At 40.2% G+C, this 72,089-nt stretch overlaps 2 protein-coding genes across 2 annotated transcripts; one reads left to right on the top strand and one right to left on the bottom strand.

Moving 5' to 3' along the window:
* Positions 1-25,526: 25,526 nt before the first annotated feature.
* LOC103551842 (uncharacterized) lies at positions 25,527-30,856 on the bottom strand. The gene is made up of 5 exons (XM_070586365.1): positions 30,843-30,856; positions 30,652-30,768; positions 30,193-30,578; positions 26,794-26,887; positions 25,527-26,200 (listed from the first exon to the last, which is right to left on the bottom strand). Exons 1-5 carry the CDS (start codon positions 30,854-30,856, stop codon positions 26,128-26,130), a joined length of 684 nt encoding a protein of 227 aa, XP_070442466.1. The 3' UTR covers positions 25,527-26,127.
* On the top strand, positions 30,073-41,279 carry ISL1 (ISL LIM homeobox 1). Its single transcript, XM_008521495.2, has 6 exons — positions 30,073-30,915; positions 31,738-31,927; positions 34,639-34,898; positions 36,732-37,018; positions 38,276-38,443; positions 40,490-41,279. Exons 1-6 carry the CDS (start codon positions 30,888-30,890, stop codon positions 40,604-40,606), a joined length of 1,050 nt encoding a protein of 349 aa, XP_008519717.1. The 5' UTR covers positions 30,073-30,887; the 3' UTR covers positions 40,607-41,279.
* The last annotated feature ends 30,810 nt before the right edge of the window (positions 41,280-72,089 follow it).

Raw genomic sequence — 72,089 nt, 5'->3', positions numbered from 1 at the left:
ATAGTATTTTGCATATTACCATGTGGACATAGTTTTAAATATGAATTTTTACATGTAACTGAAAACTATATTCAAATTAAACATTTGTTAAGAATAGCAAAACATATTTTGTTTTTAAATTTTTTGTTATCATTCCCCATCCTTATTCTGCTTCCCATAACAGCCATTCTAAAATGTTTGATGCTAAAGCTTTTGTTTGTATGCATTCTTAGAAGATGCATATTGTGTTCATGTTTTCTAAATTTAGAAAAATATTTTGCTTTAGAGTTCCTCCTGCTACTTACTTCGTTTTCATTTAAAGCAACATTTTAAAGATCTATAAATTTTTTTACCTTTAGACTTAGGTACCAGCTCCCAAGATGATCCCCAATAATTCACATTTCTTGGTAATTACGTCCATATGTGATTGCATCTCATGTTGAATCAAAGCTGTATGTGACCAATAGGATACAGTAGATATGATGCTGTGTGACTTCTGAGGCTAGGTCTTAAAAGGCAATATGGCTTCTGCCTGACTGCTTCTCTCTTGGACCTCAGAGCCCAGGAATCATCTTGGGAGGAAACCCAGGTCACAGGGAAAGGAGACATGTAGACATTCCAGTGAACAGCCCCAACCAAGGTCTTAGCCAAGAGGCAACTTCAAATGTCAAAAATGTGAGTCAGTCTTCAGATAATTCCAATGCCTAGTCATTGAGTAGACCCACCTGAGACCAAGTGGAATGAGATGTGCTACCTCACTAAATTTCAGATCTATAAGTGTGTCAGTTTGGGAGCTCTGAGAGGTAAGTGCTAAGGAGAGATCAAATATACAAGAGATTTGGCATGAAAATTGCCTGTGAAAGACAAATGGGGAGGGAGCAGAAGGAGAAGGAAGTAGCCTTCTGATTGTGATGCAAGTATGCCATTTTTCAAAAGAGAGAAGGAAGAACGGAGATTTGGGTAAAAAGAGCCTCAGATAACACTGCATTTCTGAAAAATCTTGGCTAGGCTCATGGGGACCCCCTAAACAAAGGTTGCCCATAGAGGAGTCCCACATTAGGCAAAAATGGCCTGGCTCTAGTTCCCTTGCCCTGCTCAGTCACTGACAGCGAGAAACCCTGGGACTGGATGGCCTTGGCCGTGAACACCACATGTAGATTCAATGGTCTGGCAACTGAAGGTTGTCAGTTAGCTATGTTCCACACTGAAGGTTCTCTTTCTGGCTGCAACAGGCTACTCCTTTCAATGCGCAGATCCACTTCTCCATGCATCTTTGGGAAGCAGTTCCCTCCTACTCCCCATGGACTTCATCTCTTGAGAGGTACTTCCTTACTAAAACATTCTCTTTTATTGGCTCTGATGGTCCTACACACGATTGATTTTCTCTTGTCATCCTTCAGTCTCCTTGGCTGATTTATCTTTCTCTGCATAACCTTTTAAATAAGGGGTCTCCTCAGAAATTGGCCATAAGTCCTCTTCTTAGAAGATGGAGATCAGTGGGACAAACTACAGCCCCTATGAATGCAGTTGTACTCAGGATCACAACCAGTGTTCATTATGTCCCTCCTCCACTATCCATTCTATCTATTCTTCTCTCACCCCTGCAGGTTTTGATGACTCTGTGTGTGTGTGTGTGTGTGTGTGTGTGTGTGTGTGTATGGAGGGGGGTTATAAGGAATTTGCTCATGTGATTATGGAGGCTGAGACGTCCCAAGATCTATAGCCAGCACCCTGGAGACTGAGAGGCAGTGCGAAATTCTAGTCTGAGTCCAAACATCTGAGGACCAGTGGAGCTTGGGGGTCTAAGTTCCAGTCTGAAAGCCAGCAGGCTCAAGACCCAAGAAGAGCCAATCTTTCAGTCTGAGTCCAGAGGCCAGAAAAGACCAGTGGCCCAGTTCAAGCAGTCTGGGAGGAAAAGTCCCCTCCTACACGAGGCAGGATCAGCCTTTTTGTTATATCCAGACCTTTCACTGTTTGGATGGGGCCCACCAACATCAGGGAGGGCAATCTGCTTTATTCAGTCTACTGATTCAAATGTTATTCTTATCCAGAAACACCCTCACAGACACACCCAGAATAGCGTTTGACTAAATATCTGGGTCCCCTGTGGCCCAGTCAAGTTGACACATAGAATTAACCACCACAGTGACTAATGTGGTGGTGCAACACAAGTCTTCTTTCCTGAGGGGACTGATTGCTTGGTAATCATATCCTTCTCAGGCCAAGGTTGCTGTACATGTCCATCCACAGTTAAAACCAGAAAAGATAGCACCTCAAAGTACAAAGGGGTTGACCTGGGTTCCACACGTATTCCTCCATGTCAGGGTCACCTGCAACGGTTATTATTTTGTCCACAAGATATTATTTTAAAAATCTGGTGCTGAGTATGTGTGGGTCTTCTTCTTAATCTAACATTGAGCATAGTTAAATGAATTCCTTGGTGATAAGTTCTTTGCTATTTAAGCTAAAAGTTCTTCAGTATTTTCATTATTTACTTCAATAAATCTAATCTCCTTTGCAAGCTCTAAGATTTTTTGCATTGCATCAATCATTTTCTTAAACTTTGAGAAAGAGCAACAAATTGCGAGACAAGTGTCTTCCATACTTTGCTCTTTATATGTTGTGATACATTTTGTCAAAGCCTGATTGATAAGTTTTAAGGACTTCTTTATGGTAAAACTATTTCATAAATGTTTTAGTGGAGTAATGTCACACCAGATACTACACATACTATTTGAGAGGCAAAAAGACCAGTTAAGATCTTTCTAATCAATAACACTACAAGCAAAAAAAAAAAAAAAAGAAAACAACAGGCTACTTTAGAACAGAAAGAATGTCTGGGAACATTATCTGTTATCAAAAGAGGCTTGTTGGCAAGATTTTCTTTCTTCATGTATTCCATTATGAATAATCATGAAGATAAGTTTTCCTATAATCATTAAACACTTGCTTCTCGAAGCAGTCTTCAATGGACCCTTAAGGGTTATGTTGTTTGAGGAGTGATAAGCCAACACATTTTTAGCTTAACAGTACCTCATAATTTCCACGTAAAAGCAATGTTAGCCTATCTTAGGATGCTTCAGGGGTGTGGCACTGTTTTCTCCTAGTTATCTGAAATAAATCTACATGATGACATTCATCTCCAAAGATATCTAGTTTCATCGATATTGAAAATGTGTTTTGCAGAATAATCATCACATTTATCACATTCATCAATAGTTTTCTGCAATTTATTGGGGAGGATCAACACAGTCTCAGTATCAACAGCAGCTGCTTCACCTATGACCTTCAGATTATGTGGTCATGTATAGTTTTTAAAGCTTCTGGAGCATCCTGGATCTATTCAGACTAAGGTCTTTCGGTGAATATCTCTCTTCTCCATCTCCTTTTTCTTCGGATTTTTGAAGATGTTCAATGCTTTCTGCTGTATCGACATGGTTCTTGATAGCATTCCACAATGACAGGCTATCAATACACAGCACATGGTTATTTTTCTTGTTTTTTAGTACCAAAAACACTTTTCATAATGGTTTTTTTTTTTTTTTACTTCTCACATGTAGAAAATCATTGTATGTCTGGCAAATGAAGATAAATGCATTGCCAGGCTTACATCTTTTATGAGTTCTCCTCTCTCAATTCAACTTATTACTTACAATTTTTCCTCCAATGGATGGATTTTTCTGGACTTTAGGCTCACCTAATTTCTTAAAAGACATTTTCACTTAATATTGTAAAGAAGACAATAGGTAATGCACAGTACTTTTAGACAAACATCCTTTTAGGAGAAGAGCGAAGATATGACTAAAACACAATCTACATCCTCTCATTTAAACTCTTAAAGCAATTTAGATGTTTCTATTGGTACATTAAACTATATTTTCAATAATGAATGTGGGGGAAATTTTGTAAGTATTTATAGTGAATCTGGCTAAGAGTTCAGATTACTAAAGATACATGTATATTTTAAATATTATTTGACTCATTGATGACTCACTCACATAAGAGAACATATTTTTATTTGGACCTATCAGCAAGTAGAATATGGCTGTAAAGAGGATTTGAATTTCTTAAGGGTGTGAGCAGAACAATGCTTTTAAACACAGGAAGAAAATGCTATTTACCTTTAAAAATGAGACCAGTGGGAAAAAGAAAGATTGATCTGAAAAATAAGAAGACTAAATGAGTATTTTGTCATAAAATCAAACAGAAGAGAGATTATACAATGAATTACGCCAAGAATTTGAGAAAATATCAAGTTTTATTTTCACATGAAAAGTTGGGACAGCCCTAACTAGATTTTTATGATGGGTTTAATTTTTACTCCAAGTAACCCTTACACTTTTGATATATCATAGAAAATAATAAAATAAATTATATAGTTATATTTTGTCAGCAAAAAGTATTTCCATATAACACATCAAATAGTAGCCTCAGAAGAATGCCAGAGAGGGGACAAAAAGTAGTTGTCTTTGGATTCCTCTTAAAACTTATTTTGAAGTCTCAAGTCTATGCTGCCTAATAAGAATTCATCACCACCTTGTGGAAATTCCTTTACACTACAGACACATCATCCCAAGATCCAGACGGATTCAAAGAACAGACTAGCATATCAATCTACTGCACTTTCATTTAGTTTACTTTGACGATTATTTCTTTCTAGCTCACAACCAAATTTTAGTCTCTCAATCCAGCCTCTCCCTTCAACTCTAGTCCTTTCTTTCCAACTGCTTGGTTCACTTTCCCACCCGATGCTTTGCGGCCACTTAAAATACCATAACTTCCAAACCAAAATATTCTGTTTAAATTAATGGACATTCATGGAGTGTTCAGTCCCCCAGGCTAAAAACTTTGGCCTTCTTTCACTTACTCACCCACAAAAATCTGCTCCATCTTAAAATTAGTCACCAAGTTCTGTTAGGTCTAATTCCTAAATAACCGTTCCCACATATCCTCTTGTTTTTATCTCTACTGACCAAATCCTAGATTATCCCTTCAAACTGCATACCTAGGCCATTATGACAGTCTTATAATAAGTATCTATGCTTGTAGTATCTTCTCATCCCCCACTGCCGCTGCTAATGATGCATATCTCCTCTGCGTTAGTCAGTTTACTTGACTTACAATTATCTTAGTTGTTATGACCTCCATTACTCTTATCAGTGTCTATATGCTCCTCACTTTCTTTCCCACCAGTGTGCTGAATGTCTGATGCTCCAACCCTAGTCTCTACTCACTATGTCTCAAATATGCTCTAAAGCTTTCCTATCTCCACTCCTAAGCTTTACTCCGTCTCTCTGGCACGCCCTTTCACCATACCTGGATGTCAAAATCCTTGTGAATGTTTAAACATTCTCACAGTGAAGTATAGGGAACTTGAAGATCTTTGACAGAAAACTGGTTCTCCCCAATCTGAAAGGATATTCCAATCCATATGTTAAAGGGATATACATGAAGTAAAGGATATTCACTTGACAAGCTACATAGCTAAATCCATAGGGGTAATGATGTAGCATATTAAAAAAGTTGACATATGAAGAAAGAGAGCGTCTCCTAACATACCTTAATTTTTATTCATTTGATGTGCTATATGGCTTTTGACCCTTCTGTGTGAAATCCTGAGCAATTATTTAGCTTAGAGTTTAGCAGGCCTTTTGACCTTCTAGTTTTATTTGATTGCCCAAATCTCCTTATTGACTAACGTTGCATTTTAATCAAATGAATTTTATTATTTTCAAAAGAATAACGCATATAACTTTAGTTTTCAATGGACGATTTCTTTGTGCTGAGCAATATAGCATAGGGTGAGTTAATGATAGAGGAACTGACCATAGGATGGTAGGCCTGGGTGATGACTCTAGCTGGGCTTATGTTTTGAATCAGATCCAGTAACAATTGCAACAGGGGTTTTTCAAGATATTTGGTGGGATTGGGAGGAAGCAAGATAAATCACCTTTTAAGCAAAATATACTAGAGACAGATCAGAAGAGCAGTATTCAAAGAGGATTAAACATAGGAGGCAGTCTTTGGTCAAGTTTTTAAGCAGCACCAGGGAGAGCTCCCTACATATATTAGTCTCCACTTGCAGGAAACCAATGCTCTGTTATTTTACTGCTGGCAGTCAGGAACTTTTCAAATGGACCCGATTGCCAAAGGTTGTCTATTTGACAGCATACGTCTCAGTCCTGCTAAGTCAGATCCCAGTCCTCAGTGGAGGAGGTCCCATTCTCATATACCTAAAAATTATTGGGATACATAATCCAGATTGATTTGGGACTTGTGTTAAAAGATTGACTTTGGTGGAAAGAGATTCTCCTAAAGTCTCAAGTTCTCCTTAGTCAAAGTTTTCTTTCTCCATCATATAGTTACCCTGGAGAAAGGGACTGAAGGGTCACTTTGTCCAAGATCATGCGTCACTTCCTAGGGCAGCCCACAGCCGATGACTGGTTGAGACAGTGTTACAAAAGCCAAGCTCTCTTTTCCCAACTCTGAGCAACTCTGAAGGGCCACTAAAGCTTCAAATCTCTCATAGGCTCAGCTGAGGCCTTGTTGGGACTGTACAACAGCCCAGCTTCTTATTTGGCCCAACGCTGCTTCATTTCCTTCTGCCTCAAGTGTTGATCCTGAGAACATCCACCATGGAAAAGACACTAAACAACCAGATAAATTGGACAATTCAGCCAGTTGACATCAATCTAAATCCATCATTAACCACCACAGTGCTGATACAATGGACACATAAATGGAGTAGCTGTAGTGGCAGGGATGGTGACTAAGCATGGGTTAAACAACATGGGTTCTCACTCATCAAGGCTGATACAGCTACTGCTGCAGCAGATTCCAACCTGCTGGCAACAGAGACCACTGCACAGCACCTAATATGGCATTGTCGGTTGAGGAAACTTGTTAGGTATTTGGTGGCAAGTCTATTACATCTGATCTCTTCTACTATGGGAGGGGGCAGTGATAGATTGTGTTTGTAACTGACACATAGTCCAAACGTGAGTGTAACTTTATTGTCCACAGAGTCTCAACTAGCACCACCATTCAACGATTTACACAATGTTTGGTACAATGACACGTCATTCCCTACAACTTTGCATCAGACCTATGGGCCCACTTACAGCAAAGGCAGTACGAGAGTGAACACATTATCATGAAGCCCACTGGTCCTGTCACATATCATATACACAGTAGCTGATGTGAGCATGTAATAACCTATTAAAAGGACTTCATAGTGCATGTGATGACCTATTAAAAGGACAGCTAATGTGCCAGCTTGGAGATGTTACTCTGCAAGAATGATGGGAGTTATCCTCCAGGACACAGTACACCCACTAAATCAATGACTATTGTAGAGTGCAACAACCCCAATAGATAGACTATATGTCTCTGGGAACCAAATGATAGAAAAGTGGCTCTGCTTATCAGCATTCTCAGTGACCCACCTGGAGAATTTTTGCTTCCCATCTCTGCAACTCTGTCACCAGGAAACACAGAAGAGTCTCATTGAACTTTAAGCTAAAGCTGTTGCCTAGGCACTCTAGACTCCTCATGCCAGGGTACCAGTAGGCAAGAAGAGAATTTGCCATCCTGGCAGGAGTAATCAACCTAGATCATCAAGAGGAGGTAGTACTGCTATTATACAATGGAGACAGGAAGAAATATGTTTGGCATCCAGGTGTCAACTGGGACATCCAAGGATATGTGCAGCAGCCTCAAGAGAGCATAGTAAACGGGAGCTTGGACCCCTCTGGGATGAGGGTCTTGGTCACTCTACCTTAAAAACCATCTAGACCCAGCAGAGTTGCTAATCCAGGATGAGGCAAATCTAGAATTTAGAGGAGGGAGATGCTGAGTATCAGTTGCAGCCTTGAGATGAGCTGCTATGGCGGAGGCTTTAGATCAAACACTGAACTTTCTCTTATCTGTTTTCCTGAGGAAAAGAGGACCACCAGAGGCCTGAATGAGTTGCTCTCAACTTTCCATAAATCAAGTGGAGCCAAGTAGCTCAAGGGTTGGACTGTCAGGTATGCTGTGTTATCTGACCCAAACTCTCACTTCAGAACTGAAGAAAGGACTCTTCAGCTAGTAGGAAATTTGTTGAAGGCTTTCATATCTGTTCTCCCTCACAGAATCACCACCAGCTTAAGTGAGCAAGACAGCTGTCTTCCTCTCAGAGCAGCACATCCAATGACTAGTAAATATAAGGTTATAAAGGCTAGCACCCCTCACCTTAACTGAAGACAACCATAAAGACCCATGCCAGCCTTAGAGCTACCCATGAGGTTGGCTGAGGCCTTTGTTGCATTTGCATCACAGCCTCAATTATCCCTCTACCCAACCCTGTTTCCTTCCTTTTCCAAAAAACATCCTAATAAACGTCCTGCATGCTAATCTTCCCTTTCAAAGTCTGCTCCCCAAGGCACTCAGTGTGTCATATCTACAGTAGTAAGTGAGTTCGATATTTTTGTGTGTGATACAAGCTTTTGTTAATGACTAAAACAGGCATAACCTTCAAGGTCTGTGAAAGAAATTCCCATTATATTGTGTGTACTTAGTAATATCATTATTGTGTTCAATTGGTGGAAAAGTATAAGTTCTCTGGACTGATTCTCATTTTTTACCCAATATGAATGTAGATATATACATTTCAAAACATCCTTAAATACCAGGGAAACATCTTAACACTAAAGAGAACTAAGTTATAAACCTTAATGTGCATATCCCAGAATCATAGCCAAAGATTACATCACATATATAGATTAATTTTTAACCAAAAAATCCCAGGTTTTAGTTTCAGGAAGATCATTACTCAAGCAGAGTAAACTCTGTTATCTGTCATGATCAGGAAAAAAACATGTTGATTAATCATCTTATCCTTAATAGAGATTCCATATGTACTATGTTTTAATTACTGATTTTCAAATAATTCAAATACATCAATATACATTTAAAATCCAGGTGACTATGAAAATAACCTAATAGTTTTTTATGATTCAATAGACATTTTAGGATCTTGTTACATCACAGGTTTATCAACATAGATGTTGTAATTTAGACTTGCAGGAAAAACTGCTAAGGGAGACTTCTGATCAATCTGCTGTTAGATCCCGGAATGATTACTAAACTGTCATAACACATTTTGAATTACATAGTCTAGGTGCAAAGACCACCAGAGGCCATCATGCTATCCCTTAACTGTATCCCACAACTGAAAAGGAATAGATGAAGTGTTGGTCTAGCTTGCAAGTTATAAACTAGTTGGTCAGTATGGGTAACTTAGGAATAGCTGGGAAAAAAGAGAACAGTTAGTAGTAAACAACTGCAAAAATACAATAGGCCAGTGTTGAGTTTCTGGTGTACCTATCCCCTCAGTTGCATGGAAATCATTGGCAACGTGAAGCTCCATCATTAGCATCTTTGCTCACAAAAGGAGACAGGGTTGCTCTGATATATTTCCTCTGAACAACTACAACTCACTTTATGAATACATCTGACATGCACTCAGTGTCATCTCAGCGCTTATCCTACCTTGTTGTCAAGGAAACAGACATTGGCATCACTTAGGAAGTAGTGAAAGGAAATCTATAAAACAACAGAAACACATTGCATATTGCAGGGGTAAGAGTTGCCTTTTCTGAAGAGAACTTGATGAGTTTCCAGTGTTAATGAACAGAACCCAAACTCACCGCAAAACATGAAATCTGAGCATGACAGAAGATGCTATGAACAATGCCTGCTGATGGTATGAAAATAACAAAGGTGAACTGGCCTTATATTTACAGATAGATTAACCACCTAATAGACTCATTACACCCAACATAAGGTGTGCTATGTCCACATTTGAAAATTAATAAACTGGCTTAATTTAGTGAGTTAGTCATTGTTTTTAAATTAATAACTATAAACAAGTATATAAGCAATTGAGCAAATGCAACTAATTTATTTCAAGTTATAAATTCATTTTCTTGAGGAATGTATTTTTGTTGAAGTCAATATATCCAAATGATTGATAGCTCAATTTCTAAGTCAAATATCTTTGTAATCAAGTCGCACCTAACTTCCAAAGGAAGGAAAAAAGATGGCACATTCGGAGGGGTTTAAATAAAAATCATTTAATGAAGAGATGATTTGCAGAGGTGTGGGTAAGTTGAAAGAAACAACAGGGATGGTAAAGAACCCGGGGAGTAGCAAAAATCGAAAGCTATTACTCTCCCCAAGCGCTCAAGAAAGAGTATTAGCAGAATTTGGTAGGAGTGGAAAGAGCACCCAACAGGAGTGATAGCTACATGGGGAAGCAGACCCTCTGTAGCAAGGCAGGAAGGGAGAAGGGAGAGGCACCAGGATAGGGAAAAATAACAACACTTCTCTCTTCTTTCACCCTTAAGACTCCTGCTGAGATCTCCCTTTAGTGGAAGCCAACCAGAAGCCAGGGGAGAAGAGACCCTGGAGGATGTAGTTTGACTAGTCCAGCCTCCCAGAGCAGGACAGAGAAGAGTGGAAAATTGATCTGGGGAAGCAAATGGAAAATGATAACCAACACATCCACTTATTAGTTATATTATCTGAGACATATTACTTAACCTATGCTTCTGTTTCATCATCTCTAAAATATAGCTCATAATACTATCGTCTTTATGGATATATTGTGGAAGTAATATATGACATGGCTAGAAAATCATAACAAGTCAATAAACCTTAGCAATTATTATTTTTCCAAGTCAATTTTCTAATGATATAGGTCAAAGTATTTATGCCATGAGATGTGGAGAGGGTAACTTGGGAAGTTGAAAATTTAGAAGATATTCAAAACCTAAAGGCCTAAATATATACAACGTTAACGTTAAATGGAACATTAATATTTTTTGAATTCTTCAAAAAGACGCTTTTCAAATTATAAAATGCAATTCTTTTTTACTTGTACAATGTGTCAACATAGTCTCTAGTTTTAATCTCCTTATAGGAGAGACATCAACTTCTTCTATATTTATAGCTAGTTGGGGTCTGTGGTCTGCAGATAGAAAAATAGCTCCCCAAAGATGCCCATGTCCTAATCCTTATAGCCTGTGAATATGTTACCTTACATGGCAAAAGGGACTTTGTTGATGGGATTAAGCTAAGGCTTTTGAATTGAAGAGATTATTAGGTATTATCTGAGTGGGCGCAATGTAACCACAGCTTCCTTAGGAGACGGAGGCAAGAGGGTCCGAGTGAGAGGACATATGATGATGGAAGCAGAGGCTGAAGTGATTTGAGGAAGGGGTCATGAGTCAAAGAAAGTGTGTAGGCTCCAGAAGCTGGAAAGGGCAAAGAAATAGATTGTCCCCTAGAGCCTTCAGAAGGAAAGTAGCCTTGCAGGCACCTTCAATTTAGGACCTTTGACCTTCAGAACTGTAAGATCATAAATTTGTGTTATTTTCAGCCACTAAATCTATGTTAATTTGTTATAGCAGAAATAAGAAACTAACACAGGGTCTGTGCTAATTGTTTCTCTCTGACTCCCCAGAGTCCATCTTCCTGGTCTTTCCGTCCTTCCTGGCCTTGGACTGTGCCACAGCAGGCTAACATTTGGCTCCTAGCTGAGATCAATGAATGGAGGCACCGGCAGGCAATGAGAAGGTTGGAGGAGAGAGGTTACAGTATTCACCCCTGTGCGACCCACAGATCACTGCAGTTTTGGCATTTGATGCTGTCTCCTGACAGACTCCACTCATAAGAGGCATCCTCCCTTCCACAGCTTCCAGGATCCTAGCCCGGGGATGGTAACAACTCCCCACTGCTGCTAGTCCCAAGGCTTCACTATCCCTGTTGGTTTCCTACACCCTGGCCACACTTCCATAAACAGTCCCTTCACAGTCATTCTCCAGTCAAGTCCTTTGAGTGTGCCATCTCTTTCCTGCCTCTACACTATCTGATTCAACACAGAATGTCTTTTTCACAGCTACTGTATTCATTTAAGGCTCAGTTAACTGTCTTAAATTTTCCTTGATGAGCTCTGAAAGAATACCAAGCTAAGAAAGTTTAAGACAGTAAAATCGTCTACCAGTAATTAAATTTTTAATTTGTTGATCTTTTGAATTGAGTTATAACATATGTGCCCCCACTTTAGGAAAACTGAACCCTCCCCTATTAAAAATAAAACACCACATTTATGGCGATTATTCATATTTACATACAAAAAGTAACATTTATAAAAAATGTTACAAAACATACCTTCAAAGAGAAAAAATGTGTCAGGCACTTTTTAACTAATTCGCACAGGCAGAAAGAAGAATACAGAGAGACACTTTTCATGAAGTAATACAATTAACTTCAATGTTGAAGGTCAATCAGATATAACAGATTATTACAGGAATAAATAAATAGTAAATAGAATTTCATTTTAAAAATATATTTGCCCATCAGAAGCACATTTATTTTGTTTATAGTCTATCAAAACTGTTACCAAGGCTGCTTTTTGGAAACTATATCAATGCAATGCCAAATATCTGGATTGATCAAAAATATTTAGTCAATCCTCTGGAGGTTTGCTATAATACGGAAAATAAATACACAAAATGACTGATATCCAAAATGCACTCATCACTTTACATCTGGCTCTTTTATATTGAATATATAGATAGATCAACTTAATTATAACTATGTAAGAGCTGGATCAAAGTTGCCAACAGAAGCAACTTTCCTCTGTAGATTCTTAAATCACAAACATCCACACTTCATTGAATTAGATAAATTAGGTAAAGTACTAAGATAGCATAATCTTTAAAACTCTCTACCTGTCCCCTCAAATTGGTTTTGTTGTCAGTGCCATTGAGTGGATTCAGACTCCTAGCAGCCCTGCATACAGCAGAGTGGAACCTTGCGTGGTCTTTTTTCGCCATCCTCTCACCTTCCGGTGCTCTATCAGACAATGCTCCGCTGCTATTAATAGGGTCTTCATGGCCAAGTTTTTCTGAAGTGGGTGGCCAGGTCCTTCTTCCTAGTCTGGAAACCTGTCCACCATGGGTGACCCTGCTGGTACTTCAAATACCGGTGGCACAGCTTTCAGCCTCACAGCAACATTCAGCTGCCACAGAATGACAACCGACAGACAAGTGGTGTGGTTCCCTGATCAAAAACGAACCAGGGCCATGGCTGTGAGAGAGCCGAATTTTAACCACCCGATCACCAGGGCTAGCTTCAAACTGGTTAAATAACTGAATTTCATGCAAACCTTGAAATTCTTTCTCCATCTAGCAAATATCAAACTCTACAGATCAATTTATGCTACACAGGCAGATGATTAAAGATTCTGGGAAATAAAGCAAAAGTTCTGCACTAAGTGGGCTTGAGATTTCTCACATCAATTAAAATTGTTTTCCATTACGATTTTGCTACAGATTCTACCTCGACCTTTAATGCTACACCCTCTGCCCACCTTACTCAAGGATGAGTGTCACAAAGGAGAACAGAGGACTTTGGATGACTCAATACACGACTGCTCCTGGAAATGCCATAAAGAGTCTTACATATAGAGACACAATAGTGTCACTGCTACATTCTCACTGAAACAAAGATACTAGAACAGGCTTCAAACTCTAGATAATGCATATTTTTAAGATGCCTCAAATCAAAGGATGTGAAAATATAAAACTAAGTAAATGTGCACGTTAAGATTATAGTTTTAGCACTTGCATTGAGCTATAAAGTAGGTTCTTGCTTCTAAAGGCATATGAAGAACAGAAAAGATTTATTCTCACATCATCTGCACTAATCGCTTGTTTGAACTATCCTGAGCTGCCTTCATTAGACTTACTGGTCCTTGTTAGTAAAACATAATGTGCTTGAAGTACACAAGTACGTGTGAATACTTGCATTTTCAAGGTCAAATTCACATGTTTACACTATATTGTAATAATTCTTTATACTTTGCAGAAAACTAAAGATGGAACTCTAATTAATAGGTATGATAATTGGTCTGTCTTTGGCATGAGGTATTAGCTCTTCTTTAAGTTGATGTGTGCTATATTATCATACGTGTGGAGTCTACGTTATAATGTTGTGATATTATATTACACATTACATCATGGATGGTACTTCTAAAATTTATGCACCACATTAATGAATATGTGTTCATATTAGTATTTATTTGCATGCTGCATATATATATACACATAGATAATATGTAAAATACTTCCCTGGCATCTCTAAGAAAATAGTAAAGCTATATATTTCTATATAGCTAGAAAAAATATAATCATCAGTGAATTATTAACTAGCAATTAAATTCTTATTGTATTTCTCATTCTTAAGTCTTTTGTCATTTGAACAGGAACACATCTACTATACCCTTCCTAATGCTCCTACTATCACTACCACCATTAATGATAACTATAGTAATAATAATAATGATAATAGTAATGGTATCATTATTGCTGTAACTAAAGTGCCAATAGAACCAATCCGCTTTATATTTACAAATTATTTTCACATCAATTACCTTATTTTTTTCACATCAAACTTGTGATATTAAAATATAATCTTTAATAGTAGAGGTATGTACTGCAGGTAGTAGGAAAAGAAAATTACATTTACTTGTCTTATTATCTCTTGCAACAAAGACTTACACTTTACCTTCTCTATGAGTAGATTTTACACACAAGCCTTTATGAAATCTGAAGCATATACCTTCAAATGCTTTTTCTGGGTTGGTGCTTGAAAACTAACCAAACTTCAGCTGATGTGGGACTGCCTGAATCCACCAGAGGCATCAGCCGAGAGCAATGAGGGTACTTCAATGACCAAATAGGAGTAGGGAACAAATTTAGAATAGACAAAGCGGGAGGAGGAGACTGTGCCTTACTGTATGATAGTCCAGATCATGAGGTTGGACACTTGAGCTCAATCAGGACCAGCATGGGCATCCAAATGACCCCCATAGAGTTTAAGAGTTTGGCAGGGTGGCTCCTCGGACATCTCGGCAACAGTACCATAACAAGTGGAAGGTGCTAAAGATCAACTTGCTTCATCATTCTGCCTTCTCATGAGGCAGTACACTGCCCATTCCCTTTTCCTTGGATTCACCAGGTGATACTGAAATGAAGCAGCATTTCAGTTTACAGACTGTGGGAGGCAAGTGGATAGAACAGCTGGCAGGAACAAGGACCAGGAAACTGAGTAATGCATTTGATGCCCTTTTGGCTGCAAAGCTAATCGATGATTAATGCTTACTCATCTCAAGCAAGGATTCTATGTGAACGCATATTCTATGGCACCTATCCAGGAGTTACGAAAAGGAAAGGAGGTGTGGTACTGTGCTTACATTTCACCTTTTTCAACAACGTTAAATGGAAAGATTTGTGGAAGATTTCATCCTTTGAATGCTGAAATTCAACCCAAGCACTCAGAGATAACTTTCATTTTCTTACTTTTTTCCCCAAGAAATTACAAGTTATCCTAACTAATTGAGACAAGCAGTCCTCATTTTCTTCCAAAAGACTGTAATTACTTTGTAGACAAGGCTTATAAAGCTTACCCGAAAGACTAGAAATATGAGGAATGCACATTATTCCAGTTGCAACTGCAGAATGAATTTGGAAAGAGACTCTTTCTCTAATAGAAAGATGAGAAATCAGGCTGCTTGCTTGGGTAGAATCTCCCTTACTCCAAGCTCAGAGAGAAAATCATTATAGACTAGATCTATTTTAGACGAAAGACATTGGATTACTAGATAAGAAGGGAATCTCTGTAAATGCTAGAGGAGAGTTGAACTGTTCTTCATTTTATTCCAGTTGGAAATATTTATTTGCCCACCCAAAAAGTTTCCCAAAATATAGCTTATTGAGATTATTAAAAACGATAAATATTTAGAAGAACACAACATACTCAACATATTTTTAGAAAATGTTGTTGATATTAGCAGCAGCAGCTAGTTGTTTATTTTATACAACTTTGAAACAAAGACCAATCAAGATAAATCCTACAAGTTCCAACTAATATACTCATTCGGGATGTGATAGTTAATAATGCTTTATCTTAAATATATATATATATGTAATACTATAAACACATCTATAGATATCTTTAGAGTAATGCTTTCTCTTAAAAAGTATATATATATATATTTGATACATGTATAAAACATATATTTTATATATGTATGTATGTGTGTGTGTGTGCAGGGGGTGTATGTGTGTGTATCTTACCAACATAGGACATTCTCAAACAACATTGAAATGTCTTGAATAAAGTCTAGAATTATCGACTACATTTTGTTCCTACATATATAAGTACATGTGTAATGGACAGTTTTTAAATGTTCTATCCCCAATTCAATGTAATGTATCACCTCATTTGTATCTTTCTTTTTCTCTCACTCGACAGATTCTCTGGGTTAATGAGAAAAGCAGCCCCTGACATCCAGGAACTTGGTCGGATGCTTACACTGGGCCTTCATATTCCTAGTTGTTAGGAGCTGGCCTGACCCTCACAGCCAAGGCTCAGTGTTCTCCTGTTGGACCCACCAAAACAATCTCTCAGAATATCAGCATGAAGCAAGGTTTCTCTGTGACTGTGAAGAACAAGACCACTTCACAATGTTTTCTTTTTTAAGATTGGCACCTGAGCTAACATCTGTTGCCGTTTTTTTTCTTCTTCTTCTTCTCCCCAAAGCCCCGCAGTACATAGCTGTATATTCTAGGTGTGAGCGCCTCTGGTTGTGCTGCTTTACAATTTTGTCTAAGCACAAGGCAAAAGCCAGGTCACTGTGCAAACCACAGAAATATCAAACAACTCCAGGCTAATTAAAGTGAGTGTTGCTTCTTTTACCAATTACTGATTTATTTTCCTTCTAGTTTTCTTTCCTTCTAGAAAAAATTTATTAAGATGCCTATCATAGAATTATCCCCACTTTCCAATAGCATCCAATGCAGAGTGAGCAAATCCCCACTTCCTTGAACCCTCTCCAAAATCACCCAACCAAAACACAAATCCTCTAAATCCTTTCTAACATCCTTTTACTAAAACACTCCACAGTTCTCCATGTGTGCAGTCTCTCTTGCTGCAATGAACAATAAACTCAACTTGTTCAAGTACAGTGAATTCCTGAAGGTCTTTGGATGGAAGGCATTAACATACATACAAATTTTACAATATTATGCATTGTATAATTGAATTTTTAATCAATATAGATGTGTACATATGTATAAATACATAGCTACATGTTTTATTATATATATAGTATACATACATGGGGGGGGTGTGTGTAAATGCACAGAAGAAGGACCGTGACTAATAGTATCTATCCTTAGGGAATGAAGAGATATTAGGGTGTTTGAAAGAGTGCTTTCACATTGACTCTTTTTTTTTTAATTTGCAAACATGTTTTTGTCTTAATTTTGAAATTTTTTTTACTCAATTATTCCTTTTTATATTTTCCATTTCCAGAAATTGTAACAGTTAGGAATTTTGTTTTGTTGCAAGTATTCGAGATGTGTCTATTTGGCGAAAGAAATGAGGAGTTTATCCTCTGAATGTAAAGGAAGCCCATGGTAGACAGTTGTGGTAGGCAGAATTCTAAGGTGGCCCCCACCATTCTTACCTCCTGATATACATGCCTTTTGAGTGTGGACAGGACCTTTGAAGATGGGTGATCACTCCTATGATTAGGTTACAGTATGTGGCAAAGGTGAAAGAACTTTGTAGAGGTAATTAAGGTCCCAAATCAGTTGATTTTTGAGTTAATCAAAAGGGAGATTACCCTGGGGGTCACTTGACTTCATCAGGTGAAAGCCCTTAAAAGAGGGAATGGGCCCTTCCTGAAGACAGAGATTCTTCTGCTGGCCTTGAAGAAGCTAACAGCCATGTTGTGAACTACAGAAGTGGCCACGTGGCACAGTGGTGAAGTAGAGGTTAAGAGTAGTCCCTGGCTAACAGCTAGTATGAAATGGAGACTTCCGTCATACCACTTCAAGGAAATGAATTCTTCCAACAACCAGAGTGAGCTTGGAAGCAGATTCTTTCCCCTGTCAAACCTCCTGATGAGAATGCAGCCTGGCTGATACATTGATTGCAACCCTGTGAGACCTTGAGCAAAGGACCCAGTTAAGCCACGCCCAGACTGATGACTCAAGGAAACAGTGAGGTAATAAATGGGTGTTGTTTTAAACTGATAAATTTGTGATAATTTGTTAGCAATAAATAACTAATACAGCAGTTCAGAGATGGTATGGTGGTTCTAGAAAATAGTCAGAGATCCAGGCAACTCTTCCATCTGCTGCTTGTGCCTTGTTCCTCCTCAAGGTCATCCCAAAGACAGAAGATGGGCAGCCACAATGCCCAGGTTCCAGTCAAGGAGAAGAGGAGAAATAGGAACAAGAGAGGTACATGCTAGTTGTTAACCTTTTAAGTGGTTTTCAAAGAAGACTTACATACAAACCTCCAAGTAGACTTATCGGCCACTCCTATCTACAAGAGGCTAGGCAGTAGAATGTTTTAGCTAGGAATATATCTAATAGGCAAATAAATAAAAACAAACAGGATTCTATTAGCAAGGAAGAAGATGGGTGGGAGGGGCATGGACGTTTGGGGAGCAAACGGCAGTCTCTTCCACAGACAGAAAAAAAAGGAAAACAAATTTCCTGGTATGAGCTTTTCAATGTCCTTTTTCTGCTTTAAAAGTTTTCTGGTAGGAGAGAATTTTTGTAAGCAGAATGCTTATAGAAACACAGAATTATATTAAAAGACAAGCTTCTGAGCAGAGTACAAAAAAAGGTTTTTAGTCAACACTAATGCTTTTGATCTTGCTCTATCTCCTCTGCCTCCAAATGCCTCCTACCCTGCCTTGTCTTTAACAGAGCTATTTGCTCACCCACTAGGTACTCGTCTTGCCCTGTGGGAAGACCAACAAATATGAAGCAAAGAAAGTGCCGGATCCTTTCCCTGATCAGTGATGTTTAAACCCCAAATACAAAACATGAAGAGAAATAAATCTTCTATTTAAGCAACATCACATTTAAGTTATTTTTCTTTCCCCTTCTCTCTGCCTCACAGAAAAGCCTGTGTGGTAATGAGTGATTAAAGATACAAGCAATATGGCTCAGATACTGAGGTCAGCTCACAGCAACTTAAGTTTACAAGGAAGAAGGAATGACCTGGGGGTATGCTGAAGACCCATCCAAAAGAGACAGAAAGAGGAAGGTGGCTGACTTATCTGGTAAGCCTTGGGGTGCAGCCACGTGTTGGAAGCAGTGCCCAAAAGGTATGAAGAGCTCAAACGTGAATCAGGCTGATGCAGGACCCACTGGGTAACAGAACAGAGTGCCCAGGAAGTGGTGCATTTGTTTAGGTGAACCGACTGTTAGCATCTGGGGAAGGTGAGCCAAAGGCAGCAGGACTCCAACAAGCTGGCTGAGAGACCATTCGATAACTCACCAAAGGTTTGTAGAAAGCCAGTAGTTTATAATAATGGACTAGAGGTGGACTCTCTTCTTAAAAACTGTTGTTTTTAATATTTCTTCAAGATGGTAGAAAGACCTATACCTAAACAAAGTAGAAAGTGATGTGTTATAAGAAATTACCCACAAAGTGATAGAAATAGTAGAATTAATTTGACTTTGGGAAAGCAGGATATTTAAGAAGGCTTCTTGAAAGCATATCTTGGGATCTCTAATAGTGAAACTACAAGAGGAAAAGAAAGTGCTTATAGTTACAGGATTAGGCAGTGGAAATTCAGATTGATGCTGCTGAGCAACCACTGACAAAACTCCAATCAGGGCAGTGGTGGAGGTAAGTTCCCTCTCCTCTCTCTTTGAGCACCTTATTTCATCATGTACAACGCTGTGCACTTGCCCTTTCCCCATCATCTCACTGTAAAAAGTATATATTAATGATAATAACAACAACAATAATAATAAAGAATAGGGCAACGCACAATACTCAGTTTCTTGAGGTCTTTTTTAAAATAGCTTTATTGAAATATAATTGACATACAATAAATGGTACATATTAAACTGCATAATCTGGTAAGCTTTGACATATGTGTTCACCTGTTAAACTATTACTACAATCAAGATAATGAACCCCCAAAGGATATATCACCCCCAAAAGTTTCCTGAAGCCCCTTAGCAATCCTTCAATGCTGCCTCACCCTGTCACCCCCTCCATTCCGAAGCCCCCACTCATCTAATTTCTGTCACTATACACTAGTTTGTATTTCTAGAATTTTGTATAAATGGAATAACAGAGTGTGTCGATTTGTTGGTCTTCTTTCACTCAGGCTATTTACTTTGAGCTTCACCCACATTACAGCATGTATCAATAGTTCATTCCTTTTCATTGTTGAGGTTTATTCCATTGTATATCACTCATGTTTAGGTCTACCATCCTTGTTTCCTTCTAGACACCTTCCTTTCTTCCTCTTTTCTTATTGCAACATACTTATTATAGAAACTTTCATAATAGTACAAAAGGGAAAGAAAGAGGAGAAAATCACCTACAGAAAACTTTGATATTTGAATTGAAAACCAACAAACAAAACTAAACAAAAACTTCTGAAGACTAAAGAGCCTTTATGAGAGTTATACCAAAACCTTGCTAGAATTTTTTGGTGTCCCTTTGATAGATACTCGGGGTGGGGATGATATTTCAGTCTTTGTGGCTTTGCCTAGAGCCCTCTAAACTGCACCATTTAGGGCTACCAATTCAGTCCTCCAAAGGCTGTCATGTAAAATGTTTTGCTTATAGAAAGGGTGTCTCAATGAGGAGAAATTATAAAATGAGGCAAGATGCTAAATCTAGACATACAGAGGGTATACATTAAAAGAAAAGTCTTAGAGATCCACAGGCTAATAGCAACCTAATAATAATCTTTATAAATCGGTATTATCCCAAAGTGAATGGCATGAGCCCAGAGAGGGAATGCAATTTTGATTATGATGTGTTATCAGGAGTATTTCTACTGTTGAACCACAAATAATTTTTCTTTTTTTTAAACACTAAAAATCCTTAGGTGTTCCCCCTCTGCCGTGGGATGCACTCAGTAGCTGCGTCTTTTAGCCTAGCAAAGATCAACCTGACCTTGGCCAACCGGCTTGTACTTTGAAGAGAGTACTTTGTGAGACATGTGAGTAGAGAGGTATTCATGCTTGGCAGAATTTGCTGTCTCTTTTGCTCAGTATTTTACCATGATTAATCCCCATTTCTCTTCGCTGCTGCTGCTGCCGCTGTCGCTGCTGTCAGTCTCATATTTCTTCTCTATAGCAGATGCCTTTCAAATGTTGTTGGATTCCGGCTGGGTGTGACCTTTTATGGGGCATTGCTGCCTCCTATCAGGCTTTTATGGGCCTGTTGGTTTGTGCACATGTGCAGACATTCTGACCTCCTGACCTCCAGAATAGATTCTATGAGAACAACTGTATCTGACCTTTCCAACATTTTGGACACTCAAACTCTTCCCAAGTGCACGGGTGCGAAGAACGCTCCCTCGTGGTTTTGGCTTACATTCTTCTCACATCAGAAGAACCACTCTAGGAGAACGTGAAGCCAGGTCAGAAATGCTAACATAACAGCAAGGTTACTGGCAGCCCTTAAATTTGCCTGGCATGAATTTGCAGGTAAGGCAGGGTTTCCACATCTTTGTGTTTATTGTGGTTTAAGCAAGCAGTTCCAAATAGGTGAATTACACTTTCTGGGATAATCCAATCTGTAGAAGGTCAATGGCTAACAAGAACTCTGGAAACGTTTGAAGCCATTTTTTAAAATTCCTTCTCAGATGTAGTCTTTTCTCCTTTCTGAGTCCTGAATCCTGTTTTTAAATGAACCTACTTACATAAAAAAGTTATAAGAATCCATTTTATGCTATTTCTAGTACCTTTAGTTTGTGTTTTCTGTGCTGTTACCGTTTACCAATAGTGAATTTACTTTTGGTAAGCGTCCCAGGATAATGTGTTTAAAGATTCAACACAACTTTTTAAAATAATTGCCAAATAATCTACTTTTCTACAAAAAAAAAACCCTTAAATCAGAATTTTAAAGCTTTAAATGTCAGATTAAAATAACTATAAAGTCCACTTTTTCCCAATCTCCATCTACTTTGCCAGTCTCCAACTACTAGAAAGATCTGGGTTTTGCCCTTAAATGCACAGTCTATCAGGATGAACTGGGTCACCAAGATCTGTTCCTTCCTTTTGTTCCTCTTGACATTTACTCCATTTTTTCTTTCCTTTAATAAGCTTTCTCTTTCTTGTCTCAAAACCGAATACTTTTCTCATCTTAGTGTAACACCTATTTTCATTCTTTCTTTTGACAGCTGATAAAGTCATGTACACTCAATTCTTTTGCCACCACCGTATCAAAAGAGTGATTTTCCATCCACTTACCTTTCCCTCCACTTTGAGAGCCGTACTCAAGTTTCTTCTTCACTGCTGGCATAATTCAAAAGAATATATTGGCCCTGGCCCAGCACATCCAGGGTCACGTCAGCAGATCTACAATGGCTTGAGTACAGGACTATGAAGAGGCACATCATGTGACATTCGGGACAGCAAAATCAACATCTCAAGATTGGAAGAAACACCATCAAGACCTAAAAGATACGATTTCTATTTTTTAATATACCATACAAGAATCCAAAGCCAGTGAAACTATATTCAGTGCTTCTCATCACTATCACCAATGGTTTGTGCAGCTCATAAAAAGGAGAGTGTATATAATAAATTTTAAGACTGGGCCAAGAAGATGAAATAGCACATTGTAGCACATTCTGAAGTGAGACATAACATAATCTGGGTCCTGATACTTAAGTGAGAGTCAGCAGGATGCTAGTTATGGGGAATAATATATTTCTGAATTAGTATCACAGTTCAAGATGCAGTGATCTTTCTAGGTTGTTACACGTAACTGAGGAGTGAGAGAAGAATATATGGCAAAGTATCAATTTAACTACATTCAAGTGAGAGCACACATTATATAATAGTTCAGTGTTTTTGTAAGTAGACTGAACACTGATAGAGTGGATAGCTACCTATTTGTTACACATATGAATCATTATTATGACTATATTTTGATGACAGACTCTAACTAGACATTATAGAAAGTAAAGAAGTTTGTTATACTTGCTCTTTTGCTTTACATGATTTTTTTGTAATTTATGAGGTGGTGATATTATCTAGTTATATTAAATATATTAATATTCACATTTAAATAGAGGTGGGCACAATATTATTAAACATCAAAAATTAATCATAATCATTCCTTCAGCATTATCTAGGACTTATTCAGATTTTGTTTCTTGCTGCTATGATGTGATGGGAGATTTCAGAATAGTAAGTGGTAAAATACACATTAGATGCACAACTGAAATAAAATAAGATTGTGTAAAACAGAAGAGTGTTTTCTTGTAGTATTAACCTGTAGCAACCTAGTATGGACCATCATGTTTGGTGGGACTTTGGTTCATGAAGTTTCAGATTTTGTTTTTTATAAAAGCACCCCTGAATATCATTTTTAAGCCTAATTATGTTCTTGGAAAGAGGCTATGTGTATGAGAAATAGCATTTCAAATTTTTCTTTATGGATATATTGTAATAAATGATATCATTAGCATATAATTATAACATACACAATTATCCAAAAAGATAAGCTAATACTTTTGATATCTTTCACATATATGTGTGTGAGGTATATACAATCCATAAACAAAGCCAGTTAAAATAGAACTCTATTACCATTATCACCTTTTTACCTTAACATTTTTTTTTATTTTTCACTTTTGGATCGAATTTTGTACAATAGAAGCGTTCTGGATATAAGTCAACAAGAGACAATTGAGAAAAGGCAACAAGGTAATTGCTCTGCCTTGCCTGGTGAACTCTTAAATCAACAAAGGAGTCCGCCTCTCTAAGCTAATCAGCCCGTGTGGGTCCCCCGCCTGACAGTAGAGCGCTGAAGTGAATCTACGCTGCGGGGGTTTCTCTCTTGTTTTCCAATTCAAACGCTTGCAACACAGAGTGAATAAAATAATCCTAAAAAATAATGCCAACTAATACTTCAACGTATCTATATTTTAGGAGTGATATTAAGAATTAAACTATTCACTCCAATGTTCTGCACCAATAACTATGCTATCATTTCCGGACGCTGCCACCAACAGAGGGAATGTTGTCCTTACAATTTTCTTGAACGTAGGCGCTCAGAGAAAGTTGAGCCTCTGGCAGATGGCATAAAGAGGTGATTTGACAAAGAGTTGGAAGCAATTAAGAAGGTACTTTGATTCTTTCATTTCCACAAGTGTATTCATTCGGGGAGAAACCTAGGGGACTGGGCCATGGGAGGAAAATAGGGGCAACCTAAAACAAAGTTTATTTAACCTTCAGAAAGGTTGCATCTCTGAGTCTGCCGCCACAGGTTGCGGTTACTTCTCCACTCTTCGAACCTAGGGGGCTGGAGGATCTCCCAGCAGACAGCCCCCAGGTGGCAGGCAGGGGCCCTTCCCCTTTTAGTGATCGGCGCCGCGGGTGATCAGATTCACCGGATTCACCTTTGCTTTCGCGTCCCCAGCAATGCGCTACCGAGGCTCTCCAGAGCTCTGGTTCCAAACGGGAGTGGCAAGCGGATTCACACTGAGGAACAGAATGACCTCTCCGGGCTGCGCTCGCTGTCTCGGGACTGTGAGAGGTGTGCGGCACGTTGATTTCCTCCTTTAGTCTAGCAGGAGTTAGGGCAGTGGGGTGTAGATTCAGTTCGATTTTTCCATTTCTGTCAACCGGAAGATGGGATAGAAAAATGCCCTTGAGCGCAGAACACTCAGGGTTGGGGGGTGGTCGGCTACAAGGCTGACAAGTTGGAAATCGGGAAGGGAGGAGGCCCGAGGGGATAGAGGTGGGGTTCTCTTTGTTTCGCACTACTCATCCCTGGACTGGGGCTGGGCTAAATATCTAGCGACATCTGTGCTTGAACCCGGGCGGGTGGGGTTCTTGGCGAGACCAGAAACTTGATCGCAGGGCTCTAAGCCCGAAAAGGACCGTAGGACAGGAGTTCCTGGGCCCCCAGTGAGAGGCTGTCTGCATAGAGCGGTTGACCTCGGCGCCGCGTGGCTGCGCGGGTGGGAAGGGAAGGCGTTCTTGACCTCCTCCCAGAGCAAGTTATTAACTCAGTGGAGTTGATCAAATGACGTTCCTTCTGAAAGGGGTCGTCTCCTGGGCCCCTTTTCTCAGTTGGCATTTAGCAGGTAGAGGGGCGGGACGAATTCTTCTCTCAACCGTAAGTCACAAAGAATTGCTGAGTTACCTTACCAGCTTGGATCCGGAGGCGCAGATGATTCTAAATGCACACGCACCAGGACCTCATCCTCTCATTCACCTCCAAGCAGATGGCGACCTTCAAAACTGTCCCTAAATCTTATCTCCCGAACTTATTAGCCATTTACTGCGACTTGAAGATTTTCCTCCAGCCCTGACACCACATTCTCTTCTACCCTGAGAATCTGCTTGTGGATGCCACCAGTGATTGCCCCTCACCTTAAAAACAGCCCCCACCCACGCATCTCAGCTAGACTAAACGGCCCGACATGCTTTAGTCACCAGTTTAATTCATAGAAAGTAGCTATAACTCTTGGCATCACCTCCGCAGCCCACCCGAGGACACCTTATTATGAGGCTGTTTTTCGAGTGCTGAATTCTGAGACTTAAGGCAAGGTTATTTGAGGCATCCTGGTAGATTTCCGGGCTTCCAATTCCCTCCCCCGCTTGGCTGGTAATTTTCTGCTGCTGCTTCTCCTCCTCCTCTTGACCTCCTCCAAGGTACCTTCGCCTCCCCTCCCCCGCTCGTTCCCCGTAAACCTCCAGCCAGCGGTGGAAGTCAATCCTTTGGCGCTAAATTCAGAGCTGCAGGATTGCAGTGGGGGAAAGGGTGTCATTTCTTTCAGAAAGAATGTCATTTGATCAACTACACTGAGTTAACTTGCCGCGGCTTTCCCGAGAGCTCTGGTGGGCCCCTGGGTGTTTTGCTAGATTCAGTGCAGATGTGGTAGCGTTTAGCCGAACCGCCCAGTTCTTGGGAGATCAAGCTTTTTCGCCTCTCCAGACTCCAACTACCCCAGCGAGAATCCGATACATTTAATGAAGGCTTCGCCAGATGCAGGGTTCACCGCGTCCTTGGGCCAGAACCTCTTAGTCAGCACATTGCACTCACTGGCTGCAACCTGGGCTCCACGCAGAACTCCGGCGCAGATGAAAATTGCCTGTTCCTAGTCAGTTCGAGTTTCAAAAAGAAAAAAAACAAAAACAAAAAAAACTGAAAAAAGGAAGAGAAAGGTTTCGCGTGACACTGCCAGCTGCTTTTGTGAAATCATAATAAACACTTCCAAAAGCACAATGTTAAAGGAAGGGTGCAAATTTCTGTCCTCGCTTGGCCGAATTGCTACCGGCAACGAGGTGCGGAACCTCGCATTCTCAACACTGATCTGAGGTTTGTGGCTTCGCCGCTGCCGGGAGCGTGGAATTCTATCTTGGCTGAGAACCGAGCAGCAGACCGCACAGGAACGCTGCCTCCCGGGCTGCCGTCTGCCAGGAACGCTGGGGACAGAAACAACTACCTGAACTAAGAACCGTAGGCTAGGAAGCTCTGCGTGCAGAAAAAAAATTCTTGCCAATTCACCTAGATTGTTTTAACTGGTTAATAAAGCAACTGACACTCAACAAAACAACAGTCACAGCAGGAGTTCTCGGCAATAAAATGGGAATCACAACTATGGGGTTGTTAACTGCCTTCAGTATTATCATTGCTTAGTATTACTTAAAAAAAAAAAAAGACGGCAAGAAAAAGATAATCATTTCATACCCAATGGTACATAAAGAAGATCCCTTCCCTTTTTCTCTGAAATTAGAGCGCAGATTCTCTTGATTCATCGTCAATAAGCCGTCACCAAGAAGAACTGGAAGAGAGGCAAATGAGCCGTAAACACCCACAGTCCTGATCTGGGTGGAATGTAAATGGTTAACCGTGACTCCCTTTGAAACGCATATAATTTTATCTGACCTTTGGACGTGATTTAAGATATGGATGGTTTACGTAGCCATGATTAGACTATACAGAATAAGTAAAAGCAAGAAGGGGGAATGAGGTACATTCCATATCTATTTTCTGAGGTGAAGAAAATATGTTCATGTCTCATTTTCATCCCCAAATTACAAGTTTGTGGATATCAGGAAAATACAAATCCTTCAGTTATAGTTTTCCACCTGAATACCTTACTCATGCAAATTGGCAGTCCAACTGTTATCCCACCCTTTCAAATGAGATTCTGATGTGGGCTAAACAGAGCATCACCTCCCTGGGAATAAGTTCCCAAACAAATCCATAGTTCAGGAAAAGCTGACCCAAACCCCCTTTCCTTTCCAATCTCGTTTAGTTGGGGAAGAAGAAGTCTTCTCCCTTTCTGTACATACTTTCCCAAAGAGCCAACTTAAAGTTCATTTCTGTCTGCCAGAGGTTGTTGGGCAATAAATAAGTTCTAAACATGTAACACTACTTTTCAATTGCAATTCAAACCTATTTAGATTTTTGAAAAGTAGTTTGAGAACATGATATTTGTTCAGGAATGTGTACCTGGCATTAAGTTTGATGCAGAATGTTTAAATTTTAATTAAAGCAGAGACAGAAAGCAGCAGCACACAGAAATACAGACGTAAGAGCCTACCAGGAGTTTTAGGTGTCACAGCGGCTTTTGGAAAGTGTATGCAAGTGCACGTGGGCACATGTGACAGACTCAAGAGGAACTTACTAAATCTCAGCATCTCTTTCATAGTCAAAGACACTGTAAAGTATATTTGGGTGGCCTGGAGATAATAGGGACAAATATTGAATAACTACTAATATTCTGGTTTTTCTTTCGTCAATATAGGGGTTCAAACCAGGGGATTCAGAAAACTGATATTTTGAAGGATATATTTTTGACCTAAGAGAATAGGCAAAGGTCAAAATGAGTCCATGTTTGACAGGACAGGGTCTAATCCTCCCTTTGAACACAAGAGGTCGCTCCTGTGATCAAGTACTGGAGGAAATATTGCTAATCACTGTTTGATGTATTCTATAAAAATATTGCCCATTTTTTTTACAGATATATTTGATTCATTAAATGCACCTATTGCAATCAGCTAAGGAAACAGCGGGATAATCTGTAATTACATTTGAACTTCAAGGTGAAGTGAAACAATATGCCTGCTATCCTAACTTTAATTTTAATGCAAAGTGTATTAGCAACAGACACAGAGAACTCCACAGCACAACCATCATGGCACAACATAATTACTCACTTCTCTCAAATTTCCCCCCTTAGCAGGCGGTGTCTCCTACAGGACCTTTACCTCTATCAGCTTAGGAACTTCGTAAGAAAATACTTGTTTACAACAACAGTGGGGGCTGAAAACAAGGATAAAATGTTGCCTTCAGCATTATAGTGAAATTGCCCATTCCTAAAGGTTTCCTCCAAGCCACATGGCAGTTTTTCTATCCGGAATTGTTATCATCAGCAGCAATAATTCTTTGGAACAGCTTATTAGTTTAGGGAGTTAAAACACCACACTGTGTGCGCGCATCTGGTGTGAAGAAGGATGGGTAGTGAGGGTACTTTGTGGATCTCAAATACAAGTCATCAGGCTTCTGGCAGCGTCTGTTGTTTAACTGCATGTTACAAAGGTGGCATAATGGAATACGACTGTAGAAAATCCTCTATTTACTTTCTGGCGTTATAGTTGTATCTTTTTTTTTTTTTTAACTCCAGTCAACTAGGTTCTCTTTTTGGGGTAACATGCCCATATACCGGAAGACTTGCTTCGTGTTGTGATTATCAGTATCAGTTTTGCAAAAGCAGCCTGACAAAAGGCTCCACACGTATAAAACCAGACTAGAAACTTGGACCAAAAACCCCCATGAAACAAAACAAAACGCACAAAAAATCTGATAAATTTATCAACCTATGTCTAGCCAACTTTCGATTTCACACACGCACTCTGATATAACTTCTAACAAAAACAGAAGGGATGGGATCCAGTTAGAAATCTTCCTTCAGAGAAAACAAAACAAAACAAATACGTGTTCTTGGTATAGCCCCACTAGTTCAGGAGTAAACTCCCGCATCTTAGCTTCTCTTTGCCTCTGGAGAAGCATAATCATGCAAACCGAGCCACTGAGGCCAGCTAAGGGCTCATAGCTCTTATCAAGGGTTAGATCTGAGGAAAGATAGAACGAAAGGAGTTTCCTAACACACCAGGTTTTCTCGCGGCAACAAGACACCGAAATTAAGCCTTCTACTGCTTGGGTTTGTGAGCCTTTTCAGATAAAACTGCAGTCGCATTAGATAACGAATAGCTATTTAGAAGCTTGGCGAGAAGTGTGGGGGTTCTTCGTGGCCTTCCTGTGACTTTGTTTTTGAGAGACTGCAGAGATGACGGGAACATGTAAGAAATTATTGGAAAAGGTTACCGGCGAGTTGCAGCCAACATTTTTCTCTCTCTAGGTTGTTTCCCGAGAGAAAAATATCAGATCAACATACCCAGTGAAGTCAAATAGGTATTTCACTATTCTTCTGTATGAGACCCCTCCCTACTGACGCCTTAAGACTAACGTATTTTTTAAAATCTCTAGAGAGACATGGAGATTTGTCCTTTTAATTATCAAAACACCACCAGTTAATTGCACACGTTTGCTTTCAAAAAAGGGCAGGAGACTAGCAAACAGAAGAAGTGGACAGGATATAATCGTTTTACAAACTGTAAACTACTGGAAAATCATTTCGATCTTTGGCTTCAGGTTAGCGCGCTTCCTAATTCTAGAGTTAACTGCAAAGCAGACCTCGAGGGGAAGGAGAGAGAGCAGCCTGCGGAGTCACCTTGGTTTTACCTGTCCGCTTCCAACCTGATTCTCCGCTAAGGCAAGAAGCGCCGCTTTCCTCCCACCCTAAGTTTTTGGAGATCTGAGGTAGGGGTTAACGGGGTGCTGGGGTAGCAGTAGCGAACAATTCCTCTGGGTCTATTCATTCCATTCCCGGTTCTTCTTCCCCTATGCAGCTCCCAGCGCGACAAGCGCAGCCAGTTAGGGAACTCACCCTCCCCGGCAGCCAAGCCGGGCCAGGCCCGGAGCTGTGCGCCAAAGCGCGAGACCAAACCGAGCCAAACGGCTTGTTCCAAGACGCCCCTTTTCCTAGGGCCCAGGAGGGACCTCGTCATCAGGAAGACCTACCCACCAGCCACTCGCCACCGGCGGCAGAAAAGTGAGCCCCGCGCGCAACACGGCCAGCCGGACAGCGGGGACCCCAGGAGCGCAGGGCGGAGGAGCAGCGCGACAGGAGGCGAGGGCGCTGGCGGCGCGGCCGGGAAGGAGCGCGGGAGGGGGCAGGAGGAGGAGGAGAGGGAGGCCAAAAGCCAGAGCAGCCGGGCAGCCCGAGCAGCCGGGGAGAGCGGTCTGAGCCCCGAGCAAGTTGCCCCGGGAGCCCTAATCCTCTCCCGCGGGCTCGCCGAGCGGTCAGTGGCGCTCGGCAGCGACGAGGCTGAAATATGATAATCAGAACAGCTGCGCCCCGCGCCCCGCAGCCAATGGGCGCGGCGCTCGCCTGACGTCCCCGCGCGCTGCGTCAGACCAATGGCGATGGAGCTGAGTTGGAGCAGAGAAGTTTGAGTAAGAGATAAGGAAGAGAGGTGCCCGAGCCGCGCCGAGTCCGCCGCCGCCGCAGCGCCTCCGCTCCGCCAACTCCGCCGGCTTAAATTGGACTCCCCGATCCGCGAGGGCGCGGCGCAGCCGGGCAGCGGCTCTCTCAGCCTTGGCAATCCCAGGGGCCACTATTTCCCACTTAGCCACAGCTCCAGCATCCTCTCTGTGGGCTGTTCACCAACTGTACAACCACCATTTCACTGTGGACATTACTCCCTCTTACAGATATGGGAGACATGGGAGATCCACCAAAAAGTAAGAGGCTATTTTACCTTGTGGGGCTCGGTGTGCTGTTCTTGTGCGGGGGTCTCTCTCAGGCACGGGTGCCAAGGGCTCTTCGGAGTTGGAGTCATTGCCTAGAGAGAGAGAAAAGGTGGCTTATTCTTTTTGCCGCCACGCCTGCATGCTTGCTGTTGGTTCCGATCTTCGGGAAACTGATCGTACCTTGTGTTTGAATTCGCCTGTGTGCCCTCCAAACCCTAGGCTTCTAGTGCTAAGCGGTGGTTTCCTCCTCGGGAATCCTGAGCTCTCCGAGAAGGTTATTCTGTTGCAAAGGTCTGCCTGCACATACAATACCCGGAGATCTGAATTAGCATTAGACTTACAAAAAAGAACTAGTGACAACTGTATTGATGTCTGCTCTTCCTAACAATATCCAGTCCTGTGTGCTATTTAAGAGCATGCTTCATGGAAAATATAGACATCCCTGCGTTCACTTAACGCTTCTAGTCAAAACCTTTTCTTTGACTTGACTTATCCATAATCTTTCCCGATGATTATGGCAAAGAGGGAGGAGGGAGGAAAAAGAAATACAAAATGAACGGGTTTGATTGCGTGCTAGGCTTACAAACGTAGACTACTCAAATCGCATTTTACATATATTCCACCTCCTTTTTAAAATGAGTCAAGGTTTTGATGGCACACTTCAATTACCATCCCAAAGTGCAATACTCAAAAAAAAGAAAGAAAGAAAAAAAAACCTCCCAGAGTACGCCCTATAAGAGAACGACACTAAAAGTGTGTTTATCTCTGTAGGAAGTAAACGGTTAGTCAATCATGTATTTATTTTCATTTCAGAAAAACGTCTGATTTCCTTATGTGTTGGTTGCGGCAATCAGATTCACGATCAGTATATTCTGAGGGTTTCTCCGGATTTGGAATGGCATGCGGCATGTTTGAAATGTGCGGAGTGTAATCAGTATTTGGACGAGAGCTGTACGTGCTTTGTTAGAGATGGGAAAACCTACTGTAAAAGAGATTATATCAGGTACGCCATTTATACTGCTTGCTTAATTTTGTGAGAGTTCCCTGTCTCTCCCCACTCCTTGTTTATTATTTGATGTGGCTTTGTCTTTTGGGGGAAGTTTGCTTTAGTGGGGTCCAGCATGCTAAAGTTACCATCTAAGTGAGTTATGTAAATTAAACTATACTGTTCATTTCACTTTTTAGGGAACCCCCCCCAAACTCAGTGGTGGTTTTCCTAAATTGCATAGTATTGAAGCTTGTTTAATTGCTCTTGGAATTTGTGATGCTCAAATTATTTTCCTCTTCCACCCTCCCCCTTCCGAAAAATAAATTTAAAGATGGATAAATTGGGGTTTCTAAACTTAAAAAAAAAGGTTTATTTTTTATTGTATCCTGCAATGATTTTTTCTTCTTTTGCTTTAGTTCAGTAATTTATTAGTAACGTACAAATTCTTTGGAGATGTCAATGCAAGATCTAAGCATGTTTAGAGATGCACTTTGAAAGCAAATAGAGGTATTTCACCTTTTACTTTTAGGGTAACAGCTCCTTCCTGGAAAATTTCAAAACCAACCCAAATATTCCCTGCAAAAAGGCTGGAAATTTAATCTTTTTAAATATTAACCCTTTGGTGACATCTGACTATCTTTTCTTTCTTATCTTATCTGAGCTGATGAATTAGACAGAGCAGATCAAATTGCCCATCATCTGTCTACGAACAATTGGTATATTTAGATAATTGAACAGCTTCCTTTCTCACATTAAAATCTGGTAACTGATAAAATGAGTGAATTGCCCATACTAACAAGGGTAAAACCACAGAAGGAACTTTCCGAGTTTCTTTTTCTTTCAGTTTATTCTGCATCTAAACTTCGTGCTTCGCTAATCTCAAATTTTCTCTGACCTGTGTATATGTACTATGTCAGAAACTTCATTTGCTGCTTTAGGAAGCCAGTAGAATTTCTAAAGGAAATTTTGTTATTTTAATAACAAACAGAAGCGATAACACTCTCAGTGTTAGGTTAAATAATATCAAAATATTATGTATTTTTTAAAAAATTTCTCCAGTGGCTATTAACAAGTAATTAGCTTTAAGTAATAGAGTTTCTGGAGCTGTGAACATATATTAAAGTTTAGTCAAAATTTAAGTATGTAGTCACAATTTTTTCTTGCTTAGTGTCTAGCATTTTTTTAATTTTAAAATCATAAAGCGGAGAGAATAATCTTGATAGGTAAAACTAAACAGTGCCCCCAAAAAAGGTTATTGATGCTTTGGTTGGAGGGGCAAGTGGGAGGAAATAGGGGAAGTGGGGACTGGAGGAAGGGGAGGGATTTTCCAAATTGTTTGGTCACAGGCAAGGTAAAGTCCTCATCCTATGAAATGGAAGATCTCATATAGAGTAGGCGGAGGGAGGAAAACTTTTGAATCTACCTTCTAACCTCTGACAAACGAGCTGGTTTCATTGTTTACTTGATTGGTGTGTGAACTCAAGATTCTGGAGAGGGAGAGCTCACTTTGCACCTCCAGGAGTATCTTTACTTCTATGGAGATAGTGTTTTGGTCCATTGCATATAGACCAGCATTTGCCAAATTCTGGATGCACTTTTGCAGAAGGAGCCAATCGATTTTACCTTTTCCTTTCCATTCTCTCTCAGCTCTGTGTGTGTGTGTGTGTGTGTGTGTGTGTTCCTTTGAAATCCTGTAGTTGTAAAAGCAGAACAGAGAGACCATTTAGATTTCCGAATGCCTTTCTTCCCTTGGGGGAGCGAGATGCCCCAGTTCGCCGCTTTGTGTGGATCTTTCCCTCTCTTCCATTCTCTCCGTTTGTAGGAATGCCCTCGCTTCTGTTATTACTGATACATGGAGAGGGAGCCAGGGCAGAGCCGCCTAGGCAGAACCTAAAAGGATTGTCCCTTGGTAAGGAAAGGTTAGTGAGGAAGATCTTAGAAGTGAGTCTTTTCATTCTTCTGGGCGGTCATAGCTCTCAGGCAAACTGAAACAGTGGTAGATGCTTCAGTTATTTGAAAAAGATTGAGGGAACAGAGGCACATTTTTAAAATAATAATAAACGGAAGAATGGAGAGGAAACTTTGTTAACATTGTTGCCTGAGGAAAAATCTTTAGTTGGGGAAAAATTGCAACGGGCGTATGGTGCAGAAAGGGATCTGGAAGCCCTCAGAGGTTTCATTTTGTTATTCTGCTTGTGCATTTGTGTCTGTTTGCAAACCGAGTGGGGTGACAATCTGCTTCCCCAGCCTCTTTTTTCTCTTAGAAGGAGGAGTTTTTGTTACAGTTTGAGACATTTCTAGCAGTAGAAATTGGAGGATAGGGAGGAGAAAGTGTGAGGCCAGTGGCTACTGGAGTCCCCCTGGACTCTTTCCTGCCAGGAGCTGCAGGGGCCACCCTCGGACTGATCGCTAGAGCAGCAGCCCAGGTTTAGAACACATCAAACATTTTTCCGTGGTATGGACCACGGGTTCTGAACTAAGAGGTACTGGACGGAGACAGGAGGTTCATAGGGAAGGAAAAGGGAGTAAAAGAAAGGGAGAGGGAGAAGGGAGAGAAATCGACTCTTCTCTATCCTCCTCTTCCCGGCTAGTCTGCTAATGCTGATTTCAGTGTCTCAGGGCGTTGTGGCCGGCCTCGCCGGCAGTCTTGCGCCAGGGCAGTGCCCGCCTGAAGTGACCCCCTCTCCCTGTGCTTCTCTCCCGGCCCGGGCCCGGCCCCCGCGTAGGTTGTACGGGATCAAATGCGCCAAGTGCAGCATCGGCTTCAGCAAGAACGACTTCGTGATGCGCGCCCGCTCCAAGGTGTACCACATCGAGTGTTTCCGCTGCGTGGCCTGCAGTCGCCAGCTCATCCCAGGGGACGAGTTCGCACTGCGGGAGGACGGGCTCTTCTGCCGCGCCGACCACGACGTGGTGGAGAGGGCCAGCCTGGGGGCCGGCGACCCGCTCAGCCCCCTGCACCCGGCGCGGCCGCTGCAAATGGCAGGTACTCCTTGGCGGAGAGGGAGGCCCGGCTCGGAAGGCAGGCGTCGTGCTAGGCCAGCGCCGCCCCTGCCAGCGCGCGGGCGGCCCGGCAACCCTGGTAGGCACAGGGCGGTCGCAGCGACAGCGGCGGCGGCCGGCAGTTAAAGGAAGTGTTGTGGGGGCAGTTTGTGCTGTGCTTCGCTCTTTTGCGGCAAGGTTCAAGTGCACTCGCTGTGCCCTTGACTCCTCCAGCATACCTACACGTCTGTGTGTCTATATATGGGTACACGTGAATGTACACCACTTGTGCACACGTATACACACGTCCAAACAGTACTTCTAGTTCACCTTGGCCTCCAAACCGTGGCTTACTGAAAACGGACTTCAGCAGGTATGCTGCCCGCCACTGCCTGATTAAAGGGGTGGAGCTCTGGGCCCCTGGAGCTTCCTCCTTTAACCCAATGAAGGAAGTTTAGGTGGCCTTAAGTCATTTAGCTTCTCAAATCCTTTTTCCTTGCAAACTGCCCCACACTCCAAAACATTTTTAGAATTTATTTTTATCCTTTTGTGAAAGAATGGACCCGAAATGATACAGTCTTAGTAACTGCAGGTCATTGCACAGAGCTGTAATTTAAAACTGTCAACAAGCTGATCTGCAGTAATTGCCTTTTAAAGGGTGCCTGCCTCTTTAAACCATTCATTCTTCGTGATTTGGTGACAATTTCATCTTCAGGCCTGTGGCTGTAACACTAAATTGACCCCATAGGTGTTGACCTGACCCTAGGGGCTCCTGGAAGGTGCAGGATTTGTACTATACCGATCAGACGGCCCTTTCCCAGGAAGGAGAGTAGAAACAGAGCAAGGTTGGCCAGGAGGAGGCCCTGGGTAAGAAGGCAGACAATGTTTCCAAACCCGCCTTCCGGTCATGAATGGATCTGCCTGGGTGCATTTCTGAAGTATCAATTCGCACTAAACACTGGCGGTGAGAAAAGTACAGCTCTCTCCCCTCTGCTTTCTGGCAGCCCCAAGATTTCTGTCCTGGGGGATGTGTTACTACCTTGCACGGGGGCAAAACCAGAGGTGGCAACTTCTGTTCCGTGCAACCTGTGCTCTGCTTGTGAGGAAACAGAGGAGGACGGAATATTGGGAGGGAATCAGGAAACAGAATACTTTCCAGCTGGCGTTTATCTGGAACCTAGGCAGCTCAACAGTTTCGGTTTTCCTTTGCTTGGGGTCAGCTCATCTCAGGAGCATCCAGGTAGATTTAGTACTAAGGAAGACCAGGGACTGGAGAGATGGCCGAAATATCGAATTTCTTTAGCTCCTTGACATGACTGTCCTCTCAGGACTGAAGTTCAAGGCTTTCTGGCAGAATCCTCCTCGGCCTTCGCGTTGCAGATCTCCTGGTTGGTGTAGTGTCTCTGGCCGTCACTGGAGTGTTCTGCTTTTCCTTACCTAGTACTGTCTGTGGACTTCGCCCAAGAACCTGGAGGTGGCGAGTACTTGGTATAACCTGGGCCCAGTCTGGGTCCGAGGAAAGGAGAGGAATAAGAGAGAAATAAGGCTGAAAGATGCCGCCCCTGCTGCAAGCAGGCGGACAGACCCTGAGAAGTGCGCCCCATTGCTAACGCTGTGTTGACAAGAGCAGGGGCAGAGGCTGCGTTCCGGGCCCGGATTACTCAGCATTGACCTCTGCGATTAGAGAACACGGTTTTATTCTTCCTTTCGCTTCCCTTACCCCCACCTCTGCCGCCCCTGCTTTGTCTCTTGAGGCTGCAAAGCGCTGGCCACCATCTGGGAGGGCGAGGGCGGGCGAGGGGATGGGCCAGCGCTCACGGCGCCCCTTGTCCCGCAGCCGAGCCCATCTCCGCCCGGCAGCCGGCCCTACGGCCCCACGTCCACAAGCAGCCCGAGAAGACCACCCGCGTGCGGACTGTGCTGAACGAGAAGCAGCTGCACACCTTGCGGACCTGCTACGCCGCAAACCCCCGGCCCGACGCACTCATGAAGGAGCAACTGGTGGAGATGACGGGCCTCAGCCCGCGCGTGATCCGGGTCTGGTTTCAGAACAAGCGGTGCAAGGACAAGAAGCGGAGCATCATGATGAAGCAGCTCCAGCAGCAGCAGCCCAATGACAAAACTGTGAGTGGCCCTGCGGCCAGGCAGGGAATGCGAGGGGGGAGCGGAGGAGGCGCACGAGGTGCGTGAGGCTGCCTGGCGCGCGGTTTCCATCCTGCTCTGGAGCAGGAGCCCGGAGTCGACCCCTCGCCCCACCCAGGGCCCGGGCAGAGGCAACCCACGCCAGGGTCCCCGCCCAGGACCGGGTGGTCCGGAGGCGCCTGTACTTATTGGAGCCGCGCCCTCGCCCTCAGCCCGCGTGGGTGGGGTCGTGACCTTCAACCTCGCCCCCACCCCGGAACCGGAAGGACGTGGCGCCCCTCCGTGGGCAAGCAGTAGCGGGGCCTGGCCCTGGTTTTGCCAAGGTCAGGCCGTTAGTTCATCGCAGTGAAGAGGGAGGGAGAACTCCATGGTGTGCTGTCCAGCCCAGGGCTTCTGTGAGGGGGTCACCTTGGGGGTCCCCTGGGCGCACCACCAGCCCTGGGCGAGGCCTGCACAGCGCCTTCAGGCCTGGGAGGTCCCGGCGAAAACGGGGCACCCTCAGCTCGAGGTCAAGCCCAGGCCTCCAGAGATGTCAGAGCCAGGGAACTATTATCCCCTGTCATCCCAGGCCGCCGGCAGCACCCAGCCTACAGGCCTCCAGGTTGACTTAAGCTAAAGAGTTTCTTTCTTTTTTTACTTTTGATTTTTACTGCCTCGGCCCTATTTTTAAATGCTATAAAACCCGCTGTCATTAAACTTGGCAGGCCCGCCAAGCCTGGGCCAGGACACCTTCTAAGTTGGTTAGTGCCTAATAGCACAATAGCCTCCAGACCCAAACACTTGGGGGTGGGGGTTGGCTCCGCGGGGGAAAACTGTCTGGAGAAAATCTAACCAAAATTCTCACTAACGGCAACTGCGGGAAAACCACAGTGTCTAGAGGCTGAAGGGAGGCCTATCCTGCCTCAGCTTTCTGCTTCTGGGATGCTATGGCTTGGGAAGGCAGATGGAAGGAACTGGGATGAGCTGTGAATGAAAGGGGAAAGAAGAAAGTCCTAGTAGAATTTGGTTTAATAAGGTCCAAGCAGACTTAACAGTCCAGCCCACAGAAGCAAAAAAACAAAACACAATAAAACAACACTGAACTGGGGCTAACATCCATCCGTGCAGGAGATTAAGTGAGTCAATAAAGGCTGCTATATAGATAAGATAATACCAGGGTATATTTGCTTAGCCTGGGCAGACAATGGAGGGAGGGAGTTTGCTCATTAACATGTTGGGATTGGGGGGGCCTATTCACAGAATATCCAGGGGATGACAGGAACTCCTATGGTGGCTGCCAGTCCAGAGAGACACGACGGTGGCTTACAGGCAAACCCAGTGGAGGTGCAAAGTTACCAGCCGCCTTGGAAAGTCCTGAGTGACTTCGCCTTGCAGAGTGACATAGATCAGCCTGCTTTTCAGCAACTGGTAAGTGTCAGCTCCCGGAGTGAGGAGGCTGAATCTTCAACAGAAAGGAGATTCTGGTTTAACTTTCATACAGGAGAGATTCAGGGGGGAGCATGCCTCCCTGGCCCCCGAGTTGGGGAGAGATGAAGGGGGGTGATGAAGAGGAGGAGGCAAGCACTCAAGGACTACAAACCTCTTGTGAGTGTTTTCTGTGAGAGCTCATAATTTGACCATATAGATTGAATTTTCTATCACTTAGGCCTACTTTGAGGGATTAAGTTCAAGATGCCCAACTAAATAGACACGCATGGGAAGGTGTACAGGGTTGCACAAAAATCATACTTCTTAGACTTTTAGAATTGGAAGGGACTTTAGAGATCCCCTTGGCATTTTGATCAGCACTTAGTAAATTCATTCCCTTCTCAGCTCCTAGAGGTTGGTATATTTAAGGACCTAAGTCAAGGTGATTGTAATAATAATCAATGTTGTAATACATAATCAAAGTTATTATCACTGGGCAGCAGGTGCCTGTTTGGGTGCAATTTTCAGATATATCAATAAAGAGTTCAGTTATTCAAAGATATGATCGATACTTTTTGTTACTATATCCCTTTCTGGGACTATCATAATCTAAAATGTACAACTGCTTAAACATTTTTAAGTGTATGAGTTCAAATGTCATACACAGTCACATACTCTGGGACGTGTATAGCAAAAGGAACATGAGTTCTACCAATGAGAGAGATGTGAAAACTGTTTTAGCATTAATATGTTTTATTTATATATACAGAGAAGAGAAATTAACTCACTTTTCACCTATAAAAGGCTTAAAGGTCAAGGTCAATAAGATTATTAAATATATGTGTTGTTTGTGATATGGTATATGTAGACATATGATTTTTTTCTTAAATAGTAAACACCTCTATAGAATCTTATCTATAAAACAAGATCTATCCTAAAAACGTGTTCCTTTCTTTGAAAATAAGGCTTTGTTGAGGTTAACTTCTTACCCTCTTATTCACCCGGAGGGCATTTTCTTTCTCTGTGACAATAGTTAGGTAATGGGCCAGGGGCAGTGGTTAAAAGGGGTTGGCCCAGGTTTATGTTTGTAAGTGGGCCAGCCTAGAGGCTAGGCAAATTTGAGAAGTCCCTTGACCTCACAATGGGAAATTTTAATAGGGTAGAAAGGAAGGTAGACTCTGGAATTAGGAAAAAGAACTTATTTTAAAGTCAGGTTAATCTTAGGAGTTACTTGAGTGAAACCTGGATCACAGAAGGCAGGTAAGGGGAGGGTTTAGGGCAGCCATGTGTTTGCACCTTCTGAAACTTTAGTGTCAGATGAGAGCAGTGGAAGGGAAGCCAAGGCAGGAGGGGGCGGCTGGGGGCAGGGCGGAGAGCTTTACAGCAGCAGCACAATACTTTCGGCTTGAAAGAAGGAGCCAGATATTTATAATGCAATGACCTTAGAATATATGGGTCTTCTCTCAGAAGAGCCTGATTTAAAGAGAAAGAGAGAAAGACAGAGAAAGGCCAAAAGGCAGCAGGACCAACAACAAGGAAGAAAGCCCACTCTGTGAACCCTCTGAGGAGTTAATCATTGTTCTGTGGAGCCTCTTCTGAATCTCCTGTCACACGATCTGAGCGTGTGTTATGGATTTTCCAACTCAAGAAGAGAAGCTTTGATGCCTAGAGACTGAGAAATCGCCTGCTCCCAGGGCAACATGTAGCCGGCAGGATAATTTTATTTCGAGCATGCATGGTAGACTTGCGATGCCATTTTACAGTGGGAAACACATTTGTTCTTAAATAATTTAATGGAACATAATGTTGGGAATTCACTTTCGGTTAAAGCAGAGATCTCTTGGAAGATGGGAAAGCGAGAGGATTTCTTCTCAAGTTCCTTCCCTTGTAGGCTTTCTAAAATTCAACTAGATATGCAGATTTCTCTATCTACATATCTATCTATCTACACACACACACTGGTATGTACATACATATGACGGGTGTACAGTCCTTTTCTGAATACGATCACAGCCTCCTTTATTCATTTCTCAACCTTCTATGCAGGTCAATTTTTCAGAAGGAGGACCCGGCTCTAATTCCACTGGCAGTGAAGTGGCATCGATGTCCTCTCAGCTCCCAGATACACCTAACAGCATGGTAGCCAGTCCTATTGAGGCATGAGGAACATTCATTCAGATGTATTTTTTTTCCCTGTTGGAGACAGTGGGAATTATAATGTTGAACTCCGAAACAAAAGTATTTAACGACCCAGTCAATGAAAACTGAATCGAGAAATGAATGCTCCATGAAATGCACGAAGTCTATTTTAACGACAAGGTGATATGGTAGCAACACTGTGAAGACAATCATGGGATTTTACTAGAATTAAACAACAAAACCCAAACCCAACATACGCTATCCAATGACCTTAGGAGTACTGAAAAAAAAAGACGTTTTTAAAACGTAGAGGATTTATATTCAAGGATCTCAAAAAAAAAACATTTTCATTTCACTGCACATCTAGAGAAAAGCAGAAATAGAGATTTTCTAGTCCATCCTATTCTGAATGGTGCTGTTTCTATATTGGTCATTGCCTTGCCAAACAGGAGCTCCAGCAAATGAGCAGGAAGAGAAACTGGCCTCCTTGGCTGAAAGAGTCCTTTCAGGAAGGTGGAGCTGCGTTGGTTCGTGATGTTTTTAGTTGACTTTAACAAGGGGTTAATTGAAATCCTGGGTCTCTTAGCATGTCCTGTAGCTGGTTTCTTTTTTACTTTTGCCTCTCTCCCCCCCTTTTTTTTGAGATCCATCCTCTATCAAGAAGTCTGAAGCGACTTTAAAGGTTTTTGAATTCAGATTTAAAAACCGTCTTATAAAGCATTGCAACAAGGTTACCTCTATTTTGCCACAAGCGTCTCGGGATTGTGTTTGACTTGTGTCTGTCCAAGAACTTTTCCCCCAAAGATGTGTATAGTTATTGGTTAAAATGACTGTTTTCTCTCTCTCTGGAAATAAAGAGGAAAAAAAGGAAACTTTTTTTTTGTTTGCTCTTGCATTGCAAAAATTATAAAGTAATTTATTATTTATTGTCGGAAGACTTGCCACTTTTCATGTCATTTGACATTTTTTTGTTTGCTGAAGTAAAAAAAAAAGAGATAAAGGTTGTACCGTGGTCTTTGAATTATATGTCTAATTCTATGTGTTTTGTCTCTTTTCTTAAATATTATGTGAAATCAAAGCGCCATATGTAGAATTATATCTTCAGGACTATTTCACTAATAAACATTTGGCATAGATAAATAAATAAATGCAATGATTCAGGGTCCCTCTTTTATATGTTTACAAGTAAGCCGTTAAAGTGTCTGAAATTAAGGACTGCATGTGAATGGGGTAAACTGACATACAATAGGTGTGATATTTTACTGCAAATACTTAAAGTTGAACTTGCAAGTTTACTTTTCAGTAGTTGGATCAAAACTGGTTGAAAGTCTTCAGTTCTCAGCTGTGATAATGTTACTGGTTTTTTGAAAATGAGATGCTGTCCTCTGTCCTGCTCCCCACCTTTCCTTCCTCTTGTCTCTTTTCTTGCCCCACTTCCGACCGCTCTCAAAATAGGAAAAGGATCCTGCTTGCAATGGGTTTTGATTCCGAGTCACTATTTTATTTTCTTAGAGTAAGTGCTTTATACCAAAGGCTCCTGCTTAGGATTGTTGAAATCACCCATATTTCAAGTATAAGCTCTTGCTAAAAGAGAGGCTTTCTGCCGAGTCAGTGAGGTATGACCATTATTTACCAGTGGCGGCTGTCAGCCGATTGAGAAATGCTGCTTTATTTGTGCGGGAAGAACAGGCCCAGAGAGGAGAGAGTTTTTTTCAGCATTTCCCAGACCAGTCGGTGTGTGTCTTTTCTTGCCTCTCTCCCCAACTCTGCTTCCCCGACCTTGTTTCCTACCCTCCCCCGTCTCTCCTTCCCCCCCCAACTCCAATTCCAAAACCCTTGGAAGGGTGACTGGCTGGGGCGGAGAACCGCGGCGGAGGCTCCGTTGGGGACCCGCCTTTTATGGGATGGGGGCCGGGTCGCGTGCTTTGCAGGCCCCCATCGGCGGGCGGTCGCAGTTACGTGGACTGCCCTTTAACAACTTTTTCCCCCTTGATGTTTAGCAATAGTTCCTGTGCGGGAGCCAGAACCCAGGGATGGATAAATGGCCCTGCCCGAAATCAGGCTTATCGGTGCTTCTTCATTTGCGGGTGTAGAGTTAGGAATTGGGGCTCCACCCTGTCCCCTCTCCTTCCTCCCCCACAGGATGATACTTTGACTCTTTAGAAACTGGATTCATTTGTAAGCGCGAGTGTAACGCCGTTTTAAATATCTAACAACTCTTAATAAACATGAACGCTAACGTACCCTAATGGTGTGTCTTGTGGCGTGTGCCCCTTCGGACCCCTGACCAGGAGCGGGGCGGAGGCCCAGACGGAGACGGAGACCGGGCGAGCCCCGCGGCTCCCCAGCTCTCAAGTCGCTTTCACCCTCTCCAAACCTGCGGCAAGTCGGGAAACGAGCCTCAATTAGGCTTTTGTTTGGCATCGTTCTACATAACGGGTTAATTACAGGCTTTAACGTGGGGGCAGAGAGAAAACAAACTTTGCATTGAAAATGTTACAGTGCATTAGACATGCCCGTTGATTACTTTGATTGTTGTGTCTAATTCTTGACAGAGGGGTAATAATTTGGCCGGCGGTAATAATGGCTTGTAGTCGTCTGTTGAGAAAAACAGGAGTTATGTCTTAACTTACACGGATCTTCTCCGGGAAAGGCTGCCCACCCCCCCTTTTCTGTCCCGTCTCTCTCTTCTAATCTTTTACGCTAGACTTGACTCTTTTAGCTTCCCGTTCAGTATTTTTATTTGCCTGCCTTTTCAGTTTTACTTTTTCCTCACCATCATATCTGGGATGGCTAATTAGTGCAAGAATGGCAGGTCCAACGTGAATATTGGTGTCAAGCGTGCAAAGTTACTGATCGTCCAAGCCCTAGTTTGGAAACCATTCAGTCCCTGGTCATAGCCGCTGGTGGACTCTTGAGAACCTTAGGACCTAGAGATGGAAAAAAACTTTATTTGAGGTTTGAATGCAATGGAGGAGTTAAGTGAGACACACATCTTTATGATGCTTTTTTATCCTGACGTTTATTTCTAAGATTAGGTGTATGGGGGGGGGTGATGTTTTACATATATAGATGTCAGTCTATTCTGAAGTCCACAGCTTGAATTTAAGTACAGTAATTTGGGAGGGGAGTGAGGAATGATTTGGTTTCACTTGGTAGATTCAAGATATTTGTTGCCTGATGGCTGAGAATGGATTGATGGGTCGATGGCATTCTAGTTCTTGTATTATTCATATGAAAGGTGTGTTCCCTTCTAGACTCCTCAGCAGGTGCTCTAAAATGTGTAGCTGAAATGTCTTCTTGTTTGCAAACCATCTCTTACACGTACTCTCCTTTTCCCTGCATACCCCTGGAGACGGAGTTTTGAGCTGTGCTCTATTGAAATTCCTCCTGTTTGCTATTATCTTCGAGCCTCCCTCCTCTTATTCCTCTGGACATTATGACTCATTTCCTCCAGCTTCTGCGAGCTAAAATTTAATGCAAATAAAACCATCTAGGACGCTCTTCTTAAATCAGGGCATCCTTATCAATATCTATACTCTTAAAGACAGGATTTTTTTCCCCTATTGTTTCAGAGCAATGACATCTTCCATTTCACTCTACTTCCTCTCTCTTTCCCTTTCATCAAATGGACCTGGTTTTCTTACCATTAAAAAGGGTTCTTTCTAAGTTAGAATCCTATTTGAAGAGATTTATTTCTTCGTTGAAATAACATTTCTGGTTATTTGGGATTCTTTGTGGGTGTACCCACTTACCAATTCACAACTTTTTTTGGAATTCAAGATTAAATAGATGACTTTGTGATGCTCTGCTGCTATTCACCCTGATCAACTTGTTAAACTCATCGTATTGGCCTCTTTTTTGGTCTGTCTTATCCTTTTGATTACCAACCAAAAAGGCAATGTGCTTTTAAGGAGCCTAGAAGTACTTTGCATTTCCCTAGCACCTTGAAGTTTAAAGCCCTAAGATCATTCTCATTGAAATATCTCTTCTAAGTCCCATGTGGATTTACTTAGCCTTTCCCTTTTTCTTAAAAAAGAAGGAAAAAAAGTTAAAACTTGGTCAAGCCATCATAAAAGCTAAGTTTGGATGGAACCCAGCCAGTTTGGATTTTTAATCTCACCCCTAATACAAGTAAACTATCTAAGCAGAAAGTACTTATTTGTAAAGTTCGGTTTAGTCAACTTTTGTAAAGGAGATTTATAATCTAAATTATACTTGAGTTCTATTCATTAAGAACTATTTACTTCCTCTTTGCTAATCAACAATTAAAGATTAGTCACAACAAGGCAAGTCTTTTGCGGGCGCTGGGGACAAAGGTGGAAGGGAATTTTTTGTGCCTTTATTTAAAAAGTGTTACTTTCAAAAATAGTCCCAAATCTTGACTGCTTGTTAAGCATTTAAAATAAAAACAATTAACTTGTACAGTGTGAGTCAGTGTTTTTAAACTAAAATGCAAGTAGTTAATTCAGGGCGCTGGCAGCGATTCTGTTTACTGATCTTTTCTGATTGTTGTTTTCTTGATAACCGAGCAAGCCACTGAATGGCTGTTTGAGCCCAGGCGCCACAAACATAAACTTCACAGCTTACAATGTCCCAAGTCGTGATGGAGGATCTCTCGACACCTCCCGGAGACTTCTGAAGTGTAGACAGAGAAGTTGGTTCACAGGGAGCAAGGGAGGGGGAGGGGCGGGAGGGGAGGCTGCCGAGTGTTTGCTGTGAGCATTGTTACTATCACATCCTTTAATTTTTATGGCGCTTAAGCTGTTGGGTCCGAGAAGCCAGTTTCTATGCCTTGGAGAAGCCGGTCTCTCCTTAGTGTCGCAGTTAAGCCTACTTGAATGTTTTTTTTTTTTTTTAAATTTATTTTGCAAATCTTTCTGCTTAATTATCCCTTTGCAAAAGCGCTCAGCAAAGATAAGCAAAACGTTCTAAAAAGATTTTTTTTTTCCCCAAAGGAGACGCCTAGATTTGGGAGGGAAAAATGTGGGGTAAGATTGCTTTTCCCCAGGTGGGGCACACTGACCTGCCCTTTATGACAGCCCTATGCGAGGTTCCACTTAGCTCTCTCCTCGACTGGGCTCTTCTTTCCATTCCACTGATCAGAAGTTCGTGTTCATTTCAGGGTGATGTTATTTGTGGATTCGATTGAGTTGGCTACTTATTTTTGCTGGTCTTCCTAGCAGTTGCTTTTCCCATGTCCGGGCCAGGGCAGTACTTGTCTGCACTCAGGTTTGGGGTGGGTGGCTGCTAGGAATGGGGGACCCGACACTGGTCTAACCAGCCCCGCGACTCCCGCGGGCAAGTCAGCCCTTGATCCCTTAAAGAAGGGACAATCGTGGTCCAGGAGAGGAAAAAAGGGTGTTGCTGGGCCCTTCTCTTTCAGGAGTTGATCAGGTTGGCAGATCTGGAGGGCTAATCCAAACAAGGCGCTTGACTTGTGAGGTCGCGAGTCTAGACAGAGCTGGTGGCTCGGCGGCTCCTTATCTTTCCCTGGAATCAGCCGAAGAGGCGCTCCCCGGCCCACTGCGCTCGGCTCACCCTTGCCGGAGCCACCGCACGGCGCAGACGGCACAACAAACACAGCACCTGAGGCTTTACAGCTCGCTTTATTGTTTAATGGGGAATGCTGCGAAACAGTTATTTGTTTTCTCTGCCCCGCGCCCGGCCGCTTCGCGCTGCGACCGGCCACCGCCGCAGGGTGGGGGCGAGCGCCAGCGCGGCGGCCCTGGCATCCGCGGGAGAGCGCGCCCTCAGCTCGGTCCTGCCCACTCCCCTTCCCCGAGCCCCCAGCGAGGGCCCGTCTTCGGGAAACCCAACCGCCGCCCTTTGCTTTATTCCGAACCCGGAGGCGGGCGGGGTGGAGGGGCTGTGGGAGAAAACTCAGGGCGAGGTGTCTTGGACTGATCCGGTGTCTCCTCTTGCTGCCTGGAAATGACAGTTCTGCGTCATGGCCACTTATGGTTTGCGGGGTCAGTGGGCTCTGACTCAAGGGCAATCAATAAAAACATTTAGTTCAGTAATAAGCTGCTTCCCCCCCACCCACCCCGAATGTACCGAGAAAGATGCGTCACCGTCTTGGACAGGGTGTCCCTGAGCGGCGGAGTAACCTTTCTTTACCCCGGAGCACAAAAAGTGGCGTGACTTTCCAGTGTTTTCGTGACCACTTCACTGGGCAAACCATGGAAGCCTTCCTTGAACCTCCAGCTGGCTTCCACTACAGAGAGGCTGGCACTGCCATCCACTTGGGAGCAAGGGGACCATTGAGACAGAGCTTGTAATGCCTTTTTTGGAAGCTTGGGGAATTATAATCATGGATTTTATGGTTCGCATGTCAAATTAATTGCGTGAGATTAAATTAATGGTCATTTTGGTCCTTCTCTGTGAGATTTTTCTCTTGTTTCAAAGAGGAGGGAGAGTTTCTAGTTACATCTTGTTATTCACTATTCTTCTAGTTTGCGGACAACGTTATACATGTGTGTGTCATTGGCATGGAATAGATAATACTGCCTCTGTTTGAAAACTAACCGTAAATGTAGGTGAGAGTAATTTGGCTATGTGCTTAATGTGGTGATAGCAGGAACACCACAGTCTCCTAGCTCTGGAGACAGCAAACCCACATCAGGCTTTTCCCTGCCTGGTCTCAGCCTCACAACTGTGTGGCAGATGAAAACAGACAAAGTATGACAAAACCCTAGTTTCATGAAATCAAAGGATTTCTGTAGAGAGATTTTTTTAAAAAAACCAAAACACTTCTTTCTCCAGAAAATAATCCTTAACTGTAACTCAGGCACTGACTATCCTTTTTCTCATGGGCAAGAGTTGCTGTTTATTTTGACCTGTCACAAATACAATGTGTTGTTTGAAACTTGTTAAACTTAGCAGGTATATAGAGATAATACTAGACAGGCCACTGAATATGATAAAGTAAAATACGGTGGGAATTAACTTTTAAGGGCTATGAAGTATTTTACTTCTTCGCAATAGCTTTTTAATTGATATTTCTTTAAGGTGTTGCATCTATTTTCTCACAGTTCTATAATATCAAACAGTAAACTAGTTGTTCAATGCACAGTAAAGATGTGATTGGCAAAATGCTACTTTTGCACTTTCTATTCTGCAGTTATTTTGATAATTTAAATTATTTATATTCTCAATTAGTTTTAAATAAATTTTCTTTTCCCTCATTAAAAAAATGCCCACAACTAGGTAAAAACATGTTTTGTCTTAAAATTTTCAATACTTACTTATTAGAACAGCTATTAATTTGTTTTTTTAACTATATACAGGAGGCTTAATTTAAAAATAGGGTTAGCAAAAGGAAAAGTATATCTGATTTGGGGAGAGGACTAGCAGGAAACAGAAAAAAAATGAGTTAGATTTAGGAAAAGAGAATATACTTTGATACAGTATATTTTAAGCAATAAAGGGAAAAAAGACTTATGGGCCAAATAGTGAAAATCTCATTTTAAAGTCACAGAATATAACTGATAGTTATTTAAAGTTTTATATCAGTAGTCCAAGAATTTTTGTTGTAAGATTTCAGTTCTCAAGAAGAAATACTTGAAATAAAAATAGCCTGGCAACCTAAATAACATTTAAGATTTAATACATTAAAAAAAAAATGACTGACTTTATTTGTAAAATACAGTAATTTGCTTCTACTAACAATGAATGCCAATGTCTAAAAAGATTAAGTAAGGAAAATATGGATTATCAGTTTCTGGAGAATGAAAATGCTTAGTAAATTATGAAATCATTCATTTACTTTCTTCGGTAATATGTGAAAATATTTTAGAGATTATTACTTAGAATTTTGTTTTTGTATCAAAGTACATTTCATAATTTTAAGGCTGTGATGTTTCCTTGAAGTCCTTATACTGCAGAGACACTAATCCCTCTTGCGTTTTATGTGTGGCCAAATTTCTACCTGTTTACCAGAAGTTGAACACTTGGATGAAGGATGATATATCACCAATAAAAACTCACGTTTAGTTCTATTATCTCATCAATGGATTCATAAATCTCGTTAATGTTAATGGAAAATGTCCTTATGTCACATGCTAAACAGGGATTGGAGATTTTCACCCAGGAGTTTCTTTATAGCAAGTATTCTAGGGCTAAAAGAACCTAAGTTGTTTCAAAGGCATTGAGGCCCAGATAATATGCATCTCACAGGTGAAAATGAGCATGTGAAGGGTGGGATTAGAATTGACTTTAAAAACAAAGGCATCATTAAAAAAAAAAAAAAAGACCTGAAAATATTTCCCCCCACCTTTTAGAATTTTAGAAATAACCCTTAGTTAATTAACTGAGAGTTCAGAAATATTTCTGCCAGGCAAATAGTATAGCTTCTCTCTCTCTGAGATCTAGGACATAACTGGTTATATACTGCTTACTCACCATATAGGAAGTTGTTTCTATTGAATTATTTACTGGAATTTGAGTGATGCTTTGTTTATTTGTTTTCATTTTGTAGTGGTGATGGACTCTATGAAATTATTCTTGTAGATAAATGTATGCATTTGTAATGTGTGTTATCGCAGCCTTTGGCTGTGGCATAGAGTTTTCTCTAGGGCAAAGCTAAGTGGCTCGTATTAGAATAGAATCTGTAACGTTACAGAATTGAGTGATGATCCAAGAGTATAAATGATGAGTGTTGTTCATCATGAATGTTGTTTTGTTATTCAAGTTAAAATCTTCTAGAATCACTATATAGACTAAGAATATTTTAAATCTTCTTTATAAAGAATCTCAAGAAAGAAGGCAGTTTTTCCTAGAGCAAGAGATGCTTAGTGGTTGTTTCTGCCATGACATGACACTTTTCTATCTGTAAAGCACTTTACAATCATTAGTTATGCATGAGAGTCGGCAAAGCCTGTTTTCCTAATGACCTCTGTACCTGTTTCTCAGCACAATTCTCAATTCCCTTGTCTTTCCTTCGTATGTATAAGAGCAGAACATCAAAGAAGCAATACTTTGTCTTTGATGACTTCAGTGAGGACTACGTTAGATCAGAGAATGGAAACTATTTTATAGACATATTCAGTGATGTCCACTCTCCTTACTTCCAGGAATTGAGGGGAGATGCTGAGTGGTAAAGCGGGTGGGAGCGTAAACTAGCAAAACTGTAATTTCTCTCCTTAAAGCTGGCACTCACACTTTTTGATTTCAAGACCCCTTTATACTCTTCGAAATTATTGAGGATCTCAAAAAGCTTTTGTTTATATGAGTTACGTCTATCAATATTTACTGTATGATGAGTTAGAATGAGGATTTTGAAATATTTATTATTCATTTAAAATACCATGCTATATGTTAACATAAATAACTTTTTAATAAAAAATAGATGTAGATTACAGATGAAAAATTTAGTGAGAAAAGTGGTATAGTTTTCTATTTTTGCAAATCTTTTAAATGTCTAGCTTAATAGAAGACAGCTTAATTCTCATAGCTGCTTCATGGTGCACTCTGTGGCAATATTACATACCGTGTAGCCTCTGGAAAACTCCATGTCCACATGCGAGAGAATGAAATTAAAAAGGTAAATAATGTCTCAGCATTATTATGAAAAGACTTGAGACCTTACAGACCCCCTGAAAAAGTTCCAAGGACATCCCCTCAGGGGTTCCCAGAACACACATTGAGAAGCCCTGCCTTAAAAACGGGCTTTTATAAAAGAATTCTAGAGCAACTATTGCTTGAGGGAATTAATGCGCTAACGATACAGGTTTGTTTTTAAGTCAAGTCCAGGTCACAGTTTTATTTTGTGACTTTTCAATTCCATCATCAAACACTGATCTGAAAGTCACTTATATCCAGGGCCTTGAAGAAAAAAAAATTGTGATGTTATACAACTGAAAATTGAAGGTTCCTTTCTAAAAAACTCTAAGAGAGACAGACACATGACTGGACTAGTGTAATGTAAAATGTATTTTTTATCCTTTTTCCCTGTGACGTTGTGGAGGATGATGAACTCTGAAATCTATAACAAAAATTCAGATTTGACGTGGGTGAGAATTGCTAGCCACAGCATTTTGAGACAAGGAATTAAAGGTGATAGTTATAATTTGGAAAAGTCATTTGGCTTTTGGAATGAGATACGTTTGTGAGATGAAAGACTGAAGGCTAGGAAAATACCAAATCAAGGATCACAGTGGTTCGGGCAGGAGGTTTTTATAATTGGCATGAACAGAAAGGAAGGAATTGGTCTGAGAGATATTCTGAGAATTTGATTGGTGTGGAGGAGACAGGCAGTTGTGCATCAGAACTTGCTTTCCCCTTCTTTATAAGCATATGGATAGACTGCATATCCCAGGTTCCCTCACAGGTGGGTGGGCCACATGACCATGTCCTTGCCAATGGGATCTAAGCAGAAATAATGTAGCTTGGAGATGTGCTTCTTTCCTGTTCTCTTTTCCCCTCCAACTGACTGGAAGCCATGAAAGTCCAGCTTTAACTGAGCAGATGATGAAAATACCCTATGGGTATGATGGACCAGCATGATGGAAATAACTAATGTTCTTAATAACTCGGGGAGTGGAGCGGCCCACCGACCTGAAACATTCAGTTTAAACAATAAGTGAGAAATAATTTTTATCTTCTTTAAGCCACTGAATTATTATTGGGCCTATTTATTACATCAGCTTAGCCTTACCCTAATACAACAGGATAGAGAGTAGAGCATTGAGGTAGTAAGAAATCAAGATGACTCTAAGGATCTGAATCTGACAGATTCTGAATGAATCATACATTTATTCACTTACTCATCACTCATTTGTTAACCCATTCAAATATTTATCTAGTGCTTACCATCCGCCATACACTATTCTAGATGCTGGCTATGTAGCAGTGAACAAAGCAAAAAGTTCTTGCCCTCATGAAGCTTATATTTTTGTGGTACATTCAAATGACATACAAATAAATGTACATTCTAATGAGGTAGTGATAGATTCTAAAAAGAAAAATCAAGCAGATAAAAGGAACGGAGAATTTGAGGTAGAGTGACCAAGAAAGACTTCTCCCAAGAGATGACTTTTGAAGAGGTGGGGAACACTTGAAAAAGTGAATATGAGATATGCATGTACTACATCAATTCGTTATTGAAACTGTATATCTGAGTTTTGATGTGCCCTTGATGTATCTAGGACTGTTCAGAAAGAAATGGATCAATGTTAGAGAGGTATCTGTAAGCTATTCACTTACGTAACTTAGTGAAAGCAAAAGAATCTGTGTAGAATAAAAAAAAAAAAAGAAGCAGGAGGACACAGGAATACAATAATTCATCAAAGATATTTTGGAAGAAAAGTGACTGGAAAGGTATAAGTTAAAAAGAAAGCATATAAATACAAGAAATAGTTGAAGAGATTAGGGTAGTGACGAAGAAAAATAAAAGACAATAGAAATGTCTCAGGAACTAAAACCAGAAGTCTTCAAAGGGGCAGGTATGAAATGCTGTGCCCCATACATCAGAAAGATCAAGGAAGATAAGGACAGAGAAAATGCCTTTGAACTTGGCTGAATTGAGATCATTGGATACCATAAAGAGGCAAAGATGGAAGCCAGATTTAGGAGGGGAATTAGGGGGGAAATATTTTAAATATAGTTCGTCTAACTCTTCACCATTGTTATTGGACATTTATTGAGTGCAGTGATTCTGTGGAGCTCTGCTCTGATAACCAAAGTGTTCGCTGAGTCCAGTTACCAGGTTTGTGAAGAATGACTGAAGAAGTACCAAAGTCTGGTACTTCTATTAACCCTTTTAGAAGGACTAGAGGACAGAACTACCTAAAATGTTTTTAATCCCTGTGGCCGTCTGGCTTTGCCGAATTCAGGAAGACTCAAGAAGCCACAATCTAAGCCGACAAACCAATTAGATGTTAAAATCCCAGAGGCTAGAACTGAACTGTCAAAAGAAAGTGAGTATGGAGAGGTAATTATCCAGTAATTATAAGAATCTAGGCAAAAATCTAAGAGAAAAAAGACCTATTGGCATGTTGTAAAACTGAGAGGTAGCAATTTGCTTAGTTTTGTTGACACTAGGCTGAAATATGTGATGTTTCATCAGAAGGTAGTATTCCTTGGGCTGTATATTACCATGCAATTAAAAACTCAGCTGAAAAGACTGAAAAAAAGCAACATGTTTGAAAACTACTTGCAGTAGAGAAAAAAAAAATCGTTTGGGCGTTAGAAATTCAGGTAGCAAGAAGCAAAGTCCTCACATATTTTGTATTGTGACCCAGCATCCAGCTGATGCTTCTGCCAGTCTGAAAACACTGGGGAGTCCGATGTATGTCATTTTTCATCACTTATGTGTCCATGGTAAGAGAAAATCAGTGATAATATCTGCCATAATTTGCCTTTACTGGAAATGCATGCCTACCAGGAATTTGTAGTTTTTCTTAGTTTTACTTTCCTCTGCAAGAAATAGTGAGTTGTATACAGCTATAGGTATGGCTATAATGTAAGCCCACTGGGGGAAACATAAAGACTAAATCTAGTTAACACATCCAAACACACTAGGTTAGTTAGTATTTGTAGTTCAAAATAATTTTAAAAGATTAATTATCCTCCACCCAATACTTTGGAGTGTACATAAGAGGATAAAGCCTAAAATATTGGTAAAGGTAGGAATGAATAGAGGAAGAATAGAAAAGGCTTACTTGATTTTCAGGGCTAACATAAAGGAAATAGAAAGGAAAAGCTTATCTGATGAGTAAATGCACAGGTGTGGTGTGGAAAAATGTCTAGACAAAGCAAAAGACTTAAGTGAGTGTAGTTGAAATACTCGGTTTTAAAAACATATCGGTATGGTGATTTTTTAAAATACTCCCCCCCCCCAAGAATGATAGAGATTCCATCGTTTTTTTCTCCCTGAGCAGTAATTTTGGGATTGTGTTAAAGTACATAAAGCAATAAAATGAAGAAACCTCCATAATTATAAAGATTTTAGTTATTCTGTTCCTTGTGGAATCCAGAATTGGCACATAAAATGTTTTCTAATCTAATATTTGATTTTTTTCCTGAATGAAATATAATTTGTGTTTGCCCCATGCACTTTCTAAATGCACATCATGTACAAAGTATATTAATAGTGGAAATGTAATTTACCTCTTATAACTAGATTAATTTGATATCACCTGATATCAGTTGTCTTTTTTCAAAGTGAAATTCTTGATTGTTTGCTTCATGGAAGAAAATGCCACAATAATCCTAACTACATTTGTTTTCAGAAAATTAGTTTTCTTCTAGAGAACAAAAGAATTTTTCTTCAAAATGAATAACGATAAATCTATTTTTGTGCTTGAGATTTAACAAGAATCATTTTCTTTCCCACTACCCACTATATTAGAATGGCTGCCTGAATCACTCACTATTGCTTAGCAAGAATATAAGCAACATGTTCTGGAAAGTTGTAGAGTTAAATAAAGGTCTCAGTTTTGTAAGGCATAATGCAATTAACTGTCTCAGAAAGAAACATGCCAGGATAAATTCATGACAGTCGAGCCCTCTACAGGACTCCCTAAACCGCTTGGCATTGAATTCATTAGCTCCCTAGCAAGCCATGCATAAGCCAGATGGGTGGCCAGATGACAGAGGCAGTGAATGAGAACTTTTGTGACACGTTCTCCTAAGTTTAGGAATGTCCTAACTGTCCCTAGAGGTCAAACTTGGATCAAGGCTTCTGTTCTGACGTGTAGCCGGTGATTTGTGGTATGTATTCTTATATCAAACATGAATGCATAAGAAGTAAGGGAAAGACAGAAAGGCTTTTGAAACATTAATGCAATTGAAGTTGGCTATTAGCAAAATAATCATATATTTGAACAGCCAGTCAGGATTGGGAACCAAGTGTGAGGCTGATGAGAAGATGGCTCTTCTCTCTTCTTGTCACCAAAATGAGACTTATAGGCATTTGGCTTTCTAAACTCTTCTATTATAGCTACCATTTAATGGTTGTCTTCTATGTACCAGGCACCAGACTAGGTGACAGTCTTATATTGTTTCTCATTCTCATCTACAAACATGTAAGGTAAGTGTATCCCATTTTTCAGAAGAGGAAAGCAAACTCCAGTCAAGAGAGCTTACCCAGTGTCTCACAGAATTTGTGGATACTGACACAATTATATTTAAATTAATTGCACTGGTAATTGGCATAGCACGACTTAATTTAGATATGCTTATTCACAAAGCAGTTTTTATTGTTGACATGCAATCATGGAAAGCCTAGAAAGTTTTACATTATTCATTTTGACATCATGAATAAATTTTCCTTAAAAAGCAAACCCTCCGGTTCTTCAAAAAATGAGACTGTTCTAGATATAAGAAAGTACCTGTGGTTATTATTGCACTCCAGCTCTATAGGCCACTTTCAGTTTCTGGAATGCACCATGTTTGTTTTGTTTTTGTCTTCTTTTAATGTTTTCCCCCTTTGGCCCCCTAGAGGGATTATTTCCTAACTGCGCATCATTTATTTGCCTAATGTCAACTCATCCTTCCATTTTTCAGTGCAGATGCCAGTTCCTCAAGAAGCTGAGGTCACGTATCCCAGCTATGTGCTCCCACAACAGACTGCATTTGCCTGCTTGCATGTTTGTACCCCCTACTTCTCTGCAGGCCCCTGGAGTGTCTGTTTTCTGCAGCTTTGTGTCCCCGGAACCAGCACAATGCAGAGTAGGTGCATATATTTATTTACTGTATATAAATTAAATTATGAATCAATATAGGACCTGCCAAAGTCAGATGAGAACCGCACTGCTTTATTAAGGGCTAAGAGCAAGGGAAGGAACAGAAAAGAGGGCTATTTCAGAATGATGACTGCTGGAACTTACTTATAATGGTAAGAGAGAGGGAGAGCTATAACTTAGTGGTTCAAGGCATGGAGTCAGTTACTCTTGGATGTGAATACTGCTGTTTGACCTTGGGCAGGTTACTTAGCTTCTCGGAACCACAGTCTACGGATGTTTAAGAAAGGCTTGTGAACTAGTTTGATGTGTGCCTACTGTGTGATAAACCCTATATGTTTGATTTTTATTAAGAAGAGGGTGAGAAAAGTCTTATTCTCTTGAATGAACTTGCTTGAGCTGGCTGCTGAGTCTTTATGTGTTTTCTTGTTATTAGGTGGAGTGGAGGATGCTTTATGTTTTCACACTCGTTTTCCTTTCTGTTGGTACTATTTTCTTCATGAGGCTATACGTATACTTTCCGGTTTTCTTTAACAGAGTAGAATATGCAGCATTAAAGGGATGTTAACAAATAATTAAAAGGCAATTTTTAAAAATCATACTATCCTAGCAAAACCCATTTTTTTTGCATATTACTTGCCACAAACACGGATTCTTTATTAGTTACGATTATAGTTATAGTGTATGTGTGTATATAGATGTATATATAATATTTTTCTATTTTTGCTTAATATCCCATAATAAGTATTATCCATTTGCACTTCCAGAATCAAAAACTCCTTGGGAAAATGGCTTTCTTACATCGGTTGTCCCTTAAGCCTTTCTCATTGGTTGGCATTGCACAGTCTAAATGCAATATTCCATCTAAGATTATTGTGTACATTTTATTATTTCATCACATTTCTTGTGGCATAGATTCCCAACCTTTTAATTCTGGCAAAATATTCAAAAAGTTAATGAAACAACCCCTAAAGGAGCTTCTGGTGCAATATAGTAGCAGAGGCTTATTGTCCCTGGCTTAAAACTGATGATGTGAAAGAACAGTGTGCACCTCTAGAAAGGCTAGCAATTCTGCCATCAGATAAATGATTGCAGCCTCTAGTGAGCTGGCTCCCTTTATTTAAGCTACTGGTTGTAGAGCTGGGAAACAGAAGGCTGCATGGAGAATGAGGGCCCAGACTTTTTTTTTTTTTTGCTGAAATGTCAAGCTATGTGACTATGCCTGGCAGAAGACGACCCCCTGCGAGATGTGATAAGCCCCAGGCCTGCTCCACACACTACACTGGAAATGCCGTGGGAGGGCTTCCCAGGCTGATGGAACTAATGACAGTAATAGCTCTGGGTAATTTGTCTTTTTCCTTACTGTGCACATTCTCTACATGTGGTGCACTTTACACCTACCACCAGGCTCACATCTGGAATGCTACGACCCTCTCAGTCCTGATTCAGATATGTTGAATTCTCCTGTAAAGTAAATCTGACCTCTAATTTTCTTAATAATTCAGAATTATGCTAATGTTACTCAGCAACCAATATGGAATGGTACAGGAGCACCGAAGAAAGCTTAAGCCCTTGTATTGGGAGCATGACCAAGCTTTTCTTGCATATTTGGTTAAAATTTTTCTTCCGTATCGTTCTAATAAAGAAAATATAAATTTTGAAAAATGTGTAATTTACATTGTTTATGTGTGTTTCTGGTTGCGGGATATCCTCTGCTCAAGAAGAAATTTTCTGTTTCTTTTCTTCGGTAAACAGATTTTTCTGCTAAGGATTTACAAGAGTACTAATGATAGGTTTGCGTTTTTAATTCTGACTGTAAAAAATACTTAGATAGTTAAAGAGACTGACAAAATAATTTCAGGGATAGATAAAACAGACTTCGCAGCAGCTTAATCTCATAAATGCAGAGTGCTTTCACGACGATTTTAACAATAAAAATCCTTTTTTAGTGCTAGTTCCATTGCAAGATTGTATTTCTAATATTGTATTTATGTCTTATATTTTCTGTATTTATGTAAAAAATAGCTGTGTTATTAAAAGTGCAAACATTTGAACATGTCTTTTAGAACAACATAAATGATCTTACGTTTTAAGGAATATTTGTACTACATTAAAAGGGTAGGCTCTTCAATCCTAGCTCTCTATGAATAAAGGAAGGATAAAAGTATCTCCATAAATTAGTATGTGAAAGCTTCCCCCAGAGAGCAAGAGATTTTCAGCCATTGTGGAGATATGAGAACCATGCTATTTGCCAGAAAAAATATGTATGCTCATTAGTATGGGTATTTGAATCATTCTGTCAAAATATTTGTAAAATTACTTCTAAGTTATAAATAGACAATTTTATTATTTTTTTTCTTCAGTTTAGGTCCATGAAGGTGCTAGAGAAACATTTTGTTTCAAGGAGTAAAGATTGTATACAGAAACACAGAAGTTGCAAATTGTTTATACTGTTTAGTAACTAATGTTTCTCATAAGCCATATAGAGATTGTAAACATTTTTCTATAAATAATATCTGTGACTATAACTGGTCAACAAAAATATAATTCATCAGCCATGTTCAGTCTCTCTCTTGGTATCTCTGACTATTGACTCGATTACTTATATTTCAAACCGGTTTGAGGGCAGAAGAGTTTGTATCTCTAAATGTTGGGTCTCTTCAGAATTTAATTATAGGCTCTGACCACTCCATAAAATTCCTTCTGTACCCTTCGGATGGATGGTACTGGTGGATTCTAGAAAATAAATATGTCTTTTGAACTTGGACATCCTAAGAGGTAGACACTTACCCATTGTTTTAGGATAAAACCAATCAAATTAGGAAAGGAGAGGCAAGAATGGTATGCTGAGTGTTCCAGTGCCCTCCCAAGACCATTTCCTTCTGCCAGGTCTGAGCTTTTAGGAAGGACTACTCTAGGAAAAAATAAGGGTCATCATTATCCCTGGGTGAAGCAAAGGAGGCTGCAGAAGGGCTGCTGGAGAGGCTAATTGTGGCAGGTGTAGTGTATTGACCTTCTGGGCTGCATCCCTTTGGGCAAGATTTGTGCACAGAGTTTAGCCTTCTGCTATATGACAGATCCTGTGAGGTGAGGTTGCTGAGAGCAGCTTAGCTCATGGGTTTGGGATTAGATAAAGCTCTGCACCATTTTAAATGTTACACTCTCTTTTACATATGTATGTAATGTGTTAAGACGTTTGACAAGAAAACTCCCCAAAGAACAACAATAAATTAGATGGTGTCTATGCAATTTAAGCAGAATCTGTAGAGGGTGAAAAATCAGTCAGTTCATTTCATTGAATTAGCTGATGACCTGGTAATGAGAAATCTACGAAGACACCCTGTTCATGACAAGATCAAGGTTGACCATACTGGCTGTTTTTACCAATAAATGGAAATTTATTGAGCTAGGATCCTGATATGCATCATCTTACACAGTCCTCATAACAGTTCCAAATGGTCCGTGTTATTATTGAGAAGGAAGCTGAAGAGGAGAGAGATTCAGTACAGGGAAGGTAAGAAGGTGTGAACCTAGATCTGTCTGACAGCAGAGCCCTCCTCTCATTTTGTCTCTCATCCTCTAATCCACCCTCCCTCCTCTTCCCTGCCCCCTTCCCTGGGCATTTGTGGTTCTACTCTCAATAGACAACACAGTGCCAAGAAAGCAAAGTCTGTGGAAAGAAAGAATCAGGCAATAGGAGCTTAAATCCCATTTCTGCGGGTTGGGTGACCTTGGGCGGTTACCCAACTCCTCCAGATCTCACTGTTCTCCTTGACAAACCATGGATAAGCCCAACTCATAGACGATTGAATGAGAGAATCAGATAAACTGCTGAGCACAGCAGGCACTCAATGAGGGCCATGCATTCATTTATAATGATAAACCTCCCAGTCAAAGTTTGAAAGCTTTTTTTCTTTCATTCAAGAATCTGAAGTAGAGGTCTTTATAAAAACATATCCCTTTTCTTTAGAAGCCACATAAAACTGAAGCACATTTATACATAAAGGCGTATTTATTTACATTTTTATAGAACATGGCCTCTTAGGATATTCAACACTTTTTGGACACAGTTATTATGTGTAAAATAATACTTCGGAATATTTTTCTTCAGACCAATTTCTTTAGTTTGTAAAAATGGTAAGCGTGGCATTTTGATTTAGTAAGTAGTTAAGCTTTTATAGCCGATTTAGCTGATTCTTGAGAAATGCTGATAGTCACTTATCTTGAGCTGCCTTCCTTCCAGTACCACCCTTCTTTGAGAGGTGCTTCTTTGCAAATTGAAGGTGGAATGGGGATGTTAACTGGTCCTTAAGAGCAGAGAGCTTGCTGGGTAAGTATTCTGGACACCATCAGCTGTTATGTTTTCATTGCTTCATTGATTTAGCATACGTTTATTGAACTCTTACCAATGTCTAAATTCTGTGAGATTACAAAGCTATGTAAAAAAGGCCCTTTGACCTAAAGCCACTTATTATTGAGTAAGGGAGCTGAAGCATATATATAAAGCCGTTTGAGGGGGAAAAACTGAGTTCACAGGAGGAAGGAGTCCCTTCAGCTGAAGGGATTAGGGTTCATGGATGGGCGAATTTTGAACTTGGTTATAAAGTTGGTATGATTTGGATGAAGACAAAGGGAAGACACTTCAGGTGGAAGAAAGGAGGAATAAAACGAACAAAGGCATGAGAGTGATAGAGTGAGGGCTGTGTACCAGGAACAGTGAGAAGTCCTGCTCTGATGAATGCAGAGGGGGTATCACCTTGAGCTACAGCAGAATCACCTGCAGAGTTTATTAATTGTACGTATTCCAAGGCCCCACCCCAACCTCCCCAAAATCTGCTTTAGTCCCTCTGGGATGAGGCCCAGGAGACAGCATGTTTAATGTGAATCCTTGTTAATCCCAATGGAGCCACTGGGAAAGGCTGAGTAACGGGAAATAATGGAATAGCTGGAGAGTAGACAAGTGATTCTTTGCCCAGGCTGTGCACCCATTTGGATCACATGGAAAGGTCGTAATTCCTTCCTTTCTTCCTTCATTTGCTCCTCTTCTCCCTTCTCCTCCCGCTCTCCCCCGTCTTCCTCCTCCTCCTCTTCCTCCTCCTCCTTCTTCTTCTTTTCTCTCTCTCTCTTTCATACCTGAGCCCCAGGCCTCTGAGAGTAGGGCCTTTGTATCATGTATATATTTTTTACTTTTTATTATGAAAAAATTTAAATATATATAAAAGTAGGTAGAACAGTATAGTGAACACCCATGCACGCATCACCCAACTTAAATAATTGTAAACTCATGGACAGTCTTGTTTCATTTGTACCTTCACTACCCTCTATATTATTTTGAAGCAAATCTTGGAGATTATAGAATTTCATCCATAGCATTTCAGTATGTGTCTCTAAGTAAGGATATAAAAGTGCCACAATACCATTATAGCACTTAAAAAACAAGAATTTTTTAATATCATGAAATAGCCAGTTGTGTTCTAATTTTTCCCTGTTTCATATACATGAGTGTGTATGTATGTGATTTTTTACAAATTGTTTGAATGAAGATTTTGACAAGGCCCATACATTAAGGTTGGTTGATATGTCCTTTTTAATTTGTGTTCCCTCTCCATTTCTCTCTCTCTCTCTTTTTTTTTGTTCAAGAAACTAGATTGTCTTACAGAGTTTCCCTCCCTCTGCATTCTGCTGATTGCATTCCTATGATATCATTTAACGTATTGTCTAGTAATCTGTAGATGGTTGGATCTAGAGGTTTGCCAAGATTTAGGTTCCAGTTTCTTTTTTTTAAGACTATTTTCTAGGTCTTGATGTGTTCTTCCATTAGGAGCAAGTAACATCTGTTTGTCTCTCTTATTGATATGTTAGCAACCACTGATGAGCGATGTCTAGAGCCGTTAATTTAATAGAAATTGCAAAATGATGATATTCTCTCTTCTCTTCATTTACTTGCCGGAATACTTCTGTAAAGAGACGTTTTCTCTCTTCTACTAGTTTCTTAAACAGTGGTCCAGTTTAGATAGAAAAGGCAGGATGTGTGATTCTTTCCCTTATTTACCATTTTTGAAATAATGAATTTGTTCATTAGCATCGTGCAATGGGATCCAATTATTTAATTAATATGTTTATTTAGTATTATTATGAATTTAGACATATTTGCCGTATTCCAGTTCATTGAAATGTTACCATTATTGATTCTCAGATTGTTCTTTCTTTGCCTGGTGGCAACCTCTTCAGTTTTGCTTCTGAGTTCTTTTGACATGACCCTAATAGTAGTTGAAACATTTTTTACTTTCTGGTATGACAAGATGTTCCAGGATTGTCCTGTACATTTCCTGCCCCAAACCTGCAATCAACTATTTCTCCAAGGAGTTCTGATGTCCTTTAGTGGGAAACCATGTTTTATGATTACAACCTGGATGCTAGAGGTTCTCATTGCTACTAGGCAATGTTTCTGAGCCTTTTCAATGGAAAGGGCTAGGGAAGATTTTATTTTCTAAGATACCGTCACATCACAATGCTATACTGATACTTTCAATTCACATATAGGGTTCTATTTTATGTCAGTATGTTCTTTTCCCCAGATTCCCCCAAATCTCAGTTCTCAATGACACCAGGAATGTTAGAATGAGAATATTTTATAATGAACCATTTGCTTTGTCCTACAATGCACACACAAAAGATTCAGATTAACAATACTAACAATTTTTCTAATAATATTACTACTTAAATTTTGTTCTTTTAATCTTTTTACTCTTAGTGTGTATGCCACCAGGGGATGTACAGTCAATTTGTTCTGTTTTAAAGTTACTTTGAATAGTTCATCTATTTGATTGCACTAGCAATTGCTTACATACTAAGCCTAATATGTTTTATTTTCATTTTTATTTAAAAAAAATTTTTTTTCCTTTATCTCCCCAAAGCCTCCTAGTACATAGTTGTATATTCTTAGTTGTGGGTCCTTCTGGTTGTGGCATGTGGGACACCACCTCAGCGTGGCTCGATGAGCAGTGCCATGTCCCCGCCCAGGATTCCACCGAAACACTGGTCTGCCTGCAGCGGAGCGCGCGAACTTAACCACTCGGCCACGGGGCCGGCCCCCTTATTTTCATTTTTAAAGATTAATTTATAAATTTAATTTTGTTTTATAATTACATAGGATATCTACATAGTTCCAAAGTTAACTTTACAAAACATATTACTGTAAAAGTAGTTTAGCCTGGCCCATCAGCCTGTCTGCTTCCTCTCCCTATGGGTAACCATTTGAACAAGGCATGGTTTGTCATTCTATTGTTTATGTTCAATACATAATTGTAAAGTTCCCCCGGTGATCTTGTGTGGAGTCAGACTGGAGAGCCTTTACTGTAGAAAGCGATGAGCTAGAATGTTAGCCTTGTGGAGCAAAGAGTGTGCACAACATTTTTGAAGCTGTATTTTCTACATCTAGATTAATGGCTGGAACCTACTAGGTGGCCAGTAAATATGTGTTGAATGAATGAATAAATACTTATTAGAAGTTTGTGATCAGAAGAGTGAGAAGACCAAAGCTGTGCTTTTTCAAAAAGTTAATCTGACAGCAGTGGTTAAGGTAGTTTCAGAGGAAAACCTGAAAGCTGGGTCATCAGTTTGGAGACTTATTTTGTTAATTGGATGATAATAATTTTGAAGGGAAAAACAGAAAGCTCAAGAGTATGTGTGAGTGTGTGTGTGTGTGTGAGTTCTGTGGACTGGTGGGGTGCTCTGTCTGGGCTGAGCCCATCGATCTCTGCTGGGATTACTCATGTGTCCATGATCAGCTTGCAAGTTGGCTTGCCTCACTTAACATCACTGGCGGTTGGCAGGCTTTTGCCTGAAGGCAGTCTAATTGTTGTCTGTGTCATCTCCTTTCTCCTCGAGGTCTTTCATCATTCATCCCCCAGCAGTCTAACTTGGGTTCTTTTCCATTCAAGGTTGTCTCAGGAACCAAGTACAGCAAAAGGAAAGCCCTGAGGGGCAAGTGTTTTTCAAACTTTTGCTTGTGTCATATTTGCTAAGGTCTCATTAGCCAAAGGAAACCACGGTGAGAACCCTGATTCAAGAGTAGAGAATTTAGCTCTCGATGGAAAGGAAGAATTTATGACTGTTTTGAATTTCCCACAGTGTGGGATGTGTGCACAACAGATATGTGGATAAAGTTATCTGCTTCTTATAGCTTTTAGTTCCAGTCCCTTATATGTTCGTTAGTTTCCTCCTCTGTGTCCTTTCTCATGGTCTGAAATGTTTCTCATCCACATAGTCCATTTTGAGTTCTATATCCTCACAAAAACTTCCCTTACCAATATTTCACTTATGAAATTTCTTTAAGATTTCTGGCCTTTACCTTGGTGATTGCCCTTTAAGTATACACTATTTTATATTTTCGCATTATTCTCTAAATTCTTTGTGTGTCTCTCCTGAGTTCTCAACTAGTTTGTCTTATTTTTCTATTGTAATATTCAATAAATTTAGAATAGAGCTAGAATCTAAGTGCTCTATATGTAATCATTACTTGAATTGTTGATTGACTGAAAGAAAGCTTCTGAAATTGGATATTGCCAAAACCCTCTTTACTTTGCTTTCTGCTGGAGCTGTCCAATCATCGTTGACCATGTCTAAATACAATGGGTAGAGAAATCTGGTGAAGTTCAGTAGACTACCTGTTTTTAAGTATTTTGGCAATTGGATTGAATTGATTAAAAATAAAATATTTGTAATTGTGTTTTTCCAGTGATTTTACCTTTGCAATAATACCACTGATAAGTAAGACACATACAATACCCTTGCTAAGGCATGTGTATGGCTAAGGAGGAGATTTGCAGTTTTCCAGAGTATTAAAATAAAACAAGCAACAGAGATTGAGATGATCCAAGGTGTGTTATTGGGAGACCTCTTTCAGTTTCCTTTAGGGCCAGGTCATATGGGGAAATCTCAAGGAGAGCTGGTGGTGTTTGTGGGAGACAGAAAAATAAAGATGAAGGCTAAGAGCAAAGGTGGAAGAGAGGAGAAAATGGTAACGCAATGCTAGGACATCGTGTCAACTGATTTCGCTTCCTCTAGCCTGGGCAGAGCACTTAGGAATTCTCAGAGGAGGAAGGACTAAAGAAGCACTTTCCTTCTCATCCTTACTGAAAATTTCAGAGAAGAGCGAAGGCCAAGGGAGATGCTGCTGAGAGAGAGGGATGGGGTGGGAAGCATTCTAGGTCCTAGAAGAGAGAAAGAAGGGGAGGTAAAACGGAATTTGTGCAAAAGCCTCTTCTCTTAAGCCAGTAGTGATCTTTGTACCATAGTTGAAGAGATCTCTGCCCTACTATGGATGAACTAAATTCAAATGAAAACTGCCTATGAGGTCTGGCTCTAATAGGTTATTTGTGAAATGTTCGACCATTTGGGTGTAGGGTGGTGAGGGTATCATAAATTGTGAGATTTTTCTGAGTAATGAGAGATATAAAAATTTTGTTTGGTTTGTCTGGAGTCTGTCAACCTAGACTAAAGTGAACCTTGAAAGTCTACATCGATCTCCTGTAAAGGAAAAGACTAAAAAGGGGTTAACGTGTATATATGGAAAGAAATGAGGCTTAGCAAAATGCAGAGCAATTCATCAATGAGAGCTATACTAGTGAGCAGAAGTCCAATGAATGCTATCATTGTCGATAATTGTTGGAGACTACTTGTCAACAGATTGTATTGTTTGTTATAGACATTGACAAACTATAGTATAAGGATCTTGAACTTGTTGCGTATGTTTTAAATATTTATGTAAATATACATAAGCACATGTATATTTTTAATGAGACTAATGTTTTTATGCATTATAAAGGTTCAGGATTTGTCTAATAAGGCATGAAATCTTTTTACTAAATGGTGGAACTTATTGTGACATTTATATACTCTAACATCCAATCATCTTGGTTTTAATGAAAATATTTTCCTTAAATATTTTGAAACTAAAGCATCTTCACTGAATCAAAACTGACATTTTAATTTGAACTCTCCACTCTGAAAAGAGTTTGTAGTCAAAATTTGTCATTAAAAAAACTCAATGAAATGAAAAATAATGATAAGCTGGCTTGCTCCTACAAGCATCTGGAATAGAAATGCTAAAGATACTATATTTTAATGCTCAGCTGGCTTCTTTTACTGCCATGCAGGGATTAAGTTGGGGGGAGCTCTCAGTACAGTGGAGAGGGCCATGGCCTTATACTCAGAAGTGCATTTAAGACTGAGCTGTGTCACTTATCAGTGGGATGACTTTGTTCAAGTAACTTAGTTGCTTCATCCTTAAAATTGGATAATAGATATGTCACAGAGGCTTAAGACAACATTGTATGGAAGGATGTGACAAACAAAATATTATGTAAATGTATGATTCTTGAAGTTACACCAATTAAACAATAAATGATATTGTTTATATTCAGGTTCTATACAACTCAGTACACATTTGCTTCAATTATCTTATTGCAAAAACAACACATGGTGAAGGCAAAAACACCCCAGAAAATTAAAATAAGCAAAAAGAAGGACTGAGAATCACCCATAATCATTCCAAATAATTATTATCACGTTTATGTCATTTTCATCTACATTTTTGCTTATGCATAGAGTTTTTAAAAGTATATCCGATTTTTCCAGTGTACAATATACAATATGTAGTTTGTTCCTGTTTCTTTGACATTATATTATGATCATATTTTTATGATAATAAAAATACTTTACAGGATTGCGTAAGTTAATATATACTCCTTTATATGAACGAGCCATATTTATACTTTACTTAATTATTTCCCTATTTGTTCCCTGATCAAAAACTTTAGGATATTTCCAGTCTCTCAAAGAGGTGAATATTCTTTCTTATTAATCCTTATATACATTCATTAGTATTCCTGGATGAAAGAGTAAATAGCGTTTGGAGCCTTTTGATATAAACTGTCAACTTGCCTTCTAGGCAGACTGCCAGTTTCTACTCTCCCCTGTAATATATAAAAGTACCTATTTCCCCACATCCTAGTCAATATTCGGCATTACAATAATGTTAAAAAATCTTTGTCAAGGTCATAGGTGCAAATATTCTCTCACTGTTTTTAACTAGCTTTAAAAAAAAATATATATATATATAAGTCCAGTTGTAATTCTTTTTAAATTGCTTGTTCATGACTTTGGTCCAACTTTTTCTCATTAATTTTTAGATCTTTAACATTAAAGTTATTAATCCTTTGTCAAATATGTTCTGAATATGTTTACCACTTTTTCATTTGCCTTTAAATTGTGTTTATAATGCTTTTTAAAAATGATGTATGCATTTCTGATTCATAGGTAGTAATGCTTATTATATATGGCATTGTTAAAGAATGAGGAATTCTGCCTAAATAAAGTTTCTAAGTAACTGAGGCCTTTTTTAAATGCAAAAATTTAAAAAGAGACAATTTTTAAATGAAAAATAATTTAAATGAAAACAATTATTCTAAATTCTATTATGCACCTCTTTGCTTCCTTATACAAAATTTAGTGAATACAGTTAACTACCAGGTACTTTACATGTATTTTTTTTTCTTTTTAGTTTTCAAAACAACCGCACAAAATAGTGATTGTTATCTCCTTTTATAGTTGGGGTCACTGAGATTACAGAGACAATAAATGTTAGATAGCTTACAAGGGGTAGAACTGTGATTTGAACCTAAGCCTGTATCCACTGATTTTGATACTATACTCAACACACTTGTATGTTGATATTCTGAGGCCCTCAAGTCTATACAGGTCTATATTTGTATGATGTCTGCTTTTTGGGTTCACGGTTATTTCTTTTAAAATAGTTTTTATGTGTGCTTCCTCAGTTTCAGCAAGGTAACTCTAAATGTGTCCTGCTCTCAATTTACTTGCCTCTGACATTGGCAACAATAACAGATACATACTTACAGATGAGCCACTGCGTGTCAGCCACTGCAATGGTTGCTTGGAGCTTTTCCCTACCAGTGTTTTAATTTGCTACTCTCAATCTATGGTAGGGTGGAAAATAGATAACTAGGTTTGTAAAAAGAAAAAATGAGTCGAAGGGTTTTTCTGAGCTAAGTCTGGAGAGGCTTTTCTCTAACTAAAGCTCCTGAGTGTGTTTCACCTCAACCTGCCTCTCAAATTCATTGACGTTTGTGTCACGATCTGTAGTAAACTTTTTACTAAATTTATCTCATTTTGTCCTTCATACAATGCTGCAGATTAAAATTATCTATTTTCATTTTACAGCTGAGAGAACTGAAGTTTAAAGAAAATAAATAACTTTCCTGAAATTCTATTGCAAAGAGTTTGTGGCTCCTGTTTGGAGCTCTTTGTTTGCTGCTCTTAGGCTGAGCTGCAACTCGAGCAGTCTTCGAGTAACTGCAGAGTTACTGTATCACAGCATTCAGCGGTAGGGATGTGACTAGAGAATGCAAAAAGTAGAATGTGGTCAAAATTTCTGTTTATGTGATTTAAGCTATAAAGAAAATTTATGTGTTCTTAAATAAGATTGAATTCAATGCCACAGCATGACATCCAGATTGAGAGTGTTCTTTCCTTGCTAAAAGACAAACATTTAGTCCTCTGCTAAAGACACTTGCATTGTACTACAAAATAAAATTCCTGTTATGGTGAGAATGTTCATATGGAATAAATTATACACAATTATAAATAATATAATATTTGATAGTGGTGATTCAACTCAATATGTATTTGTTGAATGCCTACCATTACATCCGGCATCATGCTGTATGATAGGGTCGTGGGGATGAGAATGTAATTGGGGAAAAATACTAAAATATTGAGTAACTATACATTACAGAACAATATTAGCATGCACGTCTGTATTTACAAACTGCTACCATATCAGATTTCTTCCTGAGTGGGTTCCAAACTGAGAGGATCAAGTGGAAGTCAAGGTAAGATTTACCTTGGGTTGCAAATAAGGGTGAGATTTTGATAGAGAATGAGAAAGAAATCTTTCAGCTAAGGGGGGAATAATATTGTCTCGGTTTCTGGCTTTTGGCGACAAGTAACAAAACTGACTCTTGGTAACCAGAATTACAAAGAGATATTAGATAGCTGCCAGAACAGAAAGCAGAATTAAAAAATCGGTTATTTAGAAGAAAAGGAACCAGGGCAGCTTTGAGAGTCCAGGAAGCAGGACTTACTATCACCAGTGGAATAATTCAACTCCAGCTATTTGCAGCCTTGGTTTCCTTCTGCCAAAGAAAAATTATCTGGATGTGTTAAAGTCAATGTGAAGTGAATAGTGCTTATTTGTGTCTTCTCCTGTTGGGAGTGAGATTCATCAATTTTAGTTTCATTTTTTCTTTTTAATCATAATTAGTACCTGTGACCAGAAAATCATCCAAAAGGGCTTAGAGTCAAAGATCTAAACTGTAATAGAGTTAGTTCATTCTAAAACTTGGTTGTTCTTGCTGCCTTTCTGCTCTGATCACCCTGGCTGTACAATCTGCCTGGTGTGAGGCCATGCACACCCACCTCTCTGCCACATTGGTTTGGACTGTACACCAGTTAGTCCTGTGGTGAGATCTGAGGTCTGTCAGATCTTGATTGCCAAGCTAATTCCATCATTTTCTTAGTTAGTTAGTTTGTCCCTGTTGGTAACTTCACCAATTTGCCAGACATAGCCAAAGATGTCTGACTCCCAGCTTGGGTTTAAGTTGGTACTTCACACGCTGTTAGTGCCATAGAGTTGATTCTGACTCCTAGGGACCCTGTGTACAGCACAGCGGAACCCTACTCCATCCTTTTGCGGGGTCCTCTCACCTTCCAGCGCTATATCAGACAATGCTCTGCTGCTATTCCTAGGGTTTTCATGGCTAATTTTTTCAGAAGTGGGTGGCCAGGTCCTTCTTCCTAGTCTGTCTTAGTCTGAAAGGTCTGCTGAAACCTGTCCACCATGGGTGACCCTGGTGGTATTGGAAATACCAGTGGCATAGCTTTCAGCATCACAGCAACATGCAGCCACCACAGTACGATAACGGACATAAGGGTGGTGTGGTTCCCTCACTGGAATGAACCAGGGCCACACTGGTGAGAACACTGAATCTTAACCACTAGACCACCAGGGCTGGCTGATACTTCACTATATATATAATATTATTTGTAATTCTCACCACTTCTCTCTCTCCAAACCAGGCCTAACCAAAAAAGCCCACATATTACTCACATAGTTTGTTGTTTTATCTACAACATTCTTTTTTGTAATGTATTTTATGATCAGTAAAAACGGGAGACGGTATAGCAGCATAGCTCGGAGTGTGGAATATGGAGCCAGTCTGCCTGGTTCAAATTCTAGGTCCACCCCATACTATTTGACCTTGGGAAAGTCACTTTCTTCATGTTAATTTTATCATCTATAAAACAGGGATCACAGTAGTACCTAATATTTAGGATTGCTGCGAAGATTAAAAGTATTCAAATATATGAAGGTCTTATGTCTGTGTATGGTTCATCATTAGTTCTATATTTCTAATTTTATTTTTGTTTATCAAAGTTACTAATTGCCCTTTATTAAAGTATAATATTGGTTCTAAATATTTCAAAAATATTCTTCCGAATATTAAAGGATATTTAGCTCCAGATTGTTAGATAGTCAAAACCACTCATTATAAAACTAGTAAATATGATATATATTTCTTGTATAATAGTGTTGTAGAATCCATACATATTTTTGAATAGTAATTTCATGACATGGCCATGACAGGAAAAATGGGTTACTAGGATAGAAAAAGGAGGCCTAACCTCCTCTTATTTTATTTTATTTTTTGGTGAAGAAGATTGACCCTGAGCTAACATCTGTTGTCAATCTTCCTTTTTGCTCGAGGAAGATTGTTGCTGAGCTAACATCTGTGGCAATCTCCCTCTATTTTGTATGTGGGATGCCACCACAGCATGGCTTGATGACTGCTGTGTTGGTCCATGCCCAGGATTCGAACCTGCAAACCCTGGGCTGCCAAAGTGGAGTGCCTGAACTTAACCACTATGCCACCAGGCCAGCCCCTAACCTTTTTTCACCAGGCTGGACCAGCCATTTCCATGTTAATTTAGATAGTCTACATCTATTTTGCCCAAATAAAGAGAAATATATTTTAAACATTACCAGCGTACTAACGAATACCAGGTGCTGGGTGGTCTACTTCATTATAGCATAACTCCTTCCATCTCAATTTGAGATATGGTATTGTGATGGTTAATTTTATGTGTCAACTTTGCTGGGCCACAGGTTGCCCAGATATTTAGTAAAACATTATTTGGGGTGTTTCTGTGAGGGTGTTTTTGGATGAGATTAACATTTCAATTAGTGGACTTTGAGTAAAGCAGATTGCCCTCCATAATGTTGATGGGCCTCATCTAATCAGTTGACAGCTTGGATAGAACAGAAAGACAAGCCTCCCCCAAGCAAGAGAGAATTCTTCAGCAGACTGTCTTCACACTTCATCTGTATCATCAGCTCTTCTTAGTTCTACAGCAGATGGCCTTTAGATTTGAACTGGAACATTGGCTTTCCCGGGTCTCCAGCCTTCTGGCCCACCCTGAAAATTTTGGATTGTCAATCTCCATAATCATGTAAACCAGTTCCTTATAATAAATCTCTTTCTATATTTATATATATATGTTATTGGTTCTGTTTTTCTGCAGAACCCTGGCTAATGCAGGTATGGTAATACGCTTTCATGTAAAATCCTTCAGTACTGCCCCATCACCTACAGGACATATAAAACTCTTCAGCTCATATACTCTACCCTTCATGATCCAATCTCTTGGAATTATAAAGTACTTGGAATTCTCAAAAGGGGCCCTGCTTTTTCTTGCACCTGCTGGCCTTCATTCTACCTTGAATGACTGTATGCTTCTTGTTTGCCTGGAAAAGGCTTATCTTTTACTTCTTAACTCAAATATCATCACCAGTTCAGGGAGCCTTTCTAGCTAGCCATTAAAGCTAAATGCTTATGATTTAGAAGCACCTGTTTTTCCTCTCACACCATTTATCTCATTGCTGTAGTTATTTGTTCATATGTCTATCCTCTGCATCAAACTGAACTTCATGACATAAGTGATCTTCTTAATGTTCACATACACAGTATTTAGTAAATGTCCTGACGGTATTAACAACAAACCCAGTCTGGGATGATATTCTTCCAGTCAAAGAGCCCAGTAATTCTGTGGTGTGTGCTTCCAGCATGCGGTAATTAGCCGGCTTGGAGTATTAATGATTGTTGGAGTCTGAATTTTTGTAGACACTCATTGCCATTGAATTTCTAATCTACCCCAATAGTCGTAAGTAATATATCAAAAATTAGACAGCCTTTATTTGTTTAAAATAATATAGATTGTGCAGTATCTTCAAAGATGATTTTCGAGGCTATTGGGACTTACAAATAGGTTTTTAGATGATACATTATGATATGTTGAAAACCTTAGGTAAATAAGATTTTCTTCCTATCACAAAACATAGCATACATTTTCCTAGATGGTATTTAATTATATACCTCCTTGTGTATTTTTTTAAATTGAAGTTTTACCTCCTTGACAGAGTGATTGACTGCTGAGAAATATAAAATTCCAGTTTATGAACCTCTGCAGTAAGGAAGATCAATCTGAAATTACATTAAGAAAACTATGCTAACATTGACAAAAAATTATGTTAACATGCATAACTCAGAGCACTTATTTGTCAAGTGAAGTTGGCTTTATCTGAATTGCCTAGTGGAGGAAAGTCAGAGGAAAGGAGTTACAGGGAGACTCTAGATAACTGTAAGTCATCATACTTTGTGTCCAACTGAGTTTTTTGAACA

Source organism: Equus przewalskii, chromosome 20 (assembly GCF_037783145.1).
Source record: "Equus przewalskii isolate Varuska chromosome 20, EquPr2, whole genome shotgun sequence".
Classification (NCBI taxonomy): domain Eukaryota; kingdom Metazoa; phylum Chordata; class Mammalia; order Perissodactyla; family Equidae; genus Equus; species Equus przewalskii.
This window is presented reverse-complemented; position numbering and strand designations above follow the sequence as displayed.

What these genes read in the sequence shown, in the direction of transcription:
- LOC103551842 (XM_070586365.1), bottom strand. An exon ending in GCGGACTCGGCGCGGCTCGG is followed by an intron (nt 30,579 to 30,651) that starts GCACCTCTCTTC and finishes GGTCTGACGCAG; the next exon opens with CGCGCGGGGACGTCAGGCGA. An exon ending in CGGTGGCGAGTGGCTGGTGG is followed by an intron (nt 26,888 to 30,192) that starts GTAGGTCTTCCT and finishes CCTCTCTTCCAG; the next exon opens with TTCTTCTTGGTGACGGCTTA.
- ISL1 (XM_008521495.2), top strand. Translation starts at nt 30,888, where the DNA reads ATGGGAGACATGGGAGATCCACCAAAAA. An exon ending in TGTAAAAGAGATTATATCAG is followed by an intron (nt 31,928 to 34,638) that starts GTACGCCATTTA and finishes GCCCCCGCGTAG; the next exon opens with GTTGTACGGGATCAAATGCG. An exon ending in AGCAGCCCAATGACAAAACT is followed by an intron (nt 37,019 to 38,275) that starts GTGAGTGGCCCT and finishes GCCTATTCACAG; the next exon opens with AATATCCAGGGGATGACAGG.